This window comes from Pipistrellus hanaki, assembly GCF_964339955.1.
Source record: "Pipistrellus hanaki genome assembly, chromosome: 15".
NCBI classification, from domain to species: Eukaryota; Metazoa; Chordata; class Mammalia; order Chiroptera; family Vespertilionidae; genus Pipistrellus; species Pipistrellus hanaki.
In genome coordinates this window covers 30617695-30687215 of record NC_140517.1, presented here as the reverse complement: position 1 = coordinate 30687215, position 69521 = coordinate 30617695, and the positions used below count along the sequence as shown (strand labels likewise).

Sequence of the window (69521 nt, the reverse complement as noted above, 5' to 3'; positions counted from 1 at the left end):
GCAGGTTATCAACAAAAATCTGCCCTGCACTCCACCATTAAGCCAACTGCTTATATTGGGTAGAAGGACAAAGGTTACATGGGAAAGTGGGAATTAGAGGAATGGGAAAGTAGCCACAGGATAATCATTACAGGATACAAGTCATACAGCCTGGAGCTGGGCTGGCCGGAGTCACAGCAGGTGAGTGCCTTAGGAATCCTGGGACCAGATTACAGGCAATAGGGCTGGGGGTTGTCAAGAGTAGGTGCCTCTAGGACTAGATTGTCTCAGCCATCAGGTTGTAAATCTTTCCTTAATGACAGGCAGTTCTCAGAAGGAGAATGAACTGCATGTCAATGTTAGCTTCCATCGCAGCCAAGTGAAAATGTGCTTTGTAATCAGAACAGAACCATCTTGGTTTTCAGAGCATGATTAATATTTCTTATAATTATAATTTATTTCCAATATTCTATTTCTGCCCCTAACAATCTGAGGCAGAAAAGGAGGGAGAGATGTCTTGTGTGAGCTAGACCAGTAATCCTCACACACTAGCTGCATTGGAATTACTTGAAGGATTTGTTAACCATAGACCTTCAGGCCCCAAACCCAGAGTTTCTGATTCAGTAAGTCTGAGGTGGAGTCCAAATATTTGCATCTCTAACAAGTTCCTGGTGATGCTAATGCTGTTGGTCCAGGAATCACACTTTGAGAACCACTGGAGTGAACAGGGAATATCTGCAATGTGCATGGAACTGCTCACTACAGCTATGAAAAAACCTGGTGGACTGAGAGGATATAGCAACCCAAGTATGTGCCAAAGAGACCAAAGTACTTGGAGACATAAAGAGGTGTTTGGAAACAGAGACAGGCAGAGGCAAAGATGCTAGTTCTGTATTTACTGTAGATTTGTGGGCTAGATGACACCACAGCAAAAGTAGGTCTAAGAGCATTAGGTCCTGCCTTCCCTGAGCTCACATTCCAAAAGAGGGAAAGACACATCCCCAGACAGCTCAGACTAGTCTGGCCTCTGATGGGGACCAAACGGATGGGGACCCCAGAAGCAGGCTCTAGGGAGTTAACGTTGCTTCCTGCAGGAGGGGACTTTTATGCTGAAACCTGAAGGATGGTACAAATGAAGCAAGTGGACAAAGAACCCTCCTATGCTTTGTGTGCAGCTCAGTGGTGCCTTCATGCCAGAGCATATGCAGCCTCGGGGCTCTGCCGTGCCTGGATAGTATTATGCCTGGGTGTGCATGTGCTCATTTAGCTCCCGGAAGGGGATCCTGGTAGGATGGTTGTCTAGGAAGTCCACTTAATTGCTGCCTTTGCTTAATTTCAACATTTGGAGAGGGGACAGAAGCAATGGAAACAGCCACACGAGGAAGAATGAGGTTAAAGTGCCTGGGAGCTGAGGGGACCTAAGTGGGAAGAGGACTACTAGTATCCATATGCAGTCCGCTCGAATATACACAGACACACACAGAGGACATATCCATATTCACACACGCACGTCAAATACTCAGAGGCTCACCAGAACACACATGGACACACCAGGGACATGGAACAAACATACACCTAGACTCATGTTCGAATTTAAGAGACATACACAAGTGCATACTTAGAAACACACACTTCTGAAACACATACACAGACTCACAGACATGTGAGAAGACACATGTGCAGAAACATTCTGCACACAGATTCTTTCTTGTAGACGTGTGTAAATGATACATCCACACATACATGCAGGAAACATACAGGGTGGGACAAACATAGGTTTACAGTTGTGAGTATGTGAAACAGTTTATTCTTGTATTATTTTTACTAATTGTTGTATTATTTTCCATATGAATATCTGTAAATCTACTTCTGCCCAACCCTGTATTTAGAGAGTCAAACAATTACAAGTGATGGATACACATATACACACATGCTCATGTGTGCATAAGTACAACCAAATTAATGAAGTCATTCTGTCTGCCAAAATAAAGTCACTTTAAAAATAAACAAACTTGCCCTAGCCGGTTTGGCTCAGTGGATAGAGCATTGGCCTGTGGACTCAAGGGTCCCAGGTTCAATTTCGGTCAAGAGCATATACCTTGGTTGTGGGCGCATCCCCAGTAGGGAATGTGCAGGAGGCAGCTGATCGATGTTTCTAGCTCTCTCTCCCTCTCCCCTCCTTTCTGTAAAAAAAAAAAAAAAATCAATAAAAATATATTTAAAAATAAATAAGTAAGTAAGTAAATAAATAAATAAATAAAGTTCAGACCTGGTCCTGGCTGGGTAGCTCAGTTGGTTAGAGGTTGCAGGGTTGATCCCCTATCAGGACACATACAAAAATCAACCATTGACTGCATAAATAAGAGGAACAACAAATTGATATTTCTCTCCCTCTCCCTCACTCCTCTCCCAAATTAAAAATGAATAAAAAAAATCAGGCCCCAAGGTGCAGCCCCATATGGAAGGTCAAAAGAGAGAAGCAGAAAGGTTAGTACACCCTCTCTCCTCCCCTAACCCTCCCCATACACATACACTAACCCTAAATCAGACTGATGGGTCCCAGGCAAGCATCAGCTTCTCCCAAGACCCTATGCATGAGGTTCTTACAGTGGAAGACCTATGACAACTTTCAGGGTCTGCTATCAACACAGAATAAAACTTCCATAAGAATATGGAGAAAAGTTTATATTTGTGCAAAGAATGGAGGGATATATTATATACTGACAACTTTAATATATATATATATATATGTGTGTGTGTGTGTGTGTGTGTGTGTGTGTGTGTGTGTATAATATATATATATATATATATATATATATATATATATATATATATATTATTGATTGTTTTTTACAGAGAGGAAGGGAGAGGGAGAGAGAGCTAGAAACATCGATGAGAGAGAAACACCAACCAGCTGCCTCCTGCACACCCCCTACCAGGGATGTGCCCGCAACCAATGTACATGTCCTCGACAGGAATCGAACCTGGGATCTTTCAGTCCACAGACCAATGCTCTATCCACTGAGCCAAACTGGTTTCAGCTACTGACAACTTTAAATAATAAACAGAGACTTTAGGCCACTGTGTAGACCTGCCATGTAGCCGAAACCGGTTTGGCTCAATGGATAGAGCGTTGGCTTGGGGACTGAAGGGTCCTGGGTTCGATTCCGGTCAAGGGCATGTACTTTGGTTGCGGGCATATCCCCAGTAGGGGGTATGCAAGAGGCAGCTGATCAATGACTCTCTCTCATCGATGTTTCTATCTCTCTCTCTCTCTCCCTTCCTCTCTGTACAAAATCAATAAAATATTTAAATAAATAAATAAAATAAAATAAAAGCCTGACCACCACAATGGGAGGTTAGAGGCGTGTTTTACAGAATGACTAGTGCTCAGGCTTTACTTATATCAAGGACCCAGGGAGGAAAGTCTGGTGTATTAGTGAGCATAATTCTAGCTGCTATAACAATAACCCTCTGGATTTCAGTGATAGTTTGTTTTTCTCCACAGGTGTCCTGCTTGGTTGCAGCTGTCTTCCATCTGGTGATTCATACACAGACTTGTCAGTTTTGTGCCTCAATTATTTTATGGGGCTCAGAATTATCTGCTTCCACCTGGCAAATGGAAGGAGATGGGATGTGAAAAATTCATCGACTTCTTTTAAAACATGGCCCAAAAGTGACCTACAAAGTTCCTTTCTGCCCATATTTCAGTTACGTGGTTATCCTGGACGGAAGGGGCACTGGAACGCATTCCCAGGCTGGGCAGCTCCTCTCAGGCACAATTATTTAAAGAGAGTGTGAATGACAATGGACTCAACCTCAATCTCCACCAAATTCACAGCCTCAGGGGAAGCAGAAGGAAGAGGCCATGGAACCTTGTTTCATCCACTTGACCAAATCCTCTGCAGGGAAAAGTTCCTAGCCCCCCCGCCCCCCCAACCACCCACATACCTAACGTGGTACTTGACTTTGGGTGGGTGATCACAAATTTGGCCCCTTTGAGGGCAGAGTGGGTCTGGCTTGATTTGGTAAGCCCTTAGGTCATTGCAGAAGGATGATAGTGCATGTACAGTGCTTTTCCGCTAAGCATTTATTGAGCCCTCACTGTGTTGCAGGCCCAATGCCGGGAACATACCTGTGAATTAGATACAGTTCAGGCTTTGGAATTGTGTCTCCTCATAAGACAGAAAGAGAACAGATAATTTCTGAACCTGAGAATGTCCCATTGTGAACAAAATGAGGGACAGAAGAGGGGCAAGGAAGCCACAAAGTCTGCTACCCAGGTGATGGTGGGGTGGGGCTCATGGAAGGGATGGGGCAACATTTGAGGAGGTGATCACCCGGATCATTAGTCAACATAGCCAAATATCACCAGTACAACGATTGAAATTTCTTTTGAGAGCCAAATTTTTTAAACTTAAACTTCTTCTAATGTCACTTCTTCAAAATAGACTCCTCCAGGCCATCGTATTTTGTGGAAGAGCCTCACTCAAGGGGCCAAAGAGCCGCATGTGGCTTGTGAGCCGAGGTTTGCCGACCACTGACCTCGACCAAAAGGGGATAGGGCTTTCTAGGCATGGACATATTGGCTGTGTGCAAACACAGGTACTAATTAAAACCTAATGATTCCAACTCCTAACACTGCTGATTCATGTGCTAATTATAAATTTATGCAATCATCAACTCAGTCTTGGAGTTGGGCTAAATCACAAACTTGGGCAGGAATGTGTGAGATAATCACCAACCAGAGATCCACATGCTAATTGCCATCTTGAATTGGTTCATGTACTAAATACAACCTTGGGATAAATTAATAGAGTGATCAAAGAGTGTTTTATTCAATGAGGAAGAACACAGACTCTGAAGCCTGAGAGCCTTGGTTTAAATCCCAGCTCTGCCACTGAGCAGCTGAGTGGCTTTGGACAAATTATCCTTTCTCTGGCCTCAGCTTCATTCCTCTAAAGAGGTGAAGGGGGCTGATAGTATTTCAAATGACAGCTGGGAGGATTAAACGAGACAATACACGTAAAGCGCTGGGAACAGTGCCTGGCACATAAGTGTTTACTGTATTAAGTACTAGCTGTAATAATCCTACATAATAAAAGCCTAGTGTACAAATTGACCAAACGGCAGAACCATCAGTAAAATGATGGTCGCTATGATGTGCATGACCACCAGGGGGCAGACGCTCAAAGCAGGAGCTCCCGGGTAGCCAGGCAGAGGGAGGCGACAGGCTGGGGCCAGCCGGCCAAGGCGGGTGCCAGCGTCCTCCCCCTCTCCCTCCCCCAATCGCCCCACAGATTGGCCCTGATCACTGGCCAGGCCTGGGGACCCTACCCATGCACACATTTCTGGCATCGGACCTCTAGTGATAAGGCTAATATGACCCAACAGTTACTGTACTGATTTCGTTTAATCCTCATAGCGGGCGCTACGTCCAATCTCTTCACTGCTTCCACCCTTCCCTGGCCCAGGTCTGGGAGCTCACTCCTAGAAAGACTTCCTAGAAGTTCCTAGGGTGAACCTCAGCATTCCCAGTCCCGCCCCCGCCCCTCTCAGCGGTGCCGCGTGGGGGCAGCAATACCCCACTCAGGCGCTGCACGCGCCGTGCATTGTGGGTTGCGTAGTCTCCAGGACGCGTTAAGCGGTAGCTCCAGTCTTGCACGTGAACTGCAATTCCCAGAAGGCCAGGCGATACTCTCTAGCTCACCTCTCAAGCGGGCCTCCAGAATTGCTCCGAGACTTAATGTGGTGGAGGGACTGACCCCTGCACGCGAAGGAGGGCGATGCTGCGCAGGCGTGGGCGGTCTGCCGCATCCGCAGGTGGGTAGGGACAGACGTTCTGGCCCAGGAGATGCAACCACCGCAGTTCAAGTTAGTGCAGCGGTCGAGTCTGCGCAGTCCTTTATTCCAGGAAGAGGGAGGCCCCCACACTGTGTATACCTTCCCTGGCCCAGGTCTGCCGCCTGCCTGTTCTGCATCTCCACCATCCCTTGTCAGCTCTCCAGCCTGTTCATGGAGCTCCAGTCTTTTAAAAAATCCCTTTCTCTTTCTCTCTCTCTCTCTCTCTCTCTCTCTCTCTCTCTCTCTCTCTCTCTCCCTCCCTCCCTCCCTCACCGTTTAAAAAACAGCAACATCATGATAATGTTAAATCGTCAAAAAATAAAAATAAAATAGAATAGAATAATGATTCTCCAGGTACCCATCACTATTTTTCAACAATTATCAACATATGGCCAATCTTGTTTAATTTTTTCTGCCTTGCCATCCCTCACTGAATTAGTTTAAAGCCAAATCCCAGACATCATACAATTTCACCCATACTTATACATATATACTACTATTTATACATATATACTAGTATCTCTAAGATCTAAGGGTCTTAAAAAAAACATAGCACCTTTATCACAGCTAAAAATGTGGCTACTAGAACATTTAAAGTCTCATATGTGGTCCACATTATATCTCATTATATTTCTGTTTAAAAGTGTTGTTCTAGACCTGGATTTTCAAAGTGTAACAACATTACTTATTAGTGTGAAACTTAAAGGGAAACTCAACTAAAATTGTAGTCATGATGGCCTGTAGGGGAGCTCTGTCACCCTCGTGGTTAATTGCCCCAAACAGGAAGAGACATACCTTGCATCTCCAACAGGAAGATGTTTTCTACTTCACTATCTGAGCAAGAGGAAGAAAGATTTTTTCTCCTAGCTGAGCAACACTCAACCAATAAGAATTGTCACAACTGGAGGAGAAACGAAGATGGCGGCATAGGGTAGACACCCGAATGCAGCCTACCACAACAAATTTGAATTTAGAACTGGAAAACAGGGGAGGCATTGCCCTGAAGCGCCAGATGGCTAGCTGAGAGGAGGCTCTGCCATCTGGGAAGGAGAGAGAAGGCATGCTGAACCTCAGGAACTGTGAAGGTACAGAGAACTGTGTGCGCGAAAAGGCGCTGGCTTACTCCTGGCCCGGGGAGAGGAAGGGCCGGACTGAGATTGCTGCTGGTTTACTCCCGGTGCGCGGAGAGGGCGGGCCGGGCTGAGTTCGCTACTGGCTTACTCTCAGCTCACGGAGAGGGTGGACAGCTAATGCGCTGCTGGCTTTATTGTTTGAGAAGAAAACAGAATCAGCCTATTGCTCTGATAGACGGCCCCAGACAGGGAGAGGCCAGACTGTCAGGCAGTGGGCAGAGATCTCTCAGAGGTGTGTGAAGCCAAAGGCCATTACTGCGGGACTTGGGGAGGAGCCTAAGGGAAAACAAAGTTTGTCTGCACCAACCCAAGACTCTGCCCCATCTGTGGCTGAACACAGAAGCTCTCCCAGCGGCTGGCTTTCTCTAAGGAGGGTCTGGCCGGAAGCCAAAGTTTGTCTGTGCCTTTACCAAAGAGGTGCATGCACCTGCAACCAATCTTCCGAAACTCTCCGTGAATAGGACTTTTTAAGGCGAGACTGACAGGGAACCAAAGATTGTCTGTGCCACCCCAAGACCCCACCCTATCCAAGCGGTGTACAGAAGCCCTCCTAGCTGAGACACTGCTGATCCTCACAGCCAATTGACTTGGAGATCAACACTTCCCAGTGATACCAACAATAAGCAAGGCTTAACAAACAAGGGCTACACCAAGTCTGTCCACCGCAGGTAATTGGGAAGGCTGTGCTACTGGGCTCTACCAGAACACCTAGCACACAAAGCTATTCCATCAAATCAGGGAAAAACAACTAAAATGCAGACAAGAGGAAGGACACAAAGGAAGGAAATGGAGGAAAAGAAAAAATTGGACATTGAGTTCAAAACTACAGTTATAAGGTTATTCAAGAATATCCTAAAAAAGGCCGATAAAATAAACGAGACCTATGAGGATATGAAAAGGGATCAACTAGAAATAAAGAAAACATTGTCTGAAATAAAAAATATTACACAGAGTCCTAAAAACAGACGGGAAGATCCAAGAATCAAGACAAAGATTTAGAACACAAAGAGCCAGAGGACACGCCTCTGCAGAAGCGAGAAGATAAGAGAATCCAGAAAGTTGAAGATAGTGTAAGAAACCTCTGGGACAATTTCAAGCAAACCAACATCAGAATTATGGGGATTCCAGAAGGAGAGAGAGAGCAAGATACCGAAAGAATACTGAAAGAAATAGTGACAGAAAACTTCCCCCACCTGGGGAAAGAAAGACTTATAAGTCCAGGAAGCCCGCAGAACCCCAAACAAAAGGAATCCCAGGAGGACCACACCAAGACAGATCATAATTAAAATTCCAAGAGCAAAAGACAAAGAGAGAATATTAAAAGCAGCAAGAGAAAAGCAGGTAGTTACCTATAAAGGAGCACCCATACAATTGTCAGCTGATTTCTCAACAGAAACCATGCAGGCCAGACGGGAATGGCAAGAAATATTCAAGGTGATGAATAGCAAGAACCTACAGCCAAAAATACTCTACCCAGCAAAGCTAACACTCAGAATTGAAGGCCAGATAAAGAGCTTCACAAATAAAAAAAAAAGCTAAAAGAGTTCATCACTGCCAAACCAGAATTATATGAATTGCTGAAGGGGGTTCTTTAGGAAGAGGAAGAAGATAAAGATAAAAATTATGAACAACAAATACGTAACTATCAACAAGTGAATCTAAAAACCAAGGGAATTAAAAAATCTGATTAACAATATTAACTGGTGAATATAATAGAATCAGAGGTATGGAAGGGGAGTGGACTGACGATTCTCGGGGAAAAGGGGAGTGGGGGTGCGGGAAGAGACTGAACAAAAACTGTGCACTTATGGATGAGGACAGTGGGGGATGGGGAAAGGACAGAGGGTGGGGTGGGAACCTGGTGGAGGGGAGCGATTGAGGGGGGGGGGAGAGGAACACATTTGTAATAATCTGAACAATAAAGATTTATATAAAATAAAATTAAATAAAAAATTAAAAAAAAAAAAAAGAATTGTCACAACTCAGCCAATGAAACATTTGAACTCCCAGTTTCTTTCAATGGACTCACAGCTCCTCCCACCTCCTCCTTTTCCTCTATAGAACAGTTCCTCTCCTTTGTTCTCCAGATTTGCTGAAGGTTTTTTCTTAGCTCACATATCCCAATTTGCAATTCTTTGCTGTCCCCTAATAAACCCATTTTTTGCTGGTAAAATAAGGGACTTTTTTTTAGGTCAACATTAGAAATGCAAATTCTCTGTTGCCCTAGAGCAGTGGTTCTCAACATTGATAGATCCTCCTTTCCTGCAGTTGGTGGACAGACATAAACCCCACCTGCAGCCAGACATTCCTGAGCTCTGAACCACCAATCAGCACCTGCCAAATACCCTAAGCCCCCATTCCTAAGTCCCTAGATCCCTAATCAATCAGCGTGTGCTGAGTGCCCTAAGCCCCGCCCCCTATCCTAAAAGGTGCTTGTACGCCCTCGCTCGCTCTCTTCCGCTCCTCTCCGTGTAATCAGCCAGCAGGGATGCCCTTCCCTCCAATAAAGCCTGTGTGTGTCCTGCCATCCCGGTCTCCAGTCTACCTTCTCTATTTAATCTATCAAACATTTCTAATGCCAAGACCCTTTAATACAGTTCCTCATGACGCTCTATCCACTGAGCCAAACTGGTTTCGGCATGTTGATGTCTTAAGGAAGCTGTCTACCTCTGGTGTCAGCAACTTCTCATCCTTGAGGAGTCTTTGATGTCTGTTGTATTATAGTCAAAAGCAAGTGTCAGAGATGCTAGGTTCCTAATAAGATCCCTTCCAATGAGGATGGACAGTGTATTCTATTGTATGTCCTTCCTAATAAACAAAATCTCCAGGTGGCAGTCAATGATCTCTAGAGTTTTTGTGTTCACTGTGAAAGGAAAGGGTTACCAATTTGGCATTTTTTTGAAGTGACTATGAAATCTTGGCAATAGTGTAAAATATCTCCTTTCAATAATGTCAATTAATAAATTCTTTCTAATTATAGCTTAAATTATGATGCAAGAGGGAAAGGAAAACTAAAAAATGGAATTTTACCAAAGTGGCCATCTTGGGTTTCCCATAACCCTGACTATTTGTTTAATTTACACCTATTGTGTAAATTAAAAAAAAAGTTTTCCATAGCTTATTTTATAATGTTTCCCAAGCAATTCAACATAAAATACAAGTCTTTTGAGGTGTTTCAGGGGCCCTTCTGGAGCACCACAAAGTTGCTCCCACATAGATTGAGATTTTGAAACCTCAATTTCTTTCTTTTTAAAAAAATATATTTTATTGATTTTTTACAGAGAGGAAGAGAGAGGGATAGAGAGCTAGAAACATTGATGAGAGAGAAACATCAACCAGCTGCCTCCTGCACACCCCCCACAGGGGATGTGACCACAACCAATGTACATGCCCTTGACCAGAATCGAACCTGGGATCCTTCAGTCCGCAGACTGACGTTCTATCCACTGAGCCAAACCAGTTTCGGCGAAACCTCCATTTCTAATGAAAACTAAGAAGTAGAATTTATGAAAGCATTTTATAACCTCTATAAACATATTTAACTAGAGGCCCAGTGCACAAATTTGTGCAGGGGTGGGAACCCTTGGGGTGGTCTGTGGGAATCGGGCCCCAGCTCACACCCCAGGCTCACAGCCCCACAGCCCCTGCTCCACCATCCCATCTGCAGGGTGATTGATTGGGGCTGCCCCCTCCCAACGCCTCCCGCCTCCCCACCCTGCTCCCTCAATGCTTGGGAGCTGGGCGATAGCCCTGCCCTCTGCTGCTGCTGGTCACTGCCTGCGAGGCAATTGGGCCCTGCTTGCACCTGCCTTCGCCTGGAGCTGCCTGCTCACCTGTTCTACCATCCCACCATGGTCCTGCTCTCCTTGGACTGGCAACGCCTCCAATGCCACCCGCTGCCAGCACTGTGTCACTAGTCACCTCCTGGTGGTCAGTGCACGTCATAGCAAGCAGTCAAACTCCCGGTCAAACAATTTGCATATTAGGCTTTTATTATATAGGATAGACATCAAGGTTGGTTATTAACATGGATTTATTTTGGTAAAGCCGGTTAAAATGTAATATAATATCAACAACCTGAAAGACATATCTGTTCTACTTAAACCACAAACTTAAACTAGTTTTTATTTACTAATGAGTAATCTTAGATCACATGAACTTGAAAAGCATTTGTGTTAGTTTCTGCATTTCCAAGAATTTTAGAATACCCTATATTGTTACAAGCTCGTGCTTTTAAATTAATTTTAATAATACTATTCCGAGGTACAAAATTATCTCACATTTACAACATTATATATATAGGCACACGTCCAGAGCTACACAGAGACCTTCTAGCTGTGATAAAAACTCACTAGTTTATAAAAGAACAGTTGGACCCCTATTTTTCCCTAGAGACATTTACCATTCATATCTGTGGTTGACAAGTCAAGTTCCAAATGACCTCCCCTCTTAAAATAAGGGCATCCGAGACTTGGCAGGGTAGCTAATTTGGTTAGAGCATCATTCTGATACACCAAGGCTATGGATTTGATCCCTGGTCAGGGCACATACAAGAATCAAACAATGAATGCATAAATAAATGGAACAAATAGATGTTTCTCTTTCTCTCTCCCCCTTCCTCTCTTTCTCTAAAATCAAGTAAAATGTAGGGCAATCATTTAGAAAATATGTATTTTTTAAATTGATTTCAGAGAGGAAGGGAGAGGGAGCGAGAGATAGAAACAGCTATGATGAGAATCACTGATCCACTGTCCCCTGCTAGCCTCCTTCTGGGGATGGAGCAGGTAACCCAGGCATGTGCTTTGACAGGAATTGAACCATGACCTCTTGGTTCCATGCAGGCCAGGCAAGCAACCATTTTTAATACTTCAAAGAATTGAGTTGACATCTAAATAACATCATAGATTGATATATTTATCAAAATCCTCTTTATGAAGCTTTGAGAGACCAAGTAAATAGATTTTCCATTCATTCTGCCTACTTTTATAGCAGCTTTTATTAATTGTGCACACAAAAAGATTAATTTAGAAGGATCCTAATTCTGGACATCTTAGTATTAATGGGAGGCTGACTGTCCTGGGGCTGTTGGCCTTGGCAGCACAGTTTAATGTTAATATTGAGATCTGTGGAGTCTAAACAAACTTCCAGGGAAAACCAGTCTTTATTTACACATCTCTAGATGAGCCAAATGTGGTGGATATCCCTATAAAACTGCTTCATGCCCTAGAGGAAATTTTTCTCTAGGCAATCCCACAAAAATTCCTAGTTACCTAGAGTACCCAAGCTAGAGCTGGTGAGAGCTTATGAGACAGACTTCGCTCAAACTACGACATTTTCTAAGGCACAGGCCTCCCTTTCAGGTCTCTCTCTTGGGGTAAATCCTAGAGGCGGTGCCCCACAGAAATCTGGTCCAGTGCCCCAGGTTGTCATATCCTCTAGGAGGAAAGGCTGGCGTGGCACTCCTATCCCTCAGAGAATGATGACAAAAAAGACAAGAATTAACTCTCCTCAGTACCAGCCCCTGTCACATCTGACTGTGGGTTTCAAGTGGGGCGTGGATCTATGGTATCAAGACAAGGAGTTCTACTTATCTTGATACCATCGAAGTGGCTTGGGAAGATGTCCTTTGAGAGCCAGTATAGTTTCTGTGCCCTACAGCAGCCCAAGTGCTTTAAAGCCATTCCATGCTGTATAGTTTGCACACCCATCCATGTGGAGGAGGATAAGTGTTTCAAGGCCATTCATTCTGCACTTTGTGAGAAAAGCAAAGGGCCATCTATGAGGGTCAAATACTTGTAGAATGGGTATGTGTGAGAGCAAACAGATGCTGTAGATCTTCAAAGAGCATCTCCACAAGCCACAGCCTTCTTCTCAATAGTGTTAACTGCATTTTTACAGCGTAGCATGTGTGTAGTTTTTGGCTATTACTGCTGAATTATTTGGGGGTGGGAGGGATGGGGTAGGAAGGGAGATGAGTAGGATTGTTTTTATTAAAATTTGGGACCTGATTGGGGAAATGGTGAAACAATGAAAAGAAGAAACTGCTAATGATTTGGTTTTGTGTCCAGAATATTTTCTTTAAAAAAAAAAATGTAATTGGCAATCTAATCGACAACTCTGAGAGACTGTTTAAAAGCTGTGAATGCCTGAAATTTATAGGCCAAGGTGTTGCCTGCCTGAGATTAATTCTGTTCCCAACAAAGGACTAAGCCAGTTGATAAGTTACCAAAGCTGCCATTTGGGGTGGGGGTGGGGGGTGGAAATTAGTTGAGAAGGGAAAGTATTTTATTGGAGCATATATATAGGCAGACCATTCTGTCTTAGAGGTGCTATTCTTGAAATTTACAAGACCCTTTCTTTTCTAATTATGAAGCTACTAGAAGCCTGATGCACAAAGATTTGTACTAGAATTGGCTTTCCTTTCCTAGCTGCCGGCACCACTTTTCCAGTCCCTTTCTGCTCAGGCCCTGCCTTCCCACACTGCCCGGAGGCCCTGAGAGACCTGGAGTGGGACAGAACGCCTGCATTGTTGCCATGGTGACAACGCAAGCATCCTGCCCCCATCACTGGGCGCCTGTATATGCAAATTAACCAACATCTTTGTTGGGTTAATTTGCATATCACTCCTGATTGGCTGGTGGCATGGTGGAGGCACAGTCAATTCACATGTTTGTCTATTATTAGGTAAGATAGGTATTAGCTTGTTCATCCAAGCTCCTGGCTATTTGGAGGGAGGTGAAGAGGATGGTATAGGAGGTGTGACAGTAGAGAGAAGGGCCTATATTTTTAGGATGGAAAAACTCTTGGAGCCTCTCTATTTTTTTAACTTTGAACTCTGAAACCACTGGTGGCAGGTTTCAGTCACTGACAGCACAAGTTCATTGAAACACTTCAGGAGTTGGATTATTTAAAAAAACCCTGGTCTCAGGAGAAGATTAAATGTTCACTTTAACACACAAAACAAAAATTCTTTTTTTTTATCCCAAGAATTAACTAATACTCAAAATGCTGTCTTGACTCAGAAAATCTGTCAGTCCTTGACAAAATCCAGACCTACATCTAGAACTTCATTGTAAATCCTTTTAGGCGTGTGTTAGATTTCTGTGAAAACTTAGGCTTGGCTCCGCTCCAGGCTACAAAGTTTCAAATGTAGAAGATATATAAATCCCAGTTATCAGGGCCTCTTCTTGGGTCACCAAGGGGCGTGGCCAGCCTGCAAACCACCACAGGACCCTCGCTTAAGCCACACCACACACCAAGGGAACCCTCATGCTGATCTGGGACACCCTTCAGGGCAAACCAGCCAGCCCTCACCTATGCACTAGGCTTCTATCCTATCTAATAAAAGAATAATATGCAGATTGACCATCACTCCAACACACAAGATGGCTGCCCCCATGTGGTCAAAGATCCTGCCCCAATGTGGACATGAGAAGGCCACCACAAGATGGCCAGCAGGGGAGGGCAGTTGGGAGGGACCAGGCATTAAAGGGAGGGCAGTTGGGGGCAATCAAGCCTGCAAGGGAGGGCAGTTAGGGGTGACCAGGCTGGCAGAGGAGGGAAGTTGGGGGTGACTGGGCCTGCAGGGAAGGGCAGTTGGGAGGGACCCAGGCCTGCAGGGGAGAGCAGTTGGAGGGAACCAGGCCTTCAGGGGAGGGCAGTTAAGGGTGACCAGGCCTGAAGGGGAGGGCAGTTAGGGGAAGGGAAGCAGTTAGGCATCAATCAGGCTGGCAGCAGAGTGGTTAGGGGGTGATCCGGCTTGCAGGAAGAAGCACTTAGGGGCAATCAGGAAGGCAGGCAGGCAAGCAGTTGAGAGCCAGCAGTCCTGGATTGTGAGAGGGATGTCAGATTGGAGAGGGTACAGGCTGGGCTGAGGGGCACCGCCTCCATGCACGAATTTTGTGCACTGGGCCATATATATGTGTGTGTGTGTGTGTGTGTGTATATATATATATATATATATATATATATATATATATATATATATATATATATATATATATATATATAATGTATATTGGAGGCCTGGTGCATGAATTCATGCATGGGTTTCATGTATGGGTGGGGTCTAGCCAGCCTGGCCAGGGAGAGGGGACTTTGATGGTTGGCCGGCCTGCCTGCTAGTCAAACTCCTGGTCGAGGGGACAATTTGCATATTAGCCTTTTTTATATAAGATATACACTGAGTGGCCAGATTATTATACATTCAGAGATAGTAATCTGGCCACTCAGTGTATATTTTTAATTCCTTCTTGAGGACATGCTTAGAGAGAAGAAGAAGAAGAAGAAGAAGAAGAAGAGAGAGAGAGAGAGAGAGAGAGAGAGAGAGAGAGAGAGAGAGAGAGAGAGAGATGCACGGCATAATGAATCACTGGTGAACACCTCCACAGAAAGAGGTCATGGATGCATTCTAGAAAATGCTTTGTCCTTTTCATTTGCAAAGCTTGCTCTTTTCTGACGGGTACCCACCATTTTTCTGAGTTCCTTTTCTTGCTTTGTACAGCAGTTTTGCCACCTATGTATGTGTCTAAACACTATGGTCTAATCTGGACTATTTTTAAAATTTAGATAAATGGGAATTATATTGTATACACGTTTTTTTTGTATATGGCTTTTTTCTTTCAGTCAACATTTGTTTTGTGAGATAAATCCATGTGTGACAAGTATTAGTATCTACTGTATGCTATGTGTCTAATATATTTATTCTCATTATTACATAATACTCCATTGTGTGAGTATGTGACACTGAGTGTACTTGTTCTCCTGTAACAGAGATTCCTCTGAAGGGCTTTACAGAGGGCAGCTGAGAGGAGCTTTTATACAGGCTTCCTGGTGCCTATCCACCAGTCTCTTTAAGATACAGATAAAAAGCCAGAAATTCTGAGTAACCCGGAGAGATAATACTGAACTGTTCTCAGTGTGGATAAACCACTTTTACTCCTTCAGTAGTGTGAGAGTTTCTGTTGCTCCACATTTTCACTATACTTGGATATTGTCCGATTTTGAGATTTTTGCCATTTGGGGGGGATATTAGGCAAAATGTAAAGCAGTTTTGCCCTCATGTTGTAACTTGCATTTTTTACTGAAGTGGAGTACCTTTTCATACCTTTATTGTCATTTGGAGCTTCCTTTTTGTTAAGTGTTTGCTTGAAAGTTTTGCTCATTTTTCTTCTATTGTTTTTTTATTTTTTTTAATAAGTTCTTTCTAAAAAATATATGTTTTCATTGATTTTTAGAGAAAGAGGAAGGGAGAGGGAGAAGGGAGAGAGAGATAGGAACATCAATGAGAAAAGAAACATGGGTAGGCTGGCTCCTGCACACCCCACACTGGACTGAGCCTGAAACTCTGGCATGTGCCCTGACTGGGAATTGAACCATGACCTCCTGGTTCATAGGCCAACACTCAAACACTGAACCACACAGGCTGGATCTACTTGGCTTTTTATACATCTGTATAAAATTTAGGATCTACCTACAAGTTCCACAGGAAAATAATTTTAGAATTTAGATTATAAATGAATTGATTGCAAATCCAATGGAAAACTGGTATCCACCCAATAAAACCATTTATTTGAAAAATATATTTTCTTATATATATCTCATTTATCTAAAGTTTTTTTAAAATAAATCTTTATTGTTCAGATTATTACAGGTGTGTCCCCCCCCCCCCCGCACTAGCTTCCCTCCACCTGATTTCCCATCCCACCCATGCCCTTACCCCTGACCACTCTCTTCATCCATAGGTGTAGGACTTTTGTCCAATCTCTTCCCACATCCCTCAACCCCCCCTTCCCCCTGAGATGGTCAGTCCACTCCTTTTCTATGTCCCTGATTCTATTATATTCACCAGTCCATTCTGTTCATCAGATTTTTTATTCACTTGATTTTTAGATTCACTTGTTGGTAGGTATGTATTTGTTGTCATTTTGTTGTTCATAATTTTTATCTTTACCTTTTTCTTCTTCTTCTTCCTCTTCTTAAAGAATACCCTTCAGCATTTCATATAATCCTAGTTTGGTGGTGATGAACTGCTTTAGCTTTTTCTTGTCTGTGAAGCTTTTTATCTGACCTTCAATTCTGAATGATAGCTTTGCTGGGGAGAGTACTCTTGGTTGTAGGTTCTTGCTGTTCATTACTTTGAATATTTCTTGCCATTCCCATCTGGCCTGCACAGTTTCTGTTGAGAAATCAGCTGACAATTGTATGGGTGCTCCCTTGTAGGTAACTAACTTCTTTTCTCTTGCTGATTTTAATATTCTCTATTTGTCTTTTGCCCTTGGCATTTTAATTATGATGTGTATTGGTGTGTTCCTCTTTGGATTCCTCTTGTTTGGGGTTCCTGGACTTGTAAGTCTATTTCTTTTACCAGATAGGGAAAGTTTTCTGTCATTATTTTTTCTAATAGGTTTTCAATATTTTGCTCTCTCTCTTCTTCTGGCACCCCAATAATTCAGATGTTGGTATGCTTGATGTTGTCCCCAGAGGCTCCTTACACTATCTTCATATTTTTGGATTCTTTTTTCTTTTCTTTTTTTCTGGTTGGGTGTTTTTTGTTTCCTCATATTTCAGATCTTTGGTTTGATTCTTGGGGTCTTTTGATCTACAGTTGAATTTCCTTATATTCTTTATTTCAGACAGTGTATACTTAATTTCTGACTGTTTGTTTCAAATTTTTAATTTTTTTTTTTCATTCTCATTAAGGTCCTTGAAGGTCTCACTAAGCTCCTCAGAGGTCTCATCAAGTTTCTCAGTGGTTTTTAGAAGATTCTTTAGTAACCTTTAAAATGAGGTTTTGAACTCTATTTCCAATAGTTTGCTCTCCTCCATTTCTTTCATTCGTGACATGTTTCTTTATCTCCACATTTTTCTGCTTCCCTGTGTTGATGGAGTGGTTTTCTGTGGTAGGTTACCTACACGGCCCAGTGGTTCAGCCTCCCCCATCACCTGAGGTGGACACTCTTGGTGCATCCCATTGTGGGCTGAGTGAAAAGTCTTGGTGTAGTTAAGCCTTGATTGCTGTTGGTACACTATGAGGAATTGACCTCCAGGCCAATTGGCTGTGAGGACCCGCTGTATCTATAATGGAAGAACTGCTGTGCTAGAAACACGCTTGTGGGGCAGGACTTGTTTCAGTGGGGCTTTGGTGCTCACTGAGTCTACCTCTTGAATGTGTCACTAATGAATGTGAGGAGTTGAAATCTGGTGTGGTCTCACACTGACCACTAGGTACACTGGCTTCTGGATCTCCAGTGGGGTGCAGGTCAGCTACTGTCTGAGGCCACCCAGCAGGAGCTACAGTGAGATCTGAAGTTTTCTACTCTTTGCTTGGAGTTTGGAGGTTTTGGAGCTGTCTGACCAGGGCTGCAGTTTGTTAGGTTAAGCTGCAATAAGGAAGGCCATTTATATGCATGGAGTTTGGGTGGGTTTGTAGATTGTGCGGGGTGGGGTCTCAGGGAGTCACTAGGCTAAGGTGTGGCAGTCAGCCGTCTCTGCGTCCCTGTGTCTCTTGCCCCAGCGCAGTGCACAATGATTGCTGCGCACACCTCTGCAAGAAAGCCACCCTCACTTTCCTACCCGATGGCAGACAGTCCACCTTCTCCCTGTAGGAGTTTGGGTCCCCAGCGTCTCCCCAGAAACTGGAGTTCAGAGTAATTGGGAGCTTGTCTCCCTTCAGGTTGAAAAAAGCAGCACACCCAGTTGCCCGCCACCAGCCCAATTTGCGAGCCTCCGTACTTCCGCTTTTCCGTGCTTATGTCTGTGTCCTTGCTTTTTTCTCTTTTCTTCTAGTTGTAGAACTTCCACTCAGCCAGCTTCCCTGTGGTTCTGGGTGATAGACGTTTTGTCTTTCAGTTGTAGTTTTCAAGTTGTGCAAGGTAGCAGTTTAGGTGTTTACCTATCCCACCATCTTGGTTTCTCCAAAAAATATCTTTTTTTTTTTTTTTACCTTTTTAGTTTTTTTTTTTTGTTGTTGTTGTTGTTGTTTTGAAGCACACAACCATTACTTTTTCAATAATTAAAAATATTAGCTGCTTTGAGCCGAAACCAGTTTGGCTCAATGGATAGAGCATCGGCTTGGGGACTGAAGGGTCCCAGGTTCGATTCCGGTCAAGGGCATGTACCTTGGTTGTGGGCATATCCCCAGTAGGGGGTGTGCAAGAGGCAGCTGATCGCCAGGCTGGGAGCGGCCCAGCCCGGAGCGGCCGGGCCCAGAGCAGCCGGGTCGGGTGCGGCTAGGCCCGGAGTGGCAGCTGCCAGGCTGGGAGCAGCCGGGCCCAGAGCAGCTGGGTTGGGTGCAGCCAGGCCTGGAGCAGCAATAGCCAAGCCCAGAGCAAACAGGTCGGGAACGGCAGTGGCCAGACCCGGAGCAGCTGGTTGTGGAATGGACCAGAGCAACAGAGGCCAGGCCCGGAGCAGCTAGGCCAGGAACAGCTCTCTCCTCGCCTGCCCCCGCCCCAGGGCTGCTTCTCAGACATGGCTGGAAACTTTTGCGGGAACTTGAGGGTCTGCTGAATCAAGTGATGAAGGCTTAGATCTGGATGTGTTGAGTTAGTATAGCGCTGGGGTGTTGATCTGTGAGTGCCTTGTGTGGGGCCTGGATGAGGTTGGTTGAACTATCTGGAAATGTCTTTTGTGTGTGAAGTGTATCTTTGGGCATGTGGAGGTATTATTGATATGAGAAAATGCTAAGTAACTGATTTACTATCTGAAAAGGGATTTACTATCAGGGAAAGGGAGGGAGGAAGAGACTGAACATAAACTGTGCACCTATGGATGAGGACAATGGGGGATGGGGAGGGGGCAGAGGGTGGGGAGGGAACATGGTGGAGGGGAAAAGAAATGAGGAACCTTTGTAATAATATGAACAATAAAGATTGATTAAAAAAAAAAAAGAGGCAGCTGATCGATGACTCTCTCTCATCGATGTTTCTAACTATCTCTCTCCCTTCCTCTCTGTACAAAATCAATAAAATATATTAAAAAATATATAAGCTGCTTTAGTAAATTAAAAAATTGAAGATATTTAAGCTCACATGTTTTGCTCATTTTTTTTCTATTTAATCCACAGGAATAGGAGATAGATTAGGAATTAGGAGAGCTAAAACTTTTGAGTTCCTCAGAATAACCCAAATAAAATGTGTAAATCAATGTGAAACTTGTGTCTCCATTTTCTTTTATTTTTTAAGTACCTTATTTTTATTACAATGTGTTATCATATACACACACATGCGTGCACATGCATGTGCACACATATTCACACACACACACACACACACACACACACACACAGGATTTAAGATGAACAGAAAAACAAGGATAGCCTCCAAACAGGTTTTTTTACAAAGTTCAAAATAGATTACTTATTCATTTATGTGCTTTCCATTCATTACACAATGTGTAGACATGATCCATTTAATGATTTATGCTCCCCAAATAGTTAAACCAATCAGGAATTTCTGTGAAAGAGTGTATGTAAAAGCTTTTAGGTTAGACTCAAAAAAACTGTTTCTTGCTAAAACCAACCTCAGGCATACATTTTTGTGTTTACATATACTTGAGAGTAGCAGTGTGTAAGTTCATTCTGTAAAAAGATATGAAAAAAAGAATTGAGTCTCTTAATGCATTGTGCTCTCAGATAAAAGTCCTAAGTATGACAGTAACAATTAAAACTGCATATATGTGTTAGAGATCAGAAGATGTTATAAAGAAATGTAAATAGTTGTGCTTCAGGAACTTTTCCATACAGTTGTTTTAATAATAAATATAAACTTAAAAAATGTCTCTGTGACTGATATAAAATAGACACAGGTATCAAGGATTTTATATACTTGGCTTAGGGTTTAAAGGTGAAAAATCATCTCCACATAAACCATCTCGTATCTGCTAATCCCAACCTGGCCTACTCTCTTACAGTCAGGCAAAAGGCTGGAGAGAAAAAACAAATTTTTCCTCCTGTTATCCAGAGGTAAAGCCAAGGTGAACCACTAAGTAAACACATGCCTATCTTCCTTTATATTTCTTAGGCCAAATAAGAGAGGTCAGCCTACTTTTATGAGGTTTAAAATAACCCCACATGTTTAGTATCTGGACCACAACGTATTCTGTAATTCAGAAGATGCATTAAATATGTCCTGTCTTCTGTGAGCCCTAGGATAAGAATGATTCCTCAATACTTTGTGCTTTATAAAAATAAAAAAAACCTCCACACATTAACTGTAAAACTCTTATTTCAGAAACACCATGGCAACTGTTTATAATAGAAGCCAAGGTATAATTTACATAATAGTGTTGATGTTTGTAGCAAGGAAATAAATGTAATTTTATTTTTAGGCTAGTCAATTTGCTGTTTTAGGCCTTTAATTAACTTTGAAGGACACATGAGCCTAACAATTAAATTTAAAGCGAATAAGCAAAAAGATGAGAAAATAACAAATGTTTTCATTAAAGTTATTTTATGCACAATAGGTTTAGATATAAAAAGAATTTCCTCAAAGAATTTCTTCAGTGTTACTCAGAAGCATCTTGGTGTGTGTGTGTGTGTGTGTGTGTGTGTGTTGTTGTTGTTGTTGTTTATAACATAATGTGCTGGAGTCCTTTGAATAAAATTATAAAGTGATTTAAAATATATATTATATATTTATAATCACTGTAAATCATTCAATAGTTTATAGCATATTAATGGAGTGAAATAGAGATAGAAGGCAGTCCACATTCATATTTTCAAGATAAATTTACTTCAGAAGTCAATTGAATTCCTTGCTCATGTTCTAAATATAGCCGTTGTGATAAGACCTAAGATGTAAGCAGCCACTAACTTTTGATTCACACTTAAGTAGAGGTAGAGAGGCACCAGCGATTCCACATCCCCCAGTGTAGGAAGCATCAGAGCTGCAATGCACACCACTGCCAGGAAGACAGTTAGTAAACTAGGTCCTGAGGAGACAGTTCTGTTTTCTGGTTGAAAAGACTGCTCAAAAAATAAGCTATCACTTAATGGTTCATTTATACTTTTTTCCTCTTCTTCCTTTTGTTGCTCTTTTGCAGAAGGGAGAAGAAAAGCCACAACCTTCTTTCCTAAAGCCTTTCTCTCGCTTTGTTCGTTAACTTGGAGACGGAATTTGCCTATTACTCCATAGTGACAGGATTGAACATCTTTATGATGAATCACAATATTCACACAACACTGAGGCTTTACTGCACCTGCAGCATCAACCACAACATACTTATTTGGAGTAGTACACAAAACTTTGAACTTTAAGGCAAACTCATAAGGATTATATAAAGTCAGCACTTGCTTGTGTGTTGACTGGTCATCTGTATAAAATATTAGTTCTGTGGGAAACACAAAAACAGGAAGATTGGCAGAGAATCCAAGATGGCTGCTTGGGTAGGCACCTAGCCGCAGCCGCACGCAACGATTTCAATAAAATACAACTAAAATATAAAATGGACATTACCCAGAACTACAGGAAAGTCAACTGACTGGATATTCTACAACGAGAAGCAAGGAGAAAACCAGAAGGAAGCGAGGAGAAGCTGTAAAAGCCCAAGGTACGGAGACACGCGGCGCGCGCGGAGAGGACGGAGCCGGAGAGGAGGGAGGCCGAGTGCCTGGCTGGCGTTCCCTAGCGGGAAGGAGATAAACACTCGGACTGTGCTGGGCCCCCAACTGCTCTGAACCCCCGTTCTAGGCCAGACCCTGGGGACCCAGGCTCATCCAGAGGGAGCTGGGCTGTAAGGCGGTACCCGGGGAAGGAGCGAATGGAGGTCCCAGAGGCGCGCACACTGCGCGCAGAGAAGGGCCGGCCGGCTGTGCCGTAGGACTGCCCTGGCGGGAAGGAGACAGGCTCCAGACTGCTCTGAACGCCATCTCCAACTCCACTTCCAACTGAACTGAACCCCAGCTTCGGGCCCATTGCGGGAGAGCCTACACTGTTTGGTAGCAGGCGAAAATCGAGGGCACCTTTCTCTCAGAGGTGCTTGCAACAAGTACTGAAGGACCCTGAGTCTCAGGAGTCGCATAGGGCGGGGCTGACGGAAGCCGAGGCTGTAGGCTCCACCCTGAAACCCCGCCCCATCAGAAAAGCTGCCTGCGAAAATGCCTAAACCAAATAGATCACAAACGAAAGAAATGGAGGACAAAAAGCGACTGGATATAGAGTTCAAAACCACACTTATAAGGTTTTTCAAGAGACTCCTAGAAAAGGCCGATAAAATAAATGAGACCTATGAGGATATAAAAAGGGATCAACAAGAAATGCTAAGGGATCAACAAGAAATAAAGAATACATTGTCTGAAATAAAAAATATTCTACAGAGTCCTAAAAACAGAATAGAAGATCGCAAGAATCAAGTCAAAGATTTGGAACATAAAGAGCCAGAAGACACTCCTCTGCAGAAGCTAGAAGGCAAGAGAATCCAGAAAATTGAAGATAATGTAAGAAACCTCTGGGACAACTTCAAACGATCCAACATCAGAATCATGGGGGTCCCAGAAGATGAGAGAGAGCAAGATATCAAAAACATACTGAAAGAAATAGTGACAGAAAACTTCCCCCACCTGGGGAAAGAATTGGACTTACAAGTCCAGGAAGCACACAGAACTCCAAATAAGAGGAATCCAAAGAGGACCACACCAAGACAAATCATAATTAAGATTCCAAGAGCAAAGGACAAAGAGAGAATATTAAAAGCAGCAAGAGCTAAACAGGTGGTTACCTATAAAGGAGCACCTATATGATTGTCAGCTGATTTCTCAACAGAAACCATGCAGGCCAGATGGGAATGGCAAGAAATATTCAAGGTGATGAATAGCAAGAACCTACAGCCAAAAATACTCTACCCAGCAAAGCTATCACTCAGAATCGAAGGTCAGATAAAGAGCTTCACTAATAAAAAAAAGCTAAAGGAGTTCATCACCACCAAACCAGAATTATATGAATTGCTGAAGGGGGTTCTTTCAGAAGAGAAAGTAAATAAAGATAAAAATTATGAACAACAAATACGTAACTATCAACAAGTGAATCTAAAAACCAAGGAAATTAAAAAAAAAATCTGATGAACAATATTAACTGTTGAATATAATAGAATCAGAGGTATGGAAGGGGAGTGAACTGATGATTCTTGGGGAAAAGGGGAGAGGGGAATGTGGGAAGAGACTGAACATAAACTGTGCACCTATGGATGAGGACAATGGGGAGTGGGGAAAGGGCAGAGGGTGGGGTAGGAAGGGGGGGGAAAGGAACACTTGTAATAATATGAACAATAAAAATTTATTTAAAAAAAAAAAGTACTTCTGGTTAAAAAAAAACACACACACACACAAAAAGGAAGATTTCCTTTCACTAACTCTAGTTGTCTTTTTTGTTGATGCATTGGCATTGAATCCCCCTTGCTGCAGCTTCTGTTTTCACAGTCTTGACTCTATTTTGGACTTTCTTTAAAGTCAGTTAAAAATTCCAAAGCATTTTGGCAATCTCGGAAAACCTGGCTCCAAGGAAAGCAGCTGCAACTGCTTGTTCGGTCCTTTGTCAGCGTCTCTAGGCTGCACTCCAAAAAATATCTTTTATAAAGTTTCCTTGTAGGGAGAGAAAACCAAGATGGCGGTATAGGTAAACAACTGGTCTGCCACTCGCACAACAATTTAAAAATTAAAACTAATACAAAGGGTATCTATCATACAAAACCACGGGAAGGCTGGCTGAAAGAGAAAGGAGCACAAGCACTGAAAAGCTGAGGAGCCTAGGTACGGAGGCACGTGAATCGGGCTGGTAGCGGGCCACTAGGCGCGTGGCTTTTCTTTTCAACCCGAAAGGAAGCAAGCTCCTGATCACTTTGAAATCCAGTTTCTGGAGTCCCATGGGGGATCCAGACGCCTACAGGGAGAAGCTGGTCTGTTGGCCATTGGTCTGAAGTGAGGGCAACTCTTACAGAGGTGAGCGCAGCAATCATTGTTTATTGCGCTGGATCGCAGGGAAGCAGGGACTTGGAAACACAGAAGGACAGAGACAGCCATTGCTGTTAGCCCCGCCCCAACCTAGTGAGGTCCTGAGACACCGCCTCACCCTAAGGCCCCACCCTGCCCTGAGACCCTGCCCTGAGGCCCCACCCACACATTCTACAGACCCGCCCAGGCACCACACAGCTGCTTTTACATATGAATGGCCTGTATTGTGGCAGCTTAACCATATAAACTGCAGCTCCAGCAACAAAACCGCCAAATCCCAAGCAAACAGGAGAAAACTAGTTCTCACTGTAGCTCCTGCAGGGTGGCTTCAGACAGTAGCTGAACTGAATCCCATCGGAGATCCAGAAGCCAGTGTTCCTAGTGGTCAATTTCAACCACTCACACCCATAAGTGACACATTCAGGAGACGGACTCAGTGAGCACCAAAGCCCCACTGAAACAAACCGTGTCTCCGGCACAGCAGTTCTTCCTTTATAGATACAGCAGGTCCTCACAGACAATTGGCCTGGAGATCAATTCCTCCCATTTATTACCTGTATATGGTAGGGTAGTACGGTAGTTGTCAACACAAACCAGACAAACTGTGAATCCTACAGTATCAAGAATTTATTCATTTATTCAATGACAATCATGTCATCATCTTCTGGAACATCATCATAACAATCCAATTCCTGAATTTCCTGGTGAATTTCTTGTGACTCCATTTCTTTCAGAATCAGTGGACCAAATCTCTCATGTTTAGCAATAGCATTCTGAGACAGAGCCTAGGAGGGCCTTATTTTCGGGGGGATGCCTTATATTTCACTCAGAAGGAAACCTGTAAGTAGGTCTTATTTTCGGAGGATGTCTTATTTTCGGGGAAACACGGTATTTATGGGTCAACTCCCATCACTAACTGGTAGAGGGCTGCTCCCAGCAGCATTAATTCCCTGGTCCTTTCTAGCTTGGGCAGGGTGGGTTCTAGCAGTGGAGAAGACAGTCACAGTAAGCAGGCTTTTGGGAGCTGGGAGTGTACTTGCAGGTGGTAAATGCTGAAGGAATATGGGTACAGCCAACAGCATCCCAACATCCTGCTTCTAGGGATCGTTCCTCCCTCCTGCTTCATCTCAGTGTTCTCTTGGATCCTGTTTTATTTGTTTGTTTGTTTGTTGTTTTTGTTTTTTTAGAGTTCATCTCCCACGCCTGCCCAGATAAGATTGATTTGGGGATAGACAGGTAGTCCATGCTGAGTTCATCTTAATCCTTTCCCAGGATTAATATTTTTTATCATGGGGCCAGCACGGGTGAGCTATTGATGGCAGAAACTGTGTTTCCATAAGGAACAGAGAGAGCTGGACAAAAGCTGGAGCAGAGAAGCACAGGAGAGAGTCCTGGAGTCAGTCCAGATCTGTCTGAAGATCCATCACCCCCTTTCCTCTGATGTTTAGGTGTCAGGTTTCCCTTAGAAAATGTTTGGGTTGCCAAAACCGGTTTGGCTCAGTGGATAGAGCGTTGGCCTGCAGACCGAAAGGTCCCGGGTTCAATTCAGGTCAAGGACGTGTACCTTGGTTGAGGGCACATCCCCAGTAGGGGGTGTACAAGAGGCAGCTGAACGATGCTTCTCTCTCATCGATGTTTCTAACTCTCTATCCCTCTCTCTTTCTCTCTGTAAAAATTCAATAAAATATATTTTTTTAAAAATTTTTTTTTAATGTTTGGGTTAACCTCCGAATCCTCACGATCTTCACCCTCTGAACCTAGTGCAGGCTGGGCATTTGAAACTATGACAGAGAGGATATAGATTTGGCTATAGTAACAAAGTACCCCAAATAATAATGCTATTTGCATTGTCTATTGCTTTGTAACAGTCCATCCCAAAATGTCATGGCTTAAAGCAATGATTTATTATTTCTCATGATTCTGTGAGCTGATTGGGTAATTCCTCTGTTCTAATGGTGTTGCCTGGGGTCACTCAGTGGCTATGTTTGGCTGGTGGTTCGCATGGCGTGGAATATCCAAAATGACTTCTTTCACCTGCCTGGAGCCTTGGCACTTGATATTGACTGAAGTTCTTGATTCTCCTCTGTATGGCCTCTCTCTCACACTGAAAGATGGAAATTAAACTGAAACGCATGGTTTTCCTCTGGGCAGGATGCAAAGGTGACTTCTTTCCTTGGTCCTTGTCGAGGTGGATTTGAAGAATGGAGCCGCGGATAACAGGTGGTATAGAAAAAGGTGGACATTTATTGGGAAGCAAGCACAGACTCCCAAGTGGGGAGGGAGTTCCAAAGGGGTAGCCCGCAAAGCCCCTTTTCCTCAGGGCTATAAAGGCTGCAGTTCTCTGTGTCCTGATATCCCCTCTGAGCTCAAACCCCACGTGGGGTCCCCCTTTTTTTCTCTCCTTCCTGTGGTAGAACTCTATTCCTTGTGAAAATCTGTTTTCCTCTTTCTCCCTTTTGTCTTTCTACTCCCTGTGGCTTTCCCTTATCTTCCGTGAATGGGTATCTTCCTCTCCCTTTAGGCTATGGGGCCTTTAGTTCTTAGTGAATGTATGCCTTTTGGCAGCTCCCAGCCCCCCAGCTTTGCAGTTCTCCCCCATGGAGCCTCCTATATTTCTAAACTCCCTAAACCTGCCTATTTTACCCCTAAAAATTCCTTTCAGTTCCAATTAGGAAACTCCAACAGACAGGGATTACCGGTCTTTCCAGCTACTTCCTGCTGACAAATGGACGTCAATAGGGGCAGCAGTCAGGGTCCCATATAGCAACCTCCATCTGCGGTTCCATTTGGGGGACCATTTTCAGTTTTAGGACTTCTAAATGGGAGGATACAAAATGTACCAAAAGGTCAAATATGCAAGGGCCAACAATGAGTAATAAAAACAGCATAAACAGAGGTCCAAGATGGAGCCAGCCAACTTCTTAGGGATGGAATCACATCCTTAATTTGTGTCCAGGCGTCTGGGACAAGAAATTGTGAGCCCTTTCCTTTAGCCAAGCTGCTTGTTGGAAAATTCGAGTTGTTTGTTCCTCAGAGACTTGAGAAATGGCTGTGGTTATGTTGGTAACTGTGATGGCATTAAAGTGAACCCCACTGTCAATCTAACTATAATAGTCACTAGAGCCATTACTCCTAGAACCATGAGAGTAATAGACTTCTGTACATGTTGGATTAGACCACCTGATGTGTGGGAGAATTGTTACTGAATGATGGAATTATTGAGAACTTTGTGATGGTCTGGTTCAGTCTAAGCTGTCCTATGGTACAAGATCCAGCGCATTTTACTCTGAGAGGGATATGGCAGATTATCTGACCCTGAATTGGGCTGCTAATAGCACACCCAGCAGTCAGGGATTTGGGGAGCCAGTATGCTGAGAGATTCATTAGGACATTAGACTCCCAGTCCCCTGCTATACCAGGGATACAGAAAAGGACTATCAGTAGGAGCTACTTATGGTGTTTCTGGGTTCCAGCAAGGGCAGAAAAGGTGTCCTCCAGGTACCAGCCTAGGATTCTGGTGACACTCATGAAAAGACAGAATAAAAACTATTAGAAAAAAAAATGAAAACAATGATTATCCAGTAATATCAGAGCATTTTACTTATCTTGTTGACTCTCCAGGATTCTTTAGAAAGAGAAGTTTCAAGTCCTCCAGAGGCTCACACAAGTAGGAGTCCAGTGTTTAGTTGATGCCAATACAGCTTTGTCCTCCTCCTGTGGCTTGCTTGAGACAGGTGGATTTAGGAGTTGATGCTGGGGACCTATTGGGAGGTATAAAGCTGAGGCCGTAAAAGGGCCCTCTTCAGTTGTGTAAAAGCTTGCTCAGTCTCAGGTTCCCAGCCTAAAACAGAGAGGCTGTCCTTTTGGGCCTCCTTGGTTAGCTGGTAAAAAGAATGTGTTATTTCTCCATAGCTGACAATGGTGTGAATGGCAATCACCCCTTCACTTATAGTCACCAGTCCTGAACTAGTCTTCATTTCCTATTAGGTTCTTGTACCCCTGAGATGGGAGTATTGTAAGGACTATAACATGGTTTCAATAAACCTTGGGCTTCTAAAATAGATTGCCTATTATAATTGAGTCATTCTCAAGCCTCAGGCTTGAGAGGATATTGCCTCTGACGTGGATATGAGGCTTTCTGCATGATCAGGAAGGCATGCGAAAGGAACAGCTTACCCCACCTGTACCCTAAAGGCTTCTATAAAAATATTTCTTTGTTGGCTTCCCAGACACAGCTGTAACAGCTACAGCCTCTGAGGGTGATTTACCAGGGTCTGAGAGGAGTACAGAGAAAGTGGCTTCAGTATCCAGGAGGAAATTAATTTCCTTGCCCTCAACAGTCAGGCTTACCTGAGGCTCCTGGGTGGAAACAACAATCCTCTAAGGAGCCAGGTTGGGAGACCCTGGGCCCCATCAGTCCAGCTGTCTGTGGGGACAGTGATACTTCCAGTGGTTTCCTTGACAGACAGGACATGGCTTTGGGGGTCCACCCCACCGCTAGGGGCAACTCCAGCGTATAAGTCCAACCTGTCTATAGTTGCAACTGTTGACTGAGGCTGACAGCCTACCTCGGGTCCTCACTGGAGGCTATTAGTAGCCTCCTGGAGCATGCCTACTATGATCTTCTTTATTTCTGCAGCTTTGGCCTGGTCTCTCATGTTTCTCCTCTTTTCCTTCTTCTGGTCTTTATAACAGAACACAGAGGTGGTAACTTTCAGGAGATTTTCTAAGGTATTCTCGGGACCAATAGCCAATTTTTGTAACCTTCTCCTGATGTCCGGGGCTGTCTGAGTGCTGAATTTGTCCTTTAAAATGAACTGTCCCAATTTTGTATCTGGGTTATATTGGTGTGCTTAACCAATGCTTCCCCAAGCTTCTCTATAAAACCTGAGGGGTTTTCATTAGCCCTTTGATTAATGGTGGTTAGCTTACTGTAATTAACAGGCTTTATTTTACTACATCTGAGGCCTTCCATAATACAGAACTGGCAGTGGTTTATCTTCCACCTTTCAGTTTCAGGATTCCTTTGAGGGTCTAGAAGAGGGACTGCCTCCTGTCCTATTAAGAAATCCCTACACCTTCCCTCAGAGTCATCTATTCCCCCAGCATAAAGAACAAAATTTTATTCCCAAATTCTCTTGTTTTTTCTAATACAGCTTGCTTTTAAGTGACTGAGAGGGTCAGGTTTAATATGAGCATGACATCTCTATAAGAAAGATCAAACATTTGAATGAGGCTTTGGAATAAGAAGGCTAAAAAGCTAATTCCAATGTAACCCCGATGTTTGGGGGGGTAGCAATCTGGATCTGTGCAGTAACCTAATGTACATTCTTAATAACCTATAATTAAGCCACTGCCCCTTTCTTCCACAATCTGGTCCTATAAGACCTGTTACCTAAATGCTCACATGAACAATACACAACACCCGTAGTAGGTTATCAGCTCTGTTGCCAGTCCAGGCTCTTATATATGATCTTAAGACCCCATGCCAACCCATGGGGCTTTTTGCAAAGCCCATGAAATGTCTGGACATCCCCATCTATATTTGGGGGCAAAGAAACCAAAGGGGATAAAAGAAGGGCTTCCACCATATTGGTTTGCTCAGACTTTGGAGGCTGTGTATCTCCATTTCTCTGAGTATTGCTTGGGTTTCTTCGGTCTTCTACAACATCTGGTTCTCTAACTGGGAAGCCCAATTGCGCTGGTCTTTTTGGCCTCTGGTAAGTGAATTTGGGGCCCTAGGGTGCTGGGCAGGCCTCCAGGAGGCATGCTTTGCTGATTTTAGCAGAATTGAACCGGGGAACTCTGGGCACTCCTGGACCTGAACCTAGGACCCGGCCAGCATCTGGAGAAAGTGGATGGACACCTCTGGACCTGTCTGCAGAAGTGGTAAATAAGGCCCACACAGTTAGGCCAACTCAGAGCAAGTGGAAGGGGAGCTTGATCATCTCCCAGGAAGTCATACGACTTCATCAGGTAAATTAGTCAGGAATTGGGTGGGCTGTTTAACCTCTGAGTAAATGTGTGGTGAAAGTGTCTAAGTGTGGAAGAAGAAGGCTTATGCTCTCCTATCCATTGTGTGGCTCCACGACCTCAGTTATGGAGTCCAAGTTCCATGATTTGTCATAAAGCATAACGGTAACCCTCCCCCATTTTGGAGGAGACCAGGCCCAGGGTTTATATGGGTGTAGCTTAGCTAAGACGAATCAAAGCTCCCACGAGGGATGCAGCCAGATGGGCATCTGAGTGGATCTGTGAAAACAGGTCATCCCCTTCCTTGTCTGTCTCTCGCCATCGATCATCATGCAGTCAGGACAAAGAAAACCCACTGTCCTCAATTGCATGTTGAAAATTTTTAAAAAGGGTTTCAATGGAGATTATGGTATTAAAATGGATCCCAGAACACTGAGAAAATTCTGTGGATTAGAATGGCAAACCTTAGGGGTTGGCTGGCCCTCAGAAGACTCTTTAGATGAAGGGTGGTCTGGAATGTAGTCATGGGAGACCCTGGACACCCAGATCAGCTTCCCTACCTAGACAACTGGTTAGAAATTGCTCAAACCTTGCTGCCTTGGGTCAGGTTCTGTGTCAATAAAAATGAACAGTGTAAGGTTTTAGTAATAGTAAGAGGGGAACAGGCACCAGAGAAAAAGGGGACACAACCCTCTGTTCTGCAAGGACCTTCTGTGGGAGCCCTGCCAGCAGCACCTAGTGCTTTCCCAGCTATTCTGGAAGGTCTGGAAGGTTTAGAAACACTGCCTGCCTCTGTCTCTCCTCAACTGGGCTCTCCAGAGCCATTGGGTGGCACTTGCATTCAGCTGACCAAGGACCCAAACCACAACCAGCATGTCAGATGCCTCTCGGGGAGATTCGGGGTGCCCAAGTACTTGATGAAGATGGGACCTTGTAGGAGGGAGGGCCCATATATTATTATCAGCCCTTCACCACAAGTAACATCCTGAATTGAAAACATCACACCCCAGCTTATTCTGAAAAACTTCAGGCCATGATAGACGACCAAGAAATGATATTCCAGACCCAGAAACCCACCTGGGTGGACTGCAAGCAGCTCCTTTTCACGTTCTTTAACACTGATGAGCACATGAGAGTAGTAACAGAGGCTCTGAAGAGGCTCCAGACCCAGGCCCTAAGCAGGGATATTAGATACAGACAGGTGGGCCAGGAAGGCCTTCTCAGATGAGGAACCCAATTAGATCCTGAACTCAGAAGATGTAAGGGCCAGGCTAGAAAGATATGAACTGGCCTTACTCCAGGGGGTCAGGACTGGAGCCAAGAATCCCAACAATATGGCTAAAATCTCCAACGTCTTCTAGAAGCCTGATGAAAGTCTACCGGCTTTCTATGAGAGACTATGTGAGGCATACCGGGTCTACACCCCCTTTAACCCTGAGGCCCCGGGAAATTAAACTATGGTAAATGTGGTCTTTGTGGGCCAAGTCCAGCCTGACATAAGGAGAAAGCTACAGAAGCTAGAAGGATTTGCAGAAAACACACACACAAAAACACTACTGAACTGCTAGAAATCACAAGCAAGGTTTTCATCAACTGAGACAGTATGGCAAGGAGGGAGGAAGAAAAGAGGATACAAAGAAGGGCCAATATAATAGTGGTGGCTTTTAGAGGCTCAGGCTCTCAGACAGATCAGAAAGGGAAGCAAGAATACAGATTTGGGGATGGGGGGGAGCCTGAGATGAGACCAGTGTGCCTATTGTAAAGAGACAGGACACTGGAAGAATGAATGTCCCAAACGGCAACGTAAAAAGACTGGGCCCCCTTTTCCACTCAGTCACTGTCAACCAGAGCCACCTGAAGCATATCTCATTGGGCTAGCAATGGCTGATTCCAACTAGTACAGACCAGGCTCTTTTCAGTTGGGCCCCCACGAACCCATGGTCAGAATGAAAATAGGGGGGGCAGACTATGGACTTTATGGTTGATATGGGAGTTGAGCACTCAGTAGTCACTCAAAAAGTAGCACCTCTCTCAGGAAAGAAGGTCACCATTATCAAAGCTACTGAGAACCAGACCTATAGACCATTCTTCTGCCCTCGTCAATGCCAACTTGGTGGCCACCAAGTAATTCATGAATTCCTGTACTTTCCAGATTGTCCAGTACCTCTGATAGGTGGAGACCTTTTAGCCAAGATGGGGGCAGAGGTCACTTTTGCTCCAGATGGCTCAGCACAGCTTTGCCTAAGTGAGGAGACCTCCCCAATGATCCTGTCCTTCGCAGTACCGAGGGAGGAAGAATGGAGACTTTATGCTCCCGAGTCAAAGACCTCACCATTAGAACCTGAATTAGAGAAAGAATTTCTGGTGGTCTGGGCAGAAGGGAATCTCCCAGGCCTGACTAAGGACCATGCCCCCATGCTAATCGACTTAAAGCCTGGGGCACAGATGTTAAAATCCACTAATATCCAATTCCAAGGGAAGCATGCCTAGGGATCCAGGTCCACTTAGACTGGCTGCTCCAGTGGGGACTTCTTAAACAATGCCAGTCACCATGGAACACTCCTCTCTTGCCTGTTAAAAACCATGGGACTAGTGATTACCTACACTACAGGACCTGCAGGACCTGCAGGCTGTTAATGAGGCTGTTATAACCCTGCATTCAATGCTACCAAACCCCTACCCTCTTCTGGGACTCATTCCGTCAGAGGTGAATGGTTTACATATCTAGATCTGAAAGATGCCTTTTTCTGCCTTCACCTGGCACTCTCCAGTCAGCCCCTATTCACCTTTGAGTGGGAAAACCCAACTATGGGGGCCAAGGAGCAGTTCACTGGACCAGACTGCCAGAAGGATTCAAGAACGCCCCTATTCTTTTTAGTGGAGTACTAGCATCTGATCTAAGTTCTTAGGACAGGACTTGGGGTGCATTCTATTTCAATATATAGATGGCCTCCTACAGGCTAGCTCCATGTCAATTCAGTGCTGGGAAGGAATGTAAGCCCCTCTGGGATTCTTACCTAAAACAGGTTACTGGGTGTTCAAGAAAAGGCACAGATTTGTCATAAAGAAGTAATCTATCTAGGCTTCTGAATCACCCAAGGGAAACAAAGGCTGGGGACTGAAAGAAAGCAGTCAGTATGTGCCATCCCAGTCCCTAGCACCCAGCGGCAGATGTGGGAATTCCTGGGAGCAGCAGGGTTCTGTTGAATTTGGATCCCAGCATTTTCAGACCTGGCTAAGCCTCTCTATGAAGCTTTAAAAGGGGAAGAGAAGGCACCCATCAACTGGGATCCGGAACAGGAGAAAGCCTTCATCACCATAAAGGCAAAGCTCACTGAGGCCTCAGCACTGGGGCTACCAGATGTGACATGAGACTTTAATCTTTTTGTTCACGAGAACAGTGGGATAGCCCTAGGAGTTCTAAAACCAGGAGTTTGGACCCTGCCAGAGACCAGTAGCTTATCTTTCCAAGCGGATTGACCCAGTTGCCTCTGGGTGGTCCCCATCTCTCAGGGCCCTGGACATTATTAGTCAAAGAAAGCTTACCCTGGGATAAAACTTAAATGTAAAAGTACCTCATTCTGTTGTTACCCTAATGGAAGCTAGGGGGCAGCACTGGCTGACTCATTGCTTGGATGACCCAGCATCAGGGGCTCCCATGTGAAAATCCAAAAGGTACAACTAGAAGCAGTGAGAACTCTTAATCCTGCCACCTTTTTACCCGTTGCTGAGGGAGCCCCTGAGCATGATTGCCCAGAAGTCCTAGAGGAGGTTTCCTCCAGCTGACCAGATCTGACAGGCCCCTACGAATCCGGACTTAGTATTGTTCACGGACGGCAGTAGCTTCTTAGATGAAGAAAAAAGATGAGCTGGATATGCAGTGGTATCAGACTTTGAGACAATTGAGGCACAGGGTGGTCAGCACAGAGGGCAGAACTTTGGGCCCTAGTCAGAGCCCTAGAACTCAGTAAGAATAAGAGTGCCAACATCTACACTGACTCGTGCTATGTCTTCACTACCCTGCATATCCATGGGGTTTATACAAGGAAAGGGGGCTCCTGATGACTGGAGGAAAAGAAATCAAAAATCAGAATGAGATCTTAAAGTTACTAGAAGCAATCTGGGACCCCAAGGTAATAGCCGTCGTCCATTGTAAAGATTTTCCAGAAGGGGAAAGACTCAGTGTCAGAAGGAACCCAATGTGCTGATGCCACAGCCAAGCTGGCTGCTAAAGAACAAGCGGCACCGTCACGGATCATGTTGGCCCCCCAATTACTTGAACCTCCAAAATACACTCCTCAGAAAGAGGAATGTGCCCAGCAAGAAGGGGATACTCCCAGATCATAGGGTCTATGTCTCAGAACAGTTAGCCCATAAGGTAGTGCTCTAGCAGCATGAACTCACTCACTTAGGGAAGACGCCCTAGAAACTACCCAATTGCCTGTCTTCCCTCCTTGTGTGCCTCAGTCTCTCAGCGTTGCCTCCTCTGTGTGGAGAACAATGCCAAATAGGATCCTGCAGGACCGATAGGAGTTCAGCGCTGTGGGCAAGCTCCCTTTGAGGACTTCGAAGTAGATTTTACAGAAATAGGGCCTAGCTGAGGAAATAAATACCTACTAGTCTTTGCACCTTTTTCAGGCTGGGTCGAGGCATATCCCACTACCACGTGTCCTTGCTTAGAGACTTGCTATCCAAATATGCTAGGCCGGGTAGTCTATGGGAGAATCCAATCAAGCCAGATTTTTGTTACTACCGTGTTTCCCGGAAAATAAGACATCCTCCGAAAATAAGACCTAGCACATGGAAAAATAAGACGTCCCCTGAAAATAAGATCTAGCACATCTTTGGGAGCAAAAATTAATATAAGACACTGTCTTATTTTCGGGGAAACAGGGTATATTTATCAGCCTGTGGCATGTTATGACTTCCAAATGCATGTGGGGGCAGGGGAGGAATTGTATAGGATGGGAAGAATTAAACCCAGACAAAAATGGGCAGGATGCATCTGTCAAGGGAAGCCAGACTCAGTAACTTAGTGGAGTCACCATACCCATGTTGGCTACTCTGATGGGCTGGGGTGGAGGATGGGTGGTCTAGGACCAAGCCCAAGAGGCAGATATTAAAAAGACTACCAGGCAACTGCTTGAACATAAAGCACCCAGATTACCTAAGCTGAGGACTCAGCTGTAGAAGCAATATGATCTAGACCCCCGGCTTTATACCACCTCCTCAATATTACCAATGCTTATTTAGCTAAGGACTGCTGGCTTTTTCTACCCTTGGGACCTCTCCTATTAATGACTACTCCAGTAAACATAACTAAACCAGGGAACTTAAAGGAAGAAATAATAGGACCTATCACGGCCAATGTGCAGCTAACTAACGTTGTCCCTATTTGCTTCAACAGTACCCAGGGCCAACACCCAATAGGTCACCTCCCAGATGCAACTCTACCCTCAAGGATGAAAACACCACCCACCCCTGGTGCCTCCCAGCAGGAACATTCTATGTGTGTGGGACTGCTGCTTACCTCTACCTCTCCTGCCTACTTAACCCCAGATATATCTATTATACCCAACAACCAATCCCTTGAGACCCCCTTAAAGCAGTAACTAGATATAAGAGAGCTCTGCAAGTAATCCGCTTTCTAATAGTGCTCAGAATTGTGGGTAGCATAGGAGCCGGATAGGAGGAATAGCTCATTTTGTCTTCTCTTATCATGTTTTGACCCAAGAATTTTTAGAAGACATAGAGAGTAGCTGAGACCCTAATTGGCTTACAGGATCAAGTTGATTCCATAGCCACAGTAGTACTATAGACTAGAAGGGGATTAGACTTACTAACAGCAGAGAAAGGTGGAATCCGCCTCTTCTTAGAAGAGTGCTGCCTTTACGCCAACCAGTCAGGCATTGTCAGGGATAAGGCTAAGGATCTAATTGAACGAGCAACAACAGCAAAAAAAGACAGGAGCTATCCAACCCCTGGGCTGTTTCGGGGAGGGGGGTGTCTGTAAATGGTTTCTCCCATTGGCAGGACCACTGTTAATGCTACTCATAGCTGTAACATTAGGACCATGTCTTCTAAATTTCTTAACTTACGTTATCTCATCTCACCCAGATGCCTTTAAACTTCAGATGGTCCTACAAACCAGAAGAATTTCCTACAAACCCCTCTGAGATGAAGAAATGGGATACTAACCCCTTGGTTATCATTCCCCTTATCAGCAGGAAGCAGCTAAGAGCAGTCATTGTCCCTGTTCATCATAACATCCTGTAGTCATTGTACCACAAGGCTAAGAGAAGCTTGGGGGACAAGTAGGAGCAATGAGAAGGCTAAACGGGTAATTCCAATGTAACCCTGATTTTTTTTTTTTTTTTTTTTGGGGGGGGGTCTAGTAATCTGAATCTGTACAGTAACCTAATGTACATTTTTTAAAAAATATATATATATTATTGATTTTTTTAGATAGGAAGAAAGAGGGATAGAGAGTTAGAAACATTGATGTGAGAGAATCATTGATCAGCTGCCTCTTGCACACATCCTAGTGGGGATGTGCCCACAACCAAGGTACATGCCCTTGACCAGAATTGAACCTGGGACCTTTCAGTCCACAGGCCAACGCTCTATCCACTGAGCCAAACTGGTTTCGGCCTAATGTACATTCTTAAAAAAAAAAATAATTAATTAATTAATTAATTAAAATATATATATATTATTGATTTTTTACAGAGAGGAAGGGAGAGGGATAGAGAGTTAGAAATATCGATGAGAGAGAAACATGATCAGCTGCTGCCTCTTGCACCCCCCTCCCCACCCCCGACTGGGGATATGCTTGCAACCAAGGTACATGTCCTTGACCAGAATAGAACCTGGGACCCTCCAGTTCACAGGCAATGCTGAGCCAAACTGGTCAAGAAAAATATACATTCTTGATAACCTATAATTAAGTCACTGCCTCTTTCTGCCACAATCTGGTCTTGTAAGACCTGTCACCTAAATGCTCACCTTTTACAGAGGCCATGAACCATGAGCAGTACACAACCCCCAGAGGGGGTTATCAGCACTGGCACCAGGCCAGGCTCTTATATATGATCTTAAGACTCCCATCCCAACCCACGGGGCTTTTTGCAAAGCCCATAAAATGTCCGGGCACCCCCATTCATATTTGGGGAACAAAGAAACCAAAAGGGGATAAAAGAAGGGCTTCCACCATATTGGTTTGCTCAGACTTTGGAGGCAATTCCTCTGAGACTGGTGGTGTAATAAAGCTGTGTATCTCCATTTCTCTGAGTGTCGCTTGAGTTTCTTCTGTCTTCTACAACAGGAAGACCTCAATATATTTGTCAGAATCTTCCTAGAACTTTCCTAAATTACTTTTAATTTGTCTCATGTCCCAGAGTGTACTAAAGTAGGACCAGACCCTCCATCTGCTTTGGGACAAGTTAAGATCAGCCCAAGGCTACAAAAGTAAATCAGGTATTTTTTCTTCATTGCTTGTGGGTCAAATTATCCCAATTCTTAAGCATGCATCCTAGGGGGCTGTCTTTACTCAGTGTGGATGACACACTTCCCATCTGTATGAAAACACCTGAAAGGATGTCCAACATCCCCTCTTAAGATATGTGAAAGCACGTCTAGCATCCTTTGTGACTCTCCATTGCCAGTGGGGGAGTCCCTCCTTCCAGCCAAGATGCCTTTGTGACTCTGGCTTGCTGGTGGGGCAACCCCCTTCCCAGCCAAGGGCGTAGAGAGCTCTCACTTGCAAGCCAGGAGTGAGAGGTTGCCTTACTGCATAAGGTCAGTCGCAGATAAGGATGCTGGGTGAGTTTAATCATACTTACCACCATGGTAATGACCCTCAACCCCATGTTCGCTCTCAACCATAGGAACATTTCTTTACTAGTCTCAGGCTTTCCTCTTTTCTTCTGTGAACGAGGTATCTTTCTCTCCCTTTAGGCTGTGGCGCCTTCAGTTTTTTGTGAATGTATGCTCTTTGGCAGCTCCCAGCCCCCAGCTTTGCAGTTCTCCCCCATGCACTCTCCTTTATTTCTAAACTTCCTAAAGCTGCCTGTTTTACCCCTAAAAACTCCTTTCGACACCATGTCTCATTCTCTAGGGCTTCTTTGTGCAACCTCACTCTCTAGGGTAGGGGTGTCGAACTCAATCAGAGAAGGGGCCAAAATCTAAAATCCAGCCTAAATCGCGGGCCGAATGGTTTACTGAACAGTCATAAACTGACAATGTCATAAACTGACAGCGGAGTGCAGTGATGACAGCGCGGTGCGGGCCACATTGCAAGGCCTGGCGGGCTGGATTTGGCCCGCGGGCCTTGTGTTTGACACATGTGCTCTAGGGAGTGAAAAAACCTGCTTCTATAGAATGGCTGAATCTTTGCGGAGCTGAATTTTTATCTTTATAAGAACTACCAAACTCTTTTTCAAAGTGGTGGTTCTAGTTTACATTTCCACCAGCAGTGCATGAGATTTCCAGTTGCTCCACATTTCTGCTGATAGGATTCGTCTTTAATTCTAGTGGGTGTGTAGTGGTACTTCATTGTGTGTGTGTGTGTGTGTGTGTGTGTGTGTGTGTTTTCTACTTTCGCTTTTTTTTTTTTTTTAATATATTTTATTGATTTTGTACAGAGAGGAAGGGAGAGAGATAGAGAGTTAGAAACATCAATGAGAGAGTCATCGATCAGCTGCCTCTTGCACACCCCCTACTGGGGATCTGCCCGCAACCAAGGTACATGCCCTTGACCAGAATCGAACCCGGGACCCTTCAGTCCCCAAGCCGACGCTCTATCCATTGAGCCAAACCGGTCCCGGCTCTACTTTCGCTTTTATTAGTATTTATTTTATGTCAATTTACCCCCGTGCCATAGTTGCTATTTCTTCAGTTTCTTCTGGAATATCTTTTTCTTCTGTGCAGACTTCTCTTCTGGGTTAGGAACAACCTGCTCTTTTCCAGTAAAGATCATCTCCATGTCCAGGGAGAGCTCATGGGTGGGTTAATCTGCCATGAGCTCTGTATGGACTGCGCTGTATCTTGGGAGCTTTGTTCACCTGGATGTGGTCAATAACCAGAGGATGTACATCCAAACCCTTGAGTTCTCTGCTCTCTGCATTGCTCTCTGCATTTTTAAGCATTTCAGCAAAAATTAAGCACTGTTTTTGGGCCACTGCTTACTCTGGGCACACCTACCAACTCCACCATTGTAATGACAGAATGGCACACACTGCTTCTGTAAAGTGACATCCTTCAGATAGGTGGTGGCTTTTCGAATATGCATACCCTGACAGCCTGGGCAGTTTCATGAGTGTTCTTAAAGTGAGCAGGAAGGTTTGAACCTCTTGATTTGCATGATTTTGTGGGGTTTTCTGGGTCAAGTGGATAGTGAACCATTTTTCAGAGGTCACATCTGGCTGCTTTTGGGAAGAGAAAGAGAGCCATTGTGGCTTTAATTTGTATTTCGCTAGTAACTAATGATGTTGAGTACTCTTTCACATGCTTATTTGCCATTTGGTATCTCTTCTTTTGTGGTGTGTGCTAAATCTTTTGGCCACTTAAAAAATTGGATTCTTGCCGAAACCGGTTTGGTCTGCGGACTGAAAGGTCCCGAGTTCGATTCCGGTCAAGGGCATGTATCTTGGTTGCAGGCACATCTCCAGTAGGGGGTGTACCAGAGGCAGCTGATTGATAATTGTCTCTCATCGATGTTTCTAACTCTCTATCTCTCTCTATTTCTCTCTGTAAAAAATCAATAAAAAATATATTTTTTAAATTGGATTCTTTCTCTGATTTTTTTCAGAAAGCTTTCTCTTGTTACTATGAGCAGGATGGGCTGAGGAGGCAAACATAAAAGCAAGGAGAGTAAGGAGGGCTGTCACTTCCACAGAGGCAAGTTTATCATGGGCTCAATACATTGTCTGTTTTTGGAAAAGTCAGCTTTGGCATTTTCTAACTCTTGGGCTGCTGCCAGGAGAGACTGCAAAATCTCCTGTGGGGAGGGGAGAGAGCCTTGCTTCCTGGAGGCTGGTGGGGTGGGTGGCACCCAGTCTGCTGAGTGCACCTCCATCTCAGCCTCTTTCTTTACCTGATGGAGTGGAGACCATGAGCAGAGATCTGCACAGGCTGGCATTCTGTGTCTGCATCAGTACAGTTAAACTGGTTGCTAATATATTGAGACACTTCTCTTTTGGTTGGTAAAAAGTCTTTACCCAACCTCCCACAGATATCTGTCACCTCCTCAGTCCATTCCCTTGGGACACCTTGGACTTCCCCACATCTTGGCAACTAAAGGGGTGGGGGCCTCAGGTCTCTGATCCAGGCCTATAGCCACACCTCTTCTAATTGGGTGGTGCCTGGTATGCCAGCTATTAGACTGAATTCTGGGTATAGCTAGACTGGCTGGAGCTGGGAGGATCAGATCAGAAGGCTAAAGCTGAGGCTGAGGCTGAGGCTGAGGGATTGAGGAAGGATTTCCATCAAGGTGGACACAGAGCTGGAGATTTGAAGTACTCTAACAATCTATCCATAATAACAAAAGAATAATATGCTAATTAGACAAGATAGCTGAAAGACCTTCAGGACATCCTTCTGGATGACCTTCCATACAAAGCCGGAGGAGCTGCAGTGCTGAGGGAAGCCACCACAGCTGTGATGGCCAAGCCCCTAGCACGAATTTTTTACATCAGGCCTCTAATCTATACTAATAAAAGAATAATATGCTCATTAGACCCGGAGACCTTCCGGACAAAGCCATGGTGGCAGAGCTGAGGCAGAGGCTGTTAGGAGTGATCAGGCCAGGAGGAAAGGGCCTGGGGGTGAGCAGGTCAGTGGGGAGGTAGTGGGGGGCAAAAAGGCTGGCAGGGGGGCAGTTGGTGGCAAGTAGTCTGACAGGCAGAGTGTTAGGAGCGATCAGGCAGGCAGGCAGGTGAGAGGTTAGGAGCCAACGGTCCCAGATTGCAAGAAGGATCCCAGATTGCAGAGGGCGCATGCCGGGCTGAGGGACATCCCCACCCCTGTGGACAAATTTTGTGCACCAGGCCAAGTGACTGTTACCACCAAACAATTGGAATGACCAGAACAACCAATTGACTAGTCGCTAAGAGAGGGAAGGAGGAGAGGGGGAGGGGGAAAACAGAGTGGTGGCAGGGTGTTGATGTGGTGTCGGCATCCATTCCTTTTTTGCCTGGCTCAATGACCAGGCTCCTGACTCCACCTTTGGGCCCCAGGCTGGGACAGTGAACAAGGATTGGTTAGTAGCGGATGTGACCCTTTTCTCAGGGGGGCTGAGGGCCAGCTCCCTCCTTGGGGCCGGTGGCCTACCTCCCATGCCTTGTCCCTCCCCCCAGCCAGCAGGTCACAATTGGCCCGCCGCCTGCCTGCCACAGTGGTGGTGCTGCAGCAAGGGAGGAGAAGAGGGTGAGGCGGGGAACCACACGATGGCGGGGTGCTGAATGGCATCAGCATCTGGTGTCCATTCCTTCTGCGTCCAGCCCAGCAATGGTTGCCTCCTCTCCTGATCCCACCAGGGCCTTTGGGCCCTGATTGGACTGGCCCTGATTGCCAGCAAGGCCTAGAGATCCCACCCGTGCATGAATTTTGTGCACTGGGCCTCTAGTAATAATAATAATTAACATTCATTGAGCATATAGACTCTATATTATAGAGTATGCCAGGCAGGCATTATTCTGATAAACCTCGCAAGTCCTCACAATAAACGAGACCGTTGCAGCCTCTTTCTCCCCTTTCTGCACCCCAAAGTCTGTTCCCCATGCCACGCTAGAGGGAGCCAATAAACACTGGTATCAGATCAGGGTCTTCCTGGCTCAGAGTCTCCTCTGGTCTCTGATTGTCCCTGAATGACTCTTCTGCAGCCACCTTGAGAGATCTGAGGTGCCAGCAGGGCCTACAGGGCCTGCTCTCACCATGTTCACTTCAGACCTGGTGGTGGGGAGATGGTTCTTTAGTGATAGGACTCAGCCAAGCCTGGGCAATGGCAGCCATTAGCAGTGTTAACAAAAAGCTTTTACAGCCAAAAGCTCTTCTGAAAGATTTTGCTGAGTCAAATGCTAGCCAAGAAAGATCCAGGTCCTGGGGCATGCAATCTAAACCACCAGCGGCAGAGCGAGGAGATGACATGTTGGCCAGGAATTTTTATACAATGAGTTTGGAGGGGGGGAATGTAAGTTGTTTTTAGAGAATTTACATTAGTCACAGATAAAGAGTTTGGGGGAAGTTGAGGCAGGGCTAGTTCTGGGATGGATGCATTGTCCATAAGGAAGAAATATTTGCTCCTTTGGATTGGTTGTGGACAACAGTTCAAAAAGTTCATCTATAATAATAAAAGTGTAATATGCTAATTAGACCCATCCTTCCAGACAAAGCCGAGGCAGAAGCCCCTCAATTGTGATGGTGGTGGGTGGGGGCTGAGGTGGTTGGTGAGTGGGGAGTGGGGGGGCAGAGGGCAAGGCATAGGTGGCTGCAGTCAGTGGTGGGACCAAGGCCCTTGCATGAATTTACTGCATCAGGCCTCTAGTGAGTAAATAAAAAGACAGCAGAGTCTGCCCAGGTATTCAACATTCATTCAGGAATGTGAGCAGTCTTTCGTTGTCTTTGCCATTCAGTAGTTAACTGATAAACTTCTCTTGTCTCTTCCTTCCACCCATAAGCCTGCTGGAATTTAATTTAGGATGTCTCAGAATTTTCTCCTAATCAGCAGCCAGTGCTGTCTAGGCTGGGCCCAGACTCTCCTCCAGACTTGGAATTGCCCCCTCCCCCCACCATCTCCACCCCTAACAACAGGCCACTCAGAGTCTGTCCCATGACTAACATCCAGGTTCCCCTTTTCTCTCCCTTAGCCCAAGGAGCTGTGGGGTGTGACGCCTGGATGGAGGAGGGGAGCTTCCTGCCGCTGGCCCATCCCCCCAAGGCCCTAACCTCAGGTTCCTCCTTCCCCAGCCCCAGCCCCAGCCCCAGCCCCAGCCCTCCTGCATCAGGCCTCTAGTGAGTAAATAAGAGTTTTTGTCTTCTACCTCAGTCTTCACTTCTGGCCACTTACTTATTTGGTGGAGCAGCCCAACCCAGGTCATCACATTGGGCTGCCTCATCCCAACCTCTAATCTTGTGTCTGTGATGTGTGTGTCTGTCTCACTGTCTGTTCCTCTCCCTCTTTCTCTTTTACCATCATTTTCTCCTCAATCATATATATAATTGATTTCAGAGAAGAAGGGAGAGGGAGAGAGAGATAGAAACATTAATAATGAGAGAGCATCATTGATCGGCTGCTTCCTACTGGGGATCAAATCTGAAACCTGGGCATGCACCTTGACCGGAATGGAACCCAAGATCCTTTGGTCCACAGGCCAATGCTCTATCCACTGAGCCCAACTGGCTAGGGGTCCTCTATCTTTTACCTTGGTTCTTTTTGCTTTCTCTCTGTGGGTCAAATATCTGTCTTTGGTTTCTGGGTTCCATTTCCACCTTCATTTGTTGTGTGACCTTGGGCAAGTATCTTGATTATTCCGTAAAATGGAAATAATAAGAGCATCTATGTCCGAAGGGTGTTGTGGGGGTTAAGTGAGTTAACACTTGGGCAGAGTGCCTGCACATTAGTGCCCATGTCCTGATGGCTCTTTTTTAATATGCTCTGAATATCACAAGGTTCAGATTGTCTAATGATTACAGCTGGTGCTTATAAAATGCTGACAAGTGTCAGTCCCTGTTCTAGAAACATTAATTCATTTGATCCCACAATTCCCCTCAAAGTAAGGTACTATATACTCCCTATTTTACTTGTATAAATGAGGAAACAGGCCGAGAGACTGAATGACTTGCTCAAGATTGCCCAGCCAGGAAGAGGCAGAGCTGGCTTCAACCATAGTCAGCCACTGATCCTCCTGTTACAATGTCTGACCCTTGACTGGGAAGGAGGTTGAGCTGATATACTATTGTAGTATGTACCCTTTGCCCTTCATGTCCAGTCAATGGGGGCTATAGCATTGCTCCTGGGATGTCTGGGCCTGATTCTTTCCGGTGTTATCTATCTCTGTCCCTCCTCCCCTACTGTCCCCTCCTCCTCCTGCCACCACCCACCTCAGACTTCCTCCTTCACTTGGTTGGCCACATCCTACTGACCCTCAGACTGTAGTATCCAGCAGTGCCGCCTGCATCATGGGGGGCCTTAGACCCTTCAACAGGCTTCTGATCCTGCCTCTCCTTCTGACTGTGGGTGGTGAGTTGGGGGCTTTTGAAGCTGCCTTCTGAGCCCCTGGGCTCATCTTGGGGCAAGGCAGGGAACAGGGTGGAAAGAGAACCAAAGGGGAAGGGACAGGAGTGGTCCCCAGCTCCCAAAACCCTATGGGTCTCTCCAAGAACCTGAAACTCCAATATTTGGCTTCTAGTAGAAGCCAGCAGAGGGAGGGGCCACTGAGGGTGGTGTAAAAGGATAAGTCAGTGTAGAAGTAACACAGTCCAGTGGCCTTTGTGTCAGCCACAGGTCTTACCAGAAGTTGCTCTCTACCCTAGCTCCCTGGCTGTCAGGACCCACCCTCCCAGCTTCTATGACCACAACTCAGTTTACTTTCTTTTTCTTTCTTCAGGTCTCAGCCCTGTCCAGTCCCAGAGCGGTAGGCCTAGACCCTGAAATACCCCTTCCTATTTCTGAAAGGCTCCCCATTTCTTCCCAATCTCTTCCAACTCCCCCTGACACCGCCTTCCAATTCCCGACTCCCACTGACCTCCTCTGACTCCTGTCCATATACATTCCCAGATTGCAACTGCTCTGTGGTGAGCCCTGGTGTGCTGGCTGGTATTGTGCTGGGAGACCTGGTACTTACCCTCCTCATCGCTCTGGCTGTATACTCTCTGGGCCGGCTGGTCCCTCGGGGGCGAGGGGCTGTGGAGGGTGAGTGGGACTGGATGGGGATGGGACGCTGAGGACTTGCCTGGAGGGGAGGGGTAAGCTCCCAAGTCACAATCATCCAAGGGGATGGTGATGGTTTCACATCAACTAAATAACCCCAATTTACCACCTTGTGTGCCTCTGTACCTGTGCCACTCTCCACCCCCAGCAGTGAACCGGAAACAGCGCATCACTGAGACAGAGTCACCTTACCAGGTGAGGAAACCAGCTTCTCTTCCTTCTGTCTCATTCCTGCCCTGTGCATGTCAGTCGTAAACAACTCCCACCCAAGTCCCTCTAGCACCTAGACCCTAAAGCCAGTTTCTCAGCAGCTTCTCAAACCCTTGAAGACTAATGGGGCATCTGTCCAAAACTAATTTCAATGATCAATCATGAACTTTTATGCTCAGCTTAAAATGTGTGGAGAGAAACGTCTAGGGGTGGTTTGTCTTTGCAAAGGCAAATGCAGGCCTTGGCCAGAAGGCAGTCTCCAAACTGTTCTGGAAAAGCCTGGACCAGGACAGGCTAATTTGCAGAAGCTCTCACCAAAGGATATAATTCAGCCTTAGCTTGGTAACTCTAAAGACTTTGGGGTTGGGAGCTTGGGGGTTGGGATCCTGCATCCCTTTGAAAAGCTAATGAAACTTGGAGACTCTTTAGAATAATCCATACAAAAAATACAAAATTGTGCATATAATCTAGGAGTGGTGCAAATAAGATCATATCCTTGAAACCCTTTTTTTAAGAACCGTAATGTAGATAGAGGCATCTTTCCATTCCTGCCTCTCAACATCGTTCTTAACCTCTAAGGGGTCATGAGCTCTTCTATGAATCTAATGAAGCCAAACATACCCCTCTCCAGAAAGATGCACACCCAGACTGGCCATATGCAGATATGATTTCAGGATTCTGTATGATGCTTGCCTTTTGTGAGCCCTAGTCTGTGAAATTTTTTACTTGTCTACAACCAGCTTTGCCTTGCCTCACTTGTGATAAAAAGTCTCTTTGTAAAGTGTAAGACCTTGAGTCTCGCTCTGTGAGGTCCATAAGACTGAAGGAGCTTTCCAGTTACTGGGAGCAGTGAAATATTAGGCAAAGCATTGCTTCACTTTATTTGTTGAGCGCCTACACGTATTAGATACTGAAGACATAGCTGCAGAGCTTACATCCTAGTTGGGGAAACAGACTTGAAGCAAATTAACAAATAAGATCACTTGGGGTGTGGGGGAAAGAAACTACAGATGAAGAAATCAAGAAATGCCTTTCTGAGGAAGTGATATGAGCTAAGACTTGAAGGGGAGGATGGAATCATCCATGGGAATACTTAGGGGACCAGTATTCTAAGCAGAGAAATAGTATGTGCAATAGCTCTGAGGCTGGGGCCTAATGATGAGGCAGAGGGGAAAGGGGAACTTTGAAGACATCTGAATAAAACCTAGATTTCTAACATGGCTGCAAGGTTGAAGAAGTCACCGGGGTCTTGCAGGCCACTGGGAGAAGGTTGGATTTTGTTTTAAGTTCATTTGGCAGACCCCTTCCACTAATGGTTGCCACACTGTCCAAACCTTTAGGAGCTCCAAGGTCAGAGGTCGGACGTCTACAGTGACCTCAACACACAGAGGCAGTATTACAAATGAGTCCAAACCATGGCAGTCAACAACCCAATGTCTGGATCCAGCCATTCCTGATGCCTGCTCAGCACCCTATTCCTACTCCCACCAAGTACTGATCTACAGAGTAGCCTCTCTGAGATATCAGACTTTCCCTGTCCCCAACCCCCTGCCCCCAAATAAACATGGAACACAAAACACTATTGAGTTATTGCAGTTCTCTGGGCTGAGGGGATGGGGATATTTGGTTCTGGGAGGGTAGGTCATGGACCCAGAAACAGTTAAATGGGAGGGAGACTTTGGGGATCCTGGGTTCTTTGAGGAAGAATTAGAAGTAGAGGTATTTTGGTTGCTTTATTGACGTTGAATAGGTTTCCTGTGCCACCACGCACAATCCAGGATGAGAGGGTCAGAAGTCAGAGGTCCCAGTTACAGGAGGTCAGCCCCTACCAGGCATGTTGATGTAGACTTTGCCATCTTCTGGGGGTGGGGAAAAGAAAGCATGAGGCCTGACCACCCACCACCCACCCACACCTCCACCTCCTCGGGGACCTCCTGCTTCAGGGGTTTCCTCAGGAGTTCCCCCAGCAGGGCCCCCAGGGTTTCCCCAGCAGCACCTCTAGGGCTTCCCCCAGGGGACCCCTCCATGGGGACCTCTTCCCTAGGGACACCACCCCCAGTCCAGGCCCTGCCCTCACCTTGGGTGGGCCTGTCACGTGGTCTGGCACATATAAACACCACCACCACGATTAGCAGAGACACCACAGCATCAGCAGCCACAAGGCCTGCCAGGAGTGGCAGGGGGAGGGGACCACATCCGGAACAAGAACCTGGAGGGTGGGGGCCAAAATAAGGTGGCTGAGGGGGATTCCAGGCTTTGAGGGCTTTGCTGTGGGCATATGGGCAGAAGTCCCTGATGGGTGACCAATTCCCTGGGGTTGCACATGGGGGGGGGGGGTGAAAAGGGAGATGGAGATCCAGAGAGAGGGTATTCAAGCATATTGAGACATATGCGAGGCTTTGGGCATAGTGGGCACTCCTGAAGAGAGGCTGGGGTTGGCCAAGTCCCTGGGGCTTCGAATTGCTGCAGAGATGGGAATCTGAAGAGCCACTGCGGGTATTCCAGGATCCTCAAGCTATAATTTAGGGATGGAAACAGTACCTGACGTAGCATGGCAAAGGGGAAGGAGTTTTGATTTCTCACCTGGAGCTATCTGAGCTGCAGCCACTGTGGGAAGAGAGAGAACATAATCAGTGGGAGAGGTGGTCCCCAAAATAGAGTGCAGGGAAAGGTGATGTGCTGAGAAGTAAGCTCCACTCCAAAAGATCAAATGAGAAGGAGCGGCCAAATGGTAGGGGAGCTCCCAGAAAAGCAGAGACAGGAAATCAGAAGCAGAGATCCAGCAGTGAGAAGGGGAGATTAATAGATAGGCACTCCAGAACTCAGCTTCCCTCCCCAAAGAACCAAGCCCAGAAGCCAAATGGATCTCCCGGAAAAGAAGGGGCACTGGGAGAAGGATCTGCTCTCAGCACCCCTCCCTTCAGATGCCACCCCAGCCACTTCTTTCACAAATAGTCACTCCCCCACCCCACCCCCACCCCCAGCCCCACCCGATAACTGCTGGCTTCACCTGGGAGCAAAAGCAGGAGCAGGATGTTGCCTGGAGGGAGCATGGTTGGGGGCTGGAAGGGATTTGGTTCAGAGAGGTTCTGAGGAAGAGTGGGGGCGTAGAGAGACAGCAAAAGCGGATGTCACCCTGCTGGTAGCAAGGCCAACTGCTGCTTCCTGTGGGGGTGGAGGCGGGCGGGGGAGGGAGGAAATGAAGGGAGGGAAGAAGTGGTGGGTCCTTCTGACTGCCTTTGGGGACAAACTGGGGGAAGGGACAGAGACTAGGGAAGTTGTTATGATTGTCCAGGTGGGAGGTAACAGGTTGGCCAGGGTGTGGGCACTGGGGAGACTCTGGAAAGATTTGGGAGGTAGAGCCAACAAAACTTGTAGATGGAGTAGATAAGGTTTTGTGTGTGTGTGTGTGTGTGTGTGTGTGTGTGTGCGCGCGCGCGTGTGTGTGTGTGTGTGTGTGTGTGTGAGAGAGAGAGAGAGAGAGAGAGAGATCCAGGATGACCAAAGCTTATGGCTTAAGCAACTGAAAAGATGGAGCACCCTTTGACAGGATGGGGGAGGGGAAGCAGTTATGGGGGCAGGGGGAAGGTAAGTATTGGAGGTTAGAGTACACTGAGTTGGAAATGCCTGATAGATCTTCCTGTGGAGAAATTGAATGACCACAGCTGCCTCAGGGGCTGAATCTCACCTGAAGATGTAAATTTGGGGGTTGATGGCTTATGGATGGTTTTAAAGTCACCAGATTGGATGAGATTGCCAAGGGAGTACAGATGGAGACCTCCCAACACTCACACATCTCCCCCACCCCTCCAAAAATGCTGAAGAGGAAGAAACAGCCAAGGAAACTGAGGAGCAGCAAATGGAGAACCCCAGCAGAGCATGAAAGCAGAGGAGCCAGGCAGTTAACATTGTCCATCAGTGCTGTGAACAAGCACCAAGCTGGGAGCTGAGAAAGCCTCTCCCTGGAGTCAGTCAGCTTGAGCGGGGGAATTGCGGCCTTAGTTCACAGCTGAACACAGCACCCGGCAAAGTGCTTCCCCTGCGGTAATACGTTATTTTAAATGAATGTATGAGAACTGACCTCTGAAAAAAAGGGGGGGGGGGAGGGAATTTGAGTCTACCTTTATCACTATTACCTGCAGACATTTCCTCCCTGGAGACCAGGAAGTCCAGACCCCCAGGCCTCTCCTCCCCCAGGACCCAGTACTACAGCCCCACCGCGGCCCAGCCTAAAAGTCGCGGTCTCCAGCACCCCCAGGTCAGAGACGAAGTCCAGGCCTCCAGGGCCCTCCGTCAGGAGTCCAAAATCCCAGCCCCTTTTTCCTCAGACCAGGGTATGGAGCCCCGCTCTCTGGATACGTTGGGGTCGGGGCTCAAGGTCAGCCCAGCCCCTTCAGGGCCTGTGTTTGCCAGAGCGAGACGCGGGGACTCCCGGGCTGTGGGCGGGGCCACCAGGACAGGCGGCGCCAGACCCCATTTAAACACTCGAAGCTAGCGGGACCCAGGATCGGGGACCCAGCGGCGGTGGCTGCGCGGGTAACAGCGAGGCTGGCGCAGCGCCGAGGCCGGGGCCCTGGGGGCCCGCAGTCCGCCCAGCGGAACCCCAGAGGTAATGGAGGGTGGAGGAGTGAGGGGCTGGAAGTCGGACTGGAAACCCTGGGTCCTGAGACTGAGGGTGCCCGGTGTTTGGAGGGGAGACTGGGCCCGCATTCTGGGGTCGAGCCAGAGGAGCGCTTGCGCTTCTGGACTCCTGCACGCGGGGTGAGGGGACTGGGATCAGGGCTCCTGGGCGCGGGGGGAGGGGACTGGGATCAGGGCTCCTGGGCGCGGGGGTAGGGGACTGGGATCAGGGCTCCTGGGTCCCGGGGGAGGGGACTGGGATCAGAGCTCCTGGGCGCGGGGAGAGGGGACTGGGATCAGGGCTCCTGGGTCCCGGGGGAGGGGACTGGGATCAGAGCTCCTGGGCGCGGGGTGAGGGGACTGGGATCAGGGCTCCTGGGCGCGGGGGGAGGGGACTGGGATCAGGGCTCCTGGGTCCCGGGGGAGGGGACTGGGATCAGAGCTCCTGGGCGCGGGGTGAGGGGACTGGGATCAGGGCTCCTGGGCGCGGGGGGAGGGGACTGGGATCAGGGCTCCTGGGTCCCGGGGGAGGGGACTGGGATCAGAGCTCCTGGGCGCGGGGAGAGGGGACTGGGATCAGGGCTCCTGGGCGCGGGAGGAGGGAGGGGACTGGGATCAGGGCTCCTGGGTCCCGGGGGAGGGGACTGGGATCAGAGCTCCTGGGCGCGGGGAGAGGGGACTGGGATCAGGGCTCCTGGGCGCGGGAGGAGGGAGGGGACTGGGATCAGGGCTCCTGGGCGCCGGGGGAGAGGGGCTGGCGGCCGGATTCCTTCCTCTAGAAATCCCTGGCGGAATGGGCGCCTGGGGGCGTGGTGGTTTAATTCAGCCACGGGTCTCGGTGGGAAAGGTCGCGCCCGGCCGCAGGGTCTGTGCGGGCGATGCCTGCGCCCCCTCCCCCGCCCGAGACTTCCGAGTCGGCCTACCCCCTCCGTCCCGGCAGGCACCGAGGCTGGACGGGAATTCCCCTCGCGTGGGGATTCCGCGAGCGCCAAGCCCGGCCGCCCGCCCCGCCTCCGAGCGGACACCTGGCTCCGCGGCGGGAAGGGGAAGCGGAAGGTTCCCTTGCGTGTGCGCCGTGGCGTCAGCGCGTCGCGGCGTCAGAGCGTCGCCCCCGAGCGGCTTCCGAGTCCGGCCGCCCCCGCCCTCTTAACCCTTCCTCGGCTGGAACCCGGAGGGAGGGTGCGGAACTCCTGGGTCTTCCCGAGGCTGAGGGGGCGGGCCTGCCCCTCGGCCTCCCAGGAGCTGAGGACAGTGGCTGGCGGTGACCCCGGAGAGCGCTGGGAGGCCTGGTTTCCCGCGGAGGATCAGGGCGGCTTGTTGGGAGGAGACGTTGGGAACCTGGGCCCGGGCTGTGATGCCAGACCACCCCCGAGGCCTCAGGACCCGGAGGTCTGGAGGGGGGAATTTTTTGCGGAAGTCGTGGGGCGGTGGCAGAGGGCATCCTCCTCCCCCGTCCTCAGTTTCCACGACGCTGGTGGAAAGTTGGCTCAGAGGGGAAAGTGCGGAGCAAAAGGAAGGAAACGGCGGGGGCGGGCGCCGCACCCGAAACCGTAGATTGGTTTTGGAGTTCTCTGGTGACATCAGTGTGCCAGTTTTCCCGTGCGGGACAGCGAGGAGCGGCTCAAATCCCAGTTCCCAACTTGTGTTCTGATGACTTCTCTCCCCTCTACACCCCTTCACTCTCCCCTCCTCCCCGCAGTGAGCCGTCATGAGCGCAGCCACTGCCCATCGCAGACGGTGAAAAAGCTCCTGGAAGAACAGAGGCGCCGCCAGCAGCAGCCTGACGCCGGTGGGGCACCGGTGAGGCCCATGAAGCCCTGTCCACTGCTCTCGGGAGGCCCTGTCCTGTTGGGCGGGGGCTTGTTGGCTTGCTGGGCCCTCAGGAATGATGAGATGCAGTCCTGCCTTAGACATCCTGTAGCTGGAGAGCAGATGTTGAAGAATCTCCAGAGAAATTCAACCATGTGCCTTTTTCCTTATGTCTCTACAGGGACAGTTTCCCCCTCCCCTGGCCCAGCCCCTGATCCCATCGGTGAACGAGGGGGAGGTTGGTAAGTCTGGAAACTCACCTGCTTCCTTCAGCTCCCAGCTCCAGCTTCCTCTGGGGACTCACATCCCCACTCTTAGAACTTGGGGGAACTTTAGGAGTCAGGCCCTGATTCTTGCCAGGACCCAGTGGAAGTTTGATCTTCCAGAGATTTTCTGCAGCCCAGTAGTCTAAGCATACAGTCCTTTGGTGCCCAGGGACCTCCCAGCCTTTCTGGGAGTCTAGATGCTCAACCCCTCAGCATCCTAGGAGTCCAGGTCCCAGAAGTCCATCCTTCCAACCCCTTGGTATCCCAGCATTCTAAGCCCTAGAAGTACAAGGTACTTTCAGTACCTTGGGAGATTCCAGGTCCTCACACAGGTCCTCCAGTCTTGGCTGTGACTTCCCTAACTTTGGTAACCAGACCCACCCCTGCTCCTCCTCTCACCTGCAGGCCATACTCACTTCCCAGGCCACCAGGAGGCTGTAGGTTCTGGACTTGGCAGCCTGGCCCCGACCACAGGCCTTCCAGACTGGAGCCCCAACACCCATGCTGCCTACACAGACAGCGCCTACTCTTATCCTACTTCTGCTGCTGAAAGTTTCCTGACTTCTGACTTCTGCCCATTCTCGGACCCAGGGCAGCCATATCCATTTCTCCTGGGGATGGAGGTGAGATACAGAGTGGGAACAGAATGCTGAAGGGCCCCCAAAGTTCCCAGTTACCTTCATGCAGAATTCTGAGTTGTCTGGGCCTGGGTTAAGATCCAGTTCCTCAGATAGGCAAAACTAAGGCCCAAAGGTCTAAGTTCACTTGGCACAGATGGGACACGCAGCCCCTTTACCTGGTTCTCTGAATGAGTATGTGTGTGGTGGGATGGGTTGGGAAGAGGGAATCCTCAGCTGACTGCCTCTCCTCACCACCTGCCCCCTTCAGGACCCCCTGGATACCCAGCTTTATGCAGAACCTTCCCTGCCACAGGTGGGATCCTGGAAAGGTTCTGGACTCCCCTCACGACCCCCTCAGTTACCCTCTTTGGTCACTGGACCATCCCTGGACACAGCTCGTGCTCATATGCTGGCCTTGGGGCCACAGCGGCTACTGGCCCAAGACGAGGAGGGAGACACGTGAGTATAAGAGGATAGAGTCTGTGGGCTCATGGCCTGGCTGGGCATCTGTACTAACCACTGTTCCCACCTGTCCTCAGGTTCCTGCACCTGTTCGCAGCTCGGGGGCTGCGTTGGGCAGCATACGCTGCAGCTGAGGTGCTCCAAAAGTACAGACATCTGGACATTCGTGAGCATAAGGGCAAGGTGAGGGCCAAGGGCTTGGATTACTGAATCTGAGGGCGGAGGGTCCGGGGACCTGGATCCTTTGGAAGGGGCCGGGCTCAGTCTGACATCTCCTTTCACTTGCAGACTCCTCTCCTGGTGGCTGCTGCTGCCAATCAGCCTCTGATTGTGGAGGATCTACTGAACCTGGGAGCGGAGCCTAATGCTACTGACCATCAGGGACGTTCTGTCTTGCATGTGGCTGCTACCTATGGCCTCCCAGGAGTCCTCTCGGTATGGCTGTGGTGGATGGGGTCATTGATTGCCCATATTCTGGCTTCTAGGACTGGGAGGTCTGGGGAGATCCTAATCTAGCTCCTCATTCTCTTCTTCCCAGGCTGTGATTAACTCAGGGGTTCGGGTTGACTTGGAAGCCAGAGACTTTGAGGGTAAGTTGGGTTGTGGGCAGGGCGGGTGCAGCAGTTGGGGCAGGGTGGGTGCTCCAGATGCCAAGCCCTCACTGTCTCCATTCCACAGGACTCACCCCCCTCCATACAGCCATCCTGGCTCTCAACGTTGCTATGGTCTCACCTGACCCCTGTCCCCGGGTGCTGAGTATTCAGGCCCGAGACCGGCTGTCTTGCGTCCAAATGTTGCTGCATATGGGTGCTGACCACACCAGCCAGGTGAGCTGGGTTATGGGAAGCCAGTCCCTAGGAGGACTTGGGGGATGAGGGCATTTGGATGCCCAGGGGCTCCAAACAAACACTGATGTTATCTCTTCCCAGCTGCGTGTCCATGTCTGGGAGCACATTACTTCATTTCTTTGTGCCCAGTTGTCAACTGGAAGTGATGTTGACCTGAGCTTATATTTATCATGCACTGAATTTCATAGGGCATTGAATTCTCACAAACCCCGTTTAATGCATGTGCTGTTATTTCTCTATTTTACTGATAAAGAGACTGAAGCACAAGATGTCAAAAATCTTTTTTTTTTTTTCCTTTTTAAATATTTTATTGATTTTTTTACAGAGAGGAAGGGAGAGCTAGAAACGTCAGTGAGAGAGAAACATCAACCAGCTGCCTCCTGCACACCGCCCACTGGGGATGTGCCCGAAACTCAGGTACATGCCCTTGACCGGAATCGAACCCGGGAACCTTCAGTCCACAGACCGACGCTCTACCACTGAGCCAAACCGGTTTCGGCAAGATGTCAAAAATCTTATAGCTTGTGAGTGTCAGAGAGATTAGACCCAGGAAGTCTGATCCCAGAATTGAGCTCTTAATTGTTATATTATCCTCTCACTTTATGAGCTAGCTGAGATAATTAAACATCCACATATCACTTTTGGAGTTGTTTTTTATTGTTGTTGTTGTTGTTAAATTTTAACATAGATAAAGTACAGAAAATAATATAATGAACTTAAAGTACCAAACAAACATCAATAACATGCAACTCATAGCCAGTCTGCCCCATCTATTCCTCCACTTAGCTATATTACTTTTAAGCAAATCCAAGCAAGTTTATCTATAAATATTTGTGTATCTTTAAAATCATTATTCCACCTTAAAAATAATGAACAATTATTTTTATTTTTATTTCATGTCAATTATTCTAGCTTCATTCAAATTTCGTTTGTCTCTAAAGTAACATACTTTTTTTTTTCATTAAAAGACACATAGATCAAAATAAAGCTCACATATTGCAATATGTTTGTTTGAATTTATTTTTAATTGATTTTAGAGAAAGGAAGGAAGATAGAAACATCAGTTGGTTGCCTCCCACTGGGAATTGAACCGGCAACCATTTGGTGCACAGGATGGTGCTCAACCAACTGAGTCACACCAGCCAGGAAGCAATGATAATGCCTTTTAAGTCACTCTTAATAGAGAGCTTCCCCCTCCATCTCTGTTTTCTCTTCATAATTTATTTGGTGAGCCAACTAGGTTGTTTTGCTCTGTATAAATACCTAACATTTTTAATGTTTATTATCACTCTTTAAAGGCACATATTAAAGTTTCTTGTGGAAAAAGGCTTACTTTACTTCAAAAGTGAGAACAGCTTAATATGGAAATGGATAAAGGCTTAGTTTAGTCCACTAAGTAATGTTGCTCAACTCGCATCCTTGTAATAGATAAAGTGCCACCCATATAAGATTTAGGTACAATTTACTATGCCTAAAAGAATGTGGGGTGGCCAAGAAAGCTGCTAGCCCAGAGAACACCTTGGAGGATTAGAAAGAAGCCTTTTGTTAGACACTTGGGTTGGAAATTTATCTTAATAAATGTAAAGTTCTGTGATTTGTGTGATGTGAATGGCACTCCCTTAAACTTTTGAATAGTGCACAGTCCATACAACTGTATAGGGCAGCCCTTATACAGAGGAGAGGCAGGGTGTCTACAGGCTCTTGGGCTCTGTGATAGGGGGCCTGAGTGTGAGAACTGGCCTGACCTCAGCTATACCCCTCCCCACAGGAGATCAAGAGCAACAAGACTGTTCTGCATTTGGCTGTGCAGGCTGCCAACACCGTCCTAGTTCAGCTGCTGCTGGAGCTGCCACAGGGAGACCTGAGGGCCTTTGTCAACATGAAGGTAGGGTTCTAGTCAAGAATGTGGAGATTAAGAGATGACAGAGACGGCAGTGGGATGTTGGGGGTCCTCTGGGCTGTGACTGCAGGGGGAACATTGTAGGTTCTGGAATGTGAAAGTGGTGTATGGGATGTCTATGTGAAGGGAGAAATGTGCACTGTGGATGCTGCAGAATGTGCAGTGTGGTTTTGAGGGCTCAGGTTGGCTGAGTCTGAATCCTTATCAGTCCTCCCCTCACTGTCCCCAGGCCCATGGGAACACAGCCCTCCACATGGCAGCTGCCCTGCCTCCTGGGCCACACCAGGAGGCCATAGTGCGTCACCTGTTGGCAGCCGGGGCAGATCCAGCATTGAGAAACTTGGAGAATGAGCAGCCCATCCACTTGTTGCGGCCTGGGCCGGGCCCTGAGGGGGTGAGCATTGAGTGACCTCTGACCTAACTGGGTAACCCCTGACCCTACACATTCATGATCTTAGAGGTAATCTCAGAAGGTGATCTTAACCAACCCTGACCTCAAAATATGACCTCTACTTATAACCCTGAATCCTGATCTCAGGGAATAACCTTTGATTCGCAAGTATGACCTCCAATCCCTTGCCCATAATCCTGAATCCTGATATCAAAGTGGGACTCCTGACCCCCAAATGGGACCTCTGGCCCCATGTCCCTACCCTTCAACTCCCAGCCCTCTATGCGAACCCAAAGGAGGGAAGTCCAATCAGCAACAGCTTCCCTTTATTCCCAGTTCTGGCTCTGAGCCTTTTTACCTTCAGTTCCAAATCTTGACTGAACCTCTGAATGTCAAACCCAAATGACCCCACTCAACTTTTCTTCTTTAACCTCCGACTTCACCAGCTGTGCCTCCCCCACCTCTCCTTGCAACCTCCCAGTCACCTCCCTCTGCCTTGTCTTGTTCACAGCTCCGGCAGCTGTTGAAGAGGAGCCGCGTGGCACCCCAAGGCCTGTCCTCTTAGGACTCAAAACCCAGAACCTGGACTGATTTTCCAGTCCCCACCGTCCTGTGGGACAGCCAGCGTATGCTAATGTTGCAAATCCATGATAATGTATGTGGAATGTCCTGCCATTGGGGTCTTACATTAAAACCTCAAAGTGGCTGCTGTGATGGGAGTAAACAGTCCCCAATATTTGGGGTGATGTACTATCCCTCTCCCACCCATAAGGAGCCCCCTTGATGATTTCTGTGAAATTGAGGCCCCTTGATTGTTTCTGTGAAACACCCTGAACACCTACCCCTATCCTCACTTAGCTCTTCACACCCGGAACCTGAGATGCAATTCCCCTACATGGTACTTGGGGCATCCCAAAACAGCTCCCAGTATTACCCCAAAAGAGTTCTTAAGATGAACCCCCAACCTCTTCAGGTCTTTAACCTTAGGTCCTACTGCTTTCTAATTCAGAATTCAACCAAACCCCTATCTCAGACCTTTGCATTTCCAATGAATCTCTTTATGAAACTCCCTATTCAACTCAATTTGGGCCCGGCTGGTGTGGCTCAGTGATTGAGCCTTGACCTATGAACCAAGAGGTCACCACTTTGATTCGTGGTCAGGGTCCCCAGTAGAGGGCCTGTAGGAGGCAGCCGATGAATGATATTTATCATTGATGTTTCTATCTCTCTGTCTCCCTCTCTAAAAATTAAATAAAAACAGATTTAAACTCAATTTGGACTAGAACTGTTGTCATCTCATCTCCGGAGGCACTGGTGTTGGGAGTGCCTAGCTGAGAAGTAGTGTTTGGGCGAATGTGCCTGGGTGGCTGCATGTAGCAGATACTGTGGGTGCCAAGTCCATGTCTCATCACCCTCTCCCTATCAGTACATGGTGGTTTGAGTACCAGTGCCAGCACATGAAGCTTTGCCTGGGCATTCTCCCACCCTTGGTGCCTGCAGTGCCCCAGACATGAACATGGCAAGCCTTCCGTGCAGGGAATTCATGCAACTTCCCACTCTTAACAGCCCTCAGCCAGTGACTTTTATGTTTTTGTTACCATAAATTACCCTTTTTTTATGCTGTGCATTTATTTCCAAATTGCAGTAGCAATTGTCCTTTATTTTAATACTTTTACCTCTTTTAACATTTATGTTATATTTAAGTGTTTAATATCCTATTGTGAGCAAGAGTTGCAGTTTCCTGCTTCTATCTGTTAGTCATCTTACAGTTTTATGTCCTTCTGTCCTTTTGTTTTCAGGTAAATCAGCACCTTTTAGCATTACTTGTAATGCAAGTAAATTCCCTCAGCTTCTGTTTGTCTGGGAAAGTATTTCTCCTTCAGATCTAAAGGATAATTTGCTAGATATATTTTTCTTGGCTGGTGATTTCTCTTTCAATATTTTGAATATTTGATTCCATTCTCTCCTAGCTTGTAGAGTTTCTGCTGAAAATTTTGATGATAATCTAATTGGGTTTCCTTTATAGGTTTCATCTTCTTTTCTCTGACTGCCTTGAGAATTCTTTCTTTGTCATTAATTTTTGACAGCTTTGCTATAATGTGCTTTGCAGAAGGCCTTTTTATATTGTGATAATTAGGTGTTCTGTTAGCTTTTTTGTCTTGAGGTTCAGTTCTTTCCATAAGTTTGATGAGTTTAATGTCAATTATTTGTTTGAATAGACACTCTCTTCCTTTCTCTCTCTCTTCTCCATCTGTTATAACTATTATTTTAAAATTTTTATTTCTAAATTACAATTTACACAATATTATTTTGTATTAGTTTCAGGTGTATAGCATAGTGGTTAGACAATCATATACAGGGCTTCCAGGCAAGATGGTGGCATAGGTAAATGCGGTATTCACATCCTCTCACAACCACATCAAATTTACAACTAAACTATAGAACAACTATCATTCAAAATTGCCTGAAATCTAGCTGAACAGAAGTCCTATAGCTAAGGATATAAAGAAGAAGCCACCTCAAGATTAGTAGGAGGGGCTGAGACCCAGAACAGGTTGGTCCCACACCCACATTGTGGTGATTAAGAATTGGGAGGGATATCTCAGCTGTGGAGGTACCCTTGAGGAGCAAGAGGTCCCAGCCCAACACCAGATCTCCAGCCTTAGGCTCCAGTGCCAGGAATAGAAGTCCTCATTACTTCTGGTTGTAAAAACCAGTGGGAATTATGGCTGTGTGAGGCAGGACTGCTGGAGTCCCTGGTGTTTCTCTCTCTCTCTCTCTCTCTCTCTCTCTCTCTCTCTCTCTATATATATATATATATATATATATATATATATATATATATATTTTTTTTTTTTTTTTTTTTTTTTCCCCTTGTTTTCTTCTTTATGGGTCTGCATACGGACTTACTCAGACTCACTTGTTCTGAGCTCTAGCGCTGGGGCAGCAGCTTGAAAGGAACCAGGGACATACAGGGAGGAACTAAATTGCCTGGCATCATGGCAAGAGCTAGAGGGGCAGCTTTCTCCCAGACTGGAGTGCTGGCAGAGGCCATTGTTCCTTTTCTGAGCCCTCCCCCAACAGCCTTCACGCAGGCACCATATCTGAGTCTCCATCAACCTAGCTCTTACTGTTAAGAAGCGAGTCCCCAAGAGATGAACCACCAGAGCCAATTTGATTAAGCATGCTAGAGTTTATTATAGATTCAAATCCGGGCTCAAACCTTGGCTGACGCAGCAGCCGGCAAACACCCAGGTGAGAGCCCCGATGGAGGGGCAGTCCCTCTTATACCTCTTTTTCCCATCTCATCCCACTGTTGGTCTGTCACTCTCTGATTGGCCCCTCAGGACAAAGAACTGGCCATCTTTAGCTGTTCCTTAGGTGATTTACACAACCTGGCCTGTTTTGCTTCAAACAGAATATCTGTTCTGACTGACCCCAATTTCCCAGCTAGATCCGGAGGGAGGTCTGCATGTCCCACCCCAAAGGAACTCCCGGCACTGAGTTACAGCACTGAATTACGACTGACTTTATTTTTTAAAACTTTTCCCCCCTGGCCTGATCTGTCTCCAGAGTCCTTATCTTTTGGGTAGACGGGGCCGACTGTCACACTTACTGCCCTTCCCTAGTGATTCCCTGAAACTCTGCCTTACCCAACTTGTGGGCCCACCCAAGCTGTTTCCAGTGGCTTTTCCATACAATTGGCCCATCTTAGCTCATCTTTCAGACTTTTTTAAAATCTCTCAAACAAACAGCACCTGGCCTTTGTGTACCCCATACCTCTTTCTAAGTGTCCCCAGGCTGGCACTAGTGGCAGCTGGCCTAAGTTTGCAGCTTGGCCTCTCTTGGGCACCTCCCAGCCCAGCACAAATAACAATCATTTGAAGATCACTTTGTGGCTCATGCTGGGTGGCCTTGGTCAGAACACTGGTGGCAGTTGATTTTTTGACTGCACCTCCCAGGAGGCCCCAGAACCAGTGCACCCAGTAGACACCTTCAAACCACATCAAAGCACCATTCAACAACCTCTATATAAGGTTCTCCCTCCTCCCAACTGGTGGGCGGAGTTATGACATTACTGGCACCTGTCACAGAGACATCTCCAAGACATTGAGCCATCAATCAGCGCCTGCCAAAGTGTCCTGGAGCCCACCCCTTCCTATTCTGCCCTGGGTCCAACCCTCTCCTGTTCCTCCCCTTAAAAAGACCCCCAGACTAGCCACGTGCTGCTGATCCTCCATGTCCAGGTGGCAGCCCCGGTTGGTCCATCTCCCCTCCCAACTCCTTCAATTCTGATTTCTCTACCTCCGTAATGAGTCCCGCTCATTACTGGGGAATAAACTTTACTTTAAAACTCCTTGGTGGTCAGTTTCCTGTGCCTCAAACCTTACACTCTACAAGCAACATACTCAAGGTGGGGCCTCTGCACAGCTGATCCTCCACATATTCATAGCCAGTTCTTGCAATCAGCCTGGGGGTAAATTCCTCCCATTGATATGCCAAGAGCAACCAAGGCTCAACTACAACAGGAGCATGCACACAGCCCATATTGGGGTGGGGGTGGGGGTCTCGCTGGCATGCTCAGCTTAGGTGAATGGGAAGGCTATGCCACTGAACTCTACAAGATACCTATGTTAATGTAAGAAACATTCAAAGCTGTGAAGAATTTTTTTGTGAGTTTATTTGAGCCAAATTGTCATAATTACTGAGAAGCAAAATCTCAATGGATTGAGATAATGCTCCAGAGAATGGCAGTTTTGCACCGTTCTATACATTACAATAAAAAGAGATATAAGTGGGTTACATGAAATCCATTGGTGATAGATTAGGGAGGTGGGAGAAAGCAAAGTGGGGAAACCTCTGGGACTAGATAAAAAGTAAAATGATAGACACATCTGTGAAAGAAAAAAGCCACATGCTAACCTGATAAGCTCAGGGAAGGCCTGTGTGGCAGTCTTGCAAACCCAGAGACCTAAGATAACCACAAAAGATGGTTTGAAAATTTAATATCTAACTACAAATAGGTTATAGTGGGTAGTCATGTCCCAGATATTTCACCTGAGCCCGTCTGCCTTCCAGCCTCTAAGATAACTGATCTGTGAGATATCTGGGTAACTTGTAACTTCCTTTTTACCCCGACCCCCTCAGGGCACAACAAATGGCCTGAAGACATTCCCTCATTGTTATTGTTATCAAGTTAATTGTCAACTGTTAATTACCTTAGAGTATCCTATATCCATCTCTGTAAAAGAAGCTCATGTCCATCATTTAACCTTTTACCCTATCCCAGAGGTTTCCCAGCTTCGCTCTGTCCCACCTCCCTAATCTATCATCAATGAATTTCATGTAACTCACCTACGTCCCTTTCCTTTAATTGCAATGTATAAATATAGAAATGTAACCCACCATTCTCCGGAGCATTATCTCAATCCGTTGAGGTTCTGCTTCCCGGCATATCTCAACAGTTTCGCTCAAATAAACTCACTAAAATTCTTTACAGGTTTCAATGATTTTTTTCATTAACACATCTTTTACTTAGGTAGATGCAGGATAGGTAACAGTTAACTCAATAACAATGATGTGGTCTCTGCATAGCAGTGTCTGTGCTTTGAGAGGTCTAGAGAAAGAAAAATTACCTTGACATTCCAATGATATATGTTATTGTAAATGCAAAGAAAATAATAGGCTCAGTTAAGGTAAAGATTGACCTTTGACAGGGAAAATAATAGTCTAGGACATGACCATCCTCTATAAACTGCTTTATAAATTAAAAAATTTTCAGTTCAGCCGAAACCAGTTTGGCTCAACGGATGGAGTGTCGGCTTGGGGACTGAAGGGTCCCGGGTTCAATTCCAGTCAAGGGCATGTACCTTGGTTGTGGGCATATCCGCAGTAGGGGGTGTGCAAGAGGCAGCTGATCGATGTCTCTCTCATTGATGTTTCTAACTATCTCTCTCCCTTCCTCTCTGTACAAAATCAATAAAATATATTTAAAAAAAAATTTCAGTTCAGCCCGAGCCAATTTGGCTCAGTGGATAGCGTATTGGCCTGCAGACCAAATGGCCCCAGGTTTGATTCTGGTCAAGGGCACATCCTCGGTTACAGGCTCTTCCCCGGCCCAGGCCCTGGTTAGGACTTGTGCAGGAGACAACCAATTGATGTGTTTCTCTCACATCGATATTTCTCTCTGTCTTTCCCTATCTCTTCCGCTCTTTCTAAAAAAACCAATGGAAAAATACCCTCAGGTGAGGATTAAAAATAATAATAATTATAAGGTTCTCCCTCCTCCCAACTGATGGGTGGAGTTATGACATTACTGGCATCTGTCACAGAGACATCCCCAAGACATTGAGCCACCAATCAGTGCTTGCCAAAGTGTCCTGGAGCCCACCCCTTCCTGTTCTGCCCTGTTCCAGCCCTCTCCTGTTCCTCCCCTTAAAAAGACCCCCTTGCCCAGGCGGCAGCCCGGCTGGGTCCATCCCGCCTTTCCACTCCTTCAATTCTGATTTCTCTACCCTGTTTCCCTGAAAATAAGACAGTGTCTTATATTAATTTTTTTCTCCCAAAGTTGTGCTAGGTCTTATTTTCCGGGGATGTCTTATCTTTCCACTCGCTAGGTCTTATTTTGGAGGATGTCTTATTTCGGGGAAACACGGGTACTTCTGTAATGAGTCCCGCTCATTACTGGGGAATAAACTTTATTTTAAAATATCTTGGCGGGCCGAAGCCAGTTTGGCTCAGTGGTAGAGCATCGGTCTGCGGACTGAAAGGTCCCGGGTTCGATTCCGGTCAAGGGCATGTACATTGGTTGCGGGCACATCCCCGGTAGGGGGTGTGCAAGAGGCAACTGGTCGATGTTTCACTCTCATCGACATTTCTAGCTCTCTATCTCTCTCTCCCTTCCTCTCTGTAAAAAATTAATAAAATATATTTAAAAAAATAAAAAATAAAATAAAATATCTTGGTGGTCAGTTTCCTGCGCCTCAAACCTTACAATAATAATATTAAAGTTTTTAAAATAAAGTTTTCATTTTAGACCATCCTTTGTGGTTGCTTTAGGTCTCTGAATTTGCAAGGCCTTCCCTGAGCTAGTCAGGTTAGCATGTGGCCCTTTTTCGCTCACAGCTACTATATAAGGCCATTCTATCAAGTCCAGAAGTAGCTCTATTTAATACACAGAAAGAAACACAAGGAGGCTGACAAAATGAGGAGACAAAGAAATGTGTCCCAAATGAAAGAATAAAACAAAACTCCCGAAAATAACTAAACAAAATGGAGATAAGCAATCTATCAGATGTAGAGTTCAAAACACTAGGTATATGGATACTCAATGAACTTAGGAGAAAAGTAGATAAACTTAGTGAGGACTTCAATAAAAATAAAACTAAAAAAAGAACATAAGAAAGAAGCAGTCAAAAATGAAGAACACATTAACTGATATGAAAAATACTTTACAAGGAATTAACAGTAGAGTAGATGAAGTAGAACATCAAATCAGAGACTTGGAAGATATGAAAACAGAAAACACCCTAACTGGTTTTGCTCAGTGGATAGAGTGTCAGCCTGCGGACTGAAGGGTTCCAGGTTCGATTCCGGTCAAGGGCATGTACCTTGGTTGCGGGCACATCCCCAGTAGGGGGTGTGCAGGAGGCAACTGTTCAGATGTTTCTCTCTCTTCCATGTTTCTAACTATCTCTCTCCCTTCCTCTCTGTAAAAAATAAATAAAAAAAATATATTTTTTAAATGAGGATAATGTAAGGAATCTCTGGGACAACTTCAAGCATACCAACATTCACATCATGGGGTTCCAGAAGAAGGGAGAGAGCAAGAAATTGAAATCCTATGTAAAACAATAATGATGGAGAACTTCCCGAACCTGGTGAAGGAAATAAACATACAAGTCCAGGAAGCACAGAAAATTCCAATCAAGATGAATACAAAGAAGCCCACACCAAGAGACAGCATAATTAAAATGGTAAAGGTTAAAGACAATGAGAGAATCTTAAAAGCAGCAAGGGAGTTCACATAGACTGTTAGCTGATTTCTCAACAGAAACATTACATGTCAGAGGGTTTGGCACAAAATATTCAAAGTGATGAAAAACAAGGAGCAACAGCCAAGATTACTCTACCCAGCAAAGCTATCATTTAGAATTGAAGGTCAGATAAAAAGCTTCCAAGACAAGAGAAAGCTTGTAACCAAGCTTTAACCATCATAACCAAACAGTATTTTATGAAATGTTAAAGAATCTCCTCTAAGAAGAAGAAAAAAATTATTTAAAAAAAAAAAAAAAGGAACAATAGCCCTGACCAGGTTGGAACACCATCCTGTACACTTGAAAGGTTGCAGGTTTGATTCTTGGTCAGGGCACATACCTAGGTTGTGGGTTCAATCTCCAGATGGGATGCATATGGGAGGCAACTGATCAGTGTTTTCCTCTTACCTCTCTCTCTCTCTCTCTCTCTCTCCCTCCATATATATATATATATATATATATATATATATATATATATATATATATATATATTCCAAGGAGGTGGGTATCTCCTTCACAACCCTGTCACCCCTATAGTGGGATATGGCCATATATGGATCTCCTGGCCTGTGTGTTCCTGGCCTTGCCCTCCTGTAGTCCGAAGCCACTGGCGGAGCTACTCTGAAGTGACCCAGCTGTTCCACCAAACTCCCTTGTGATGCGGAGAGGAGGAGCCGGCAGGGGGAAGCAGTTCACGTGTCTGCAGCTCTGATTTTTCTAGTGGGTTTAGCCACAAAGTACAGACTACTTATGCTAACAAGTCATCTGTGTCTTTCACAACCTGCCGAATGAGAATTTTACTGCCAGGCAGGCCATAGGAGGATGGGTGGGTTCCTAAGTCTACCACTTCCATTGTCCAGTGATGGCAGGTTGTGGAATACTGCCACCCTTTGCACTACTTCTCTGCCCCTGCCCCTGGGTCCAGCCTCAATGTGTGCTGGCCACTCAGGCCTAATTGCTCTCCGCCTCTTCCGTTTTCCAGTGAGGTTTGTACCCCTTCACTTCTTACATCCGCTGGGACTGCAGCCAGTGCTTGTCTGCAGCTGTCTCTGTCCTTTTGTTCTGTCTTCCCTGCTCACTCCTGTCCTTCCGTTGTCCTATCTCTCCTGTTCACTCCATATGCCTGCCCTCAGATGTCTCAATGCATGGAACTCTCAGACATGTTTGTGTGTTCAGCAGGGAGCCCTTTGTTGAATTACAGCTCTCCACTTGAAACTTCAAGGGGAGAGATCTGGAGATCCTCTCATGCCACTATGCTGCTGATGTCACTCCCCAGAAAGCCTTTTGACTCACCATAGCCTCCCACTGTTCAGAGTCTTTCATGGACAATAAACCAAGCACACATGTGCCAATGTCTCCACCACAAAACTGGATGCTTAAAAAAACCACCGTTTATTCATGATTCCAAAATCTAGGCTGAGCTCAGTTGGGCAGTTCCATTATCTTGCTGTAGTCAGGTGGAGGCCTAAATGTGCTGGACAACTTCCCTTACATATATGATAGCTTAGCTGAGATGGCTGGAGCCCGGGTGGCTCCAAAAGGGAGTGTTCCAAAAGAAGAAGCTCCTGTTTGCATCATGCATGCTGACATCCTATTGGTCAAAGTCAGTCACATGACCAGCCCCAGAATTAGCTGGGAGGGAGGCACTACACAAAGGTATGAATATTGAGAGATGAAATCAGGGACTGCCAGTGTAAGTTTCCTACATCAGCTCCCATGTACCAGCATACAAATACTCTTCTGAGTACTCACATATTGACAATTAACCCATGAATTCCTAATATGTTGTATTTCATTGATTCTAAGAACTTAATTGGAATTCATCTTACTATCAATCATGTGGCAGTTTAATTTCTTCATTATTTTCCCTTTGTGTTACATGAAATAATAGTATTTCCTATCATCAATAGCACCTTAGATTCTGTTGACATATAACATGTATAGCCTGACATGTATGAACACACACATACCACTGACATGTCTCAAAGAAATCTTGCCTTATTAAAAACAGAATTGTATTATTTTCAATAGGAAAACAAGGGTGGCTTAGAGGCACAAGAACATAAAATTATTTTTCCTGATGGAATTACAATAATAACAGGAATTACAATAATGCCATTAAAATTTAAACACAATTAGGAATCAGGCTCTGAGCATATTGAGCAAGGTGGCCTTTCATTTCCTATCCCACCCAATTAGAGCTCCTTATTTGCTGTTTGCCTGTTGCTTACCCTTGTCTGTCAAACCATAAAGGCACTTTCACCTTACTTGTGGTGCTAGTTACAGATTTCTGCTAGAGTTGCTAATGATAACAGAAGTTATAACCAGTGTCAGAATGATATTGCAAATTGGGTTTGCTAATGAAGTGGTGGTATTGTATCCAACTTGCATCATTTAGGCATCTTCCTTCCAATACCTACAGGCTATATATTTAACTAGAGGCCCAGTGCATGAAATTCTTGCACAGAGAGTCCCTAGCAGCTGCCGGCTGGTGGTGCCTCCCTTCCCTCTGCCACCTGCCGATGCCACCGCAGCCACCTGCTGCCACCAGTGGCCCCGCCCTGTGGTTGAACTCCCGGTCAAGGGGACAATTTGAATATTAGGCTTTTATTATATAGGATATACAGGACTTGCATTTACATGTGTATATTATGAAGAGCCACTGTGAGTTCATAGAGGACCTTTGGGATAAATAGAAATAGTTACTCCCTCCCTAAGCCATCTGTCGAGTGTTATGCTGACATTAGAACATGGCACATTACTGCCATCTACTGGTAAGTTGTGGTTAAAATACAACTATAATGTCCAGAAGGTGAATAGTATCAATTGGAATTTTGCAATGCACAACCTGAATACCATGTGGAACTGCCACAAATTATTAGACAGTAGATTATCAAAATGACCAAGAATATGGTGTGGGAGCCAGGTTGCCAGGGTTGAATTCCTAGCTCCAACCTTTCTTGGACGGTGACCTTAGAAAAGTGATAAAACTTCTCCTTGTTTCTATTTCCTTATTTATGAATGAGGATTGTTATAATACCTACTTCATAGGTACAAGTAATAATGAAGTGTGCCAATACATATAAATTCCTTAGAGCAATGCCTGGCACGAGTGCCATATGAATGTTTGTTGCCATATTTTAAAATCTATTCAACAAATATTTGTGAAGTAGCAGGCACTGTTCTAATGTCTCCAAATATATTAACCCTTTTAAAAATTATTTTAATATTTATATGTTTGTTTTTCAACATTTTTTAAAATCCTCACCTGAGGGTATTTTTCCATTGCTTTTTAGAGAGAGTGGAAGAGAGAGAGAAATATCAATGTGAGAGAAACATCGATTAGTTGCCTCCTGCAGTCACCCTGGAGCCTGCAACCGAAGTACAAGTTCTTGATCAGAATTGAACCCGGAACCCTTCAGTCTTCAGGCTGACACTCTATCCACTGAGCCATACTGGCTGGGGCTATATTAGCTCTTTTAATTCCCATAGCAACCCTCCTGTGACAGGTAACACATGTGTAGAGGTATAACTAAAACATGTCACAAAATAGGCACTTGCAGACACCACAAAACCCTCTCTGGGATGTGTGAATAAAATTCCCTCGCCCAGGAGGATTCCTATTATCTCCCCAAGGAGACATGAAGACTTGGAAATGAGAAGAATGGTTTAAGATTCCTCATCAGGCTCTTCGGTTGAAGGCTGTGTGTGAGTGATTGTGTATGAGAGCAGGACGCAGGGGATACTTTCAGAGCCCCGCCTCCAGAGTTCACCCTGGAACCCAGCAGATAGAGGTCTAGAAGTACCAGCCATTCAGCACGCAGGAAAGCTCCAGGGTGGGCACAGAGCTTCGCCGAGATTTGAAGATCCCTGGGCGGGGATTTAAGCAGTGTCCAAAGCTATGATTACTCACTGATTCCCCCACAGAGGTGCAGGATGGCCGGGTAGGGAAGAGAACTTTATTGGGATGTTAGTGGCCAACACGTGGGAGGGTGAATTCCAGGGACCAAGCTGGTGGTCACCTTAAAGAACAATAAATTAATTTACAAAATAAATTAAGGTGAGGAGGTCCCAAGCAGAGAGGCAGCTGGGAATACCTGGGGATTTCTTAGGGATGGCATTAGTAATTGGAAAGGGGAAATAAGAATTTCCAGCCCCCTCACCAGGGTATGAAAGTAACTTTTTCAAAACCCTTCCTCCAGTCTGGGGTTCTGGGGTTCCAGGAAGAGAAAAGGTCTGGGTTCAGCCAAAGGGATGAAGGGGGCTGGTTCAGGGTCGTTCCTCCAGAAAGCGGTAAGTGGGGTTCTCATAGCCATGATGCTGCAGTTCCCGCAGCTGCTGCTCCTCCAGGGTCAGCATGGGGTCCACCTGCAGCAGGGCAGTAGAGGGAGAGTGGGGCATTGTGACCTGACCTGATCTTACAGCTCCTCCATGCCCAAGCTCTGGAACTCCTCCCCTACCATGTCTTTAAGTCTCTCACCTCCACCACTCCATGGCTGATAGCCCCGTAGGGCTTCTTCCTGCGCAAGAGCAGCATGGAGAGGACGATCAGGGAGCCCC

The 69521-nt window shown here is 46.2% G+C and overlaps 5 protein-coding genes and 1 pseudogene across 10 annotated transcripts in view; 2 read left to right on the top strand and 4 right to left on the bottom strand.

Annotated features, from left to right (window-relative positions):
- Window positions 1-21148: 21148 nt before the first annotated feature.
- Window positions 21149-35927, bottom strand: LOC311633855 (motile sperm domain-containing protein 1-like; the record flags this gene model as incomplete). Its single annotated transcript, XM_084906873.1, has 2 exons — window positions 21149-22349; window positions 35924-35927. 2 exons carry the CDS (start codon window positions 35925-35927, stop codon window positions 21715-21717), a joined length of 639 nt encoding a protein of 212 aa, XP_084762999.1. The 3' UTR covers window positions 21149-21714.
- A 3830-nt stretch (window positions 35928-39757) lies between these two features.
- On the bottom strand, window positions 39758-40327 carry LOC311610009 (large ribosomal subunit protein uL22-like; annotated as a pseudogene). The gene has a single exon. The product of its transcript is annotated as a large ribosomal subunit protein uL22-like (transcript).
- Window positions 40328-44962: 4635 nt separating this feature from the next.
- Window positions 44963-47586, top strand: TYROBP (transmembrane immune signaling adaptor TYROBP). 2 transcript variants are annotated; one of them, XM_084905417.1, is made up of 5 exons: window positions 44963-45109; window positions 45477-45503; window positions 45647-45781; window positions 45951-45994; window positions 47350-47586. In XM_084905417.1, exons 1-5 carry the CDS (start codon window positions 45049-45051, stop codon window positions 47413-47415), a joined length of 333 nt encoding a protein of 110 aa, XP_084761543.1. In that variant the 5' UTR covers window positions 44963-45048; the 3' UTR covers window positions 47416-47586. The 2 variants fall into 2 exon arrangements, with proteins under 2 accessions (XP_084761543.1, XP_084761542.1); XM_084905416.1 differs by having other exon boundaries at window positions 44970-45109; window positions 45948-45994.
- A 141-nt stretch (window positions 47587-47727) lies between these two features.
- Window positions 47728-51701, bottom strand: HCST (hematopoietic cell signal transducer). Of its 2 annotated transcripts, XM_084905418.1 has the most exons (5): window positions 51553-51701; window positions 49020-49174; window positions 48593-48616; window positions 48087-48218; window positions 47728-47868 (listed from the first exon to the last, which is right to left on the bottom strand). In XM_084905418.1, exons 2-5 carry the CDS (start codon window positions 49060-49062, stop codon window positions 47828-47830), a joined length of 240 nt encoding a protein of 79 aa, XP_084761544.1. In that variant the 5' UTR covers window positions 49063-49174; window positions 51553-51701; the 3' UTR covers window positions 47728-47827. The 2 variants fall into 2 exon arrangements, with proteins under 2 accessions (XP_084761544.1, XP_084761545.1); XM_084905419.1 differs by lacking the exon at window positions 51553-51701 and having other exon boundaries at window positions 47728-47865; window positions 49020-49169.
- Window positions 51702-52147: 446 nt separating this feature from the next.
- On the top strand, window positions 52148-58198 carry NFKBID (NFKB inhibitor delta). Of its 3 annotated transcripts, none has more exons than XM_084905414.1 (11): window positions 52148-52429; window positions 52620-52680; window positions 53128-53327; window positions 53593-53783; window positions 53864-53969; window positions 54075-54221; window positions 54325-54376; window positions 54465-54613; window positions 56403-56519; window positions 56764-56928; window positions 57437-58198. In XM_084905414.1, exons 1-11 carry the CDS (start codon window positions 52280-52282, stop codon window positions 57488-57490), a joined length of 1392 nt encoding a protein of 463 aa, XP_084761540.1. In that variant the 5' UTR covers window positions 52148-52279; the 3' UTR covers window positions 57491-58198. The 3 variants fall into 3 exon arrangements, with proteins under 3 accessions (XP_084761540.1, XP_084761541.1, XP_084761539.1); XM_084905415.1 differs by having other exon boundaries at window positions 53110-53327; window positions 53638-53783; XM_084905413.1 differs by having other exon boundaries at window positions 53110-53327.
- A 10708-nt stretch (window positions 58199-68906) lies between these two features.
- Window positions 68907-69521, bottom strand: part of APLP1 (amyloid beta precursor like protein 1) — a 9153-nt gene continuing 8538 nt past the window's right edge. Inside the window, exons 15-16 of the mRNA XM_084905622.1 lie at window positions 69442-69521; window positions 68907-69329 (exon numbers count right to left, since the gene is read on the bottom strand). The exon at window positions 69442-69521 is cut by the window's right edge and continues 64 nt beyond it. Of these exons, the coding sequence (XP_084761748.1) occupies window positions 69231-69329; window positions 69442-69521 (179 nt within the window). The 3' untranslated portion in view covers window positions 68907-69230. The remainder of the gene's footprint in view (window positions 69330-69441) is intronic.

Coding starts and splice junctions, on each gene's coding strand:
- HCST (XM_084905418.1), bottom strand. CDS start 49,062: ATGCTCCCTCCAGGCAACATCCTGCTCCTGCTTTTGCTCCCAG. Junction 48,219..48,592: donor TGCAGCTCAGATAGCTCCAG/GTGAGAAATCAA, acceptor CCCACCCTCCAG/GTTCTTGTTCCGGATGTGGT. Junction 47,869..48,086: donor ACGTGACAGGCCCACCCAAG/GTGAGGGCAGGG, acceptor CCCCACCCCCAG/AAGATGGCAAAGTCTACATC.
- TYROBP (XM_084905416.1), top strand. CDS start 45,049: ATGGGGGGCCTTAGACCCTTCAACAGGCTTCTGATCCTGCCTCTCCTT. Junction 45,110..45,476: donor TCTCCTTCTGACTGTGGGTG/GTGAGTTGGGGG, acceptor TTCTTTCTTCAG/GTCTCAGCCCTGTCCAGTCC. Junction 45,782..45,947: donor GGGGCGAGGGGCTGTGGAGG/GTGAGTGGGACT, acceptor CTCCACCCCCAG/CAGTGAACCGGAAACAGCGC.
- NFKBID (XM_084905413.1), top strand. CDS start 52,280: ATGACTTCTCTCCCCTCTACACCCCTTCACTCTCCCCTCCTCCCCGCA. Junction 53,970..54,074: donor TTCGTGAGCATAAGGGCAAG/GTGAGGGCCAAG, acceptor TTTCACTTGCAG/ACTCCTCTCCTGGTGGCTGC. Junction 54,614..56,402: donor GTGCTGACCACACCAGCCAG/GTGAGCTGGGTT, acceptor CCCTCCCCACAG/GAGATCAAGAGCAACAAGAC.